Genomic DNA, 66,208 nt, shown 5'->3' with positions numbered 1-66,208 from the left:
ACAGACCTACACAGAGCCAGGATTTATCAGCTCCCCTGGTAGAGGAATGGCTAGTTCCACCCGTGTGGCTCTGGCAGGAGTAACCCAAAAGGACTTCTGCACCCAAAGATCCTTAGTTGCACAAAGCAGGCAAGGAGGTGGGGGGATCAGACCACTGTCCCTTGGAGGTGAAAATGTAAGGATGGCTTCCACTGCACTGGTGGTGAGCCCATTTTCACCATTTGACTCTACACTGCCATGGATGTCATGGCGCTGAAAAATGAAAATAAGACTAGTCCAACAGGAAAATTCAGTGTCAGCTTTCTGGCTTTCCTGGCTACATTCAAGCAGAGGCTACACAATCACATTTATGCCACATTCCAATCACCTGATCTAAGTATTAGTTGGCAACAACCTTGGTGGAAAGCAGAGGCTCATAAGGATTGCTGCAGAACTGCTTTTGTCCAAGGTAGTGCAGCCCAGGATCATTTTAAGTATGCATGATGTTGTAGAAAAAAAGGGGTTCCTTTTCCCCAGCATTCACAGACTTTAGTTTTGAGACTGGCTCCAACCAGACTCCAAATCTTCAGTAGAGCTTTGCTGAAATTAGCAGAGCACAGCATAGGAGATGACAGTTCAGCCTGGTCTTTGAGACTGGGGCTGAAACTCATGGAAAGGAAGACAGGAAATAGTGAGTCTTGAAACATGTTACTAAATCTAAGCATTTACTGGATAATAAATTATTTGCTAAAAGTCTAAGAATAACTGGAGCCTTATCATTATTTTACTGTTAATTCAATCATTCTGAAGTTCTTGATGTTAAGTTAATTAATTTTTGTTTTATAATGGGTATATAGTTCTGAAATATAAATTGAAGACACCTCACATTTTTAATAGTCGTTCCTTAACCTTTAAGGCATTTCGTTTTGTGTAGTCAATGAAGCCAATGTGAGCTTTTTCCCATTACCTAGAGGACATTTTCTGAGATATTGTTTATCAGGCAACTGAACAGGAAGTGCTTTTTCTACTTACTTTTCCCTATTTGTCCTTCTGTGATGCATCCATACATACCTTTATCCATGGTAGATCATCCTGTTTTGACACTCAGCAGATATTCCAAGTATGCTCTCCATTTATTCCATTTTTCCCTGGGCAGGCAGAGGCAGCCAACCCATCACCCAAAGTCCTCCTTCCCAAACTGCTCCAATAATGCCTTACAGGAAAGGAGTCAGGTTGGCTTCTAGGAGATCATCAAGCCTTGGCAACAGTTTAGTAGTGGTTAGATAGCCTGAATCTTGTCTCTGACAGTGCTTTCTAGGAGATGACACTTTATTCTTGCTGTGGTTGTAGCAATACCCAAAGGATATCCTCAAAAGCCAATCACTATGGTCTACACCTTGCCATGGTCACACTAGGGTTCAGAGGCATTATTCCTACTCTCCTTCCACAATGACGTCACAGCAAGTATCTCCCCATGTGCAGATCATTCTCCCTAAACAATTCAGAGCATTGTCAGCTTCCAGCTTTATTGGAAAGCACCTCACAATCCTTTGCGGATCCAGCCTTGTTTTTGGAAATCTCGCCACTGTAATGCCACACATGTCTGAAAGAATTGCTTATCAAAGAGGATGGGAAGCTGAAAGACTTCTAAAAACCATGAAATCATATTGGGTTCTGAGGAACCTGGAGATAGAAGTACAACAGGAGTTGATGGGACCACAAGCTCAATGAAATAGTGACTTTTGCACAGTAAATGAGAGGTGAGGACAATGAGCAAATCTGGGGGTTGGGTTTTCTGCATCTTCTGTTCCTATAAGTCAGCAGAACATCAGATATAAGTAATTCTCAAGGTACTTCTTACCATCTTGTGCCTTCCAGACGATAAATCACATCTTTGGGATCCTTTCCCAAAAAATACATAGTCTGGGGAATAAACTCTCCCAAGTGTGACCCCTGAGAGCTACATTCAGAGCTCAGCTTCTCCCTCAAGGGTTCCTGAATCCATAAGCTTGCTGCTTAATTGAAAAGTAATGAAGATATCCAGGCTTAGCATTTCCCCCAAGACTGTTGACTGCTACAATCAGGCTTTTTTCTAGACATGTAAAGAATGCTTAAAAGTGCTCCTGTCCCTTGGGTGTTGCCATGCAGCTTTGTTTACTGGCTGTCCAGGAAATAACTCTATCAGTCAGAGGTGGTTGCAGAATCTAAAGACACAGCTGGTACTTAACTTGACTATAAAAAGACCTAGTTATCCATTCTCCCTTCAGACAAACAGGAAAAGATTTAAGCTTTATGTATGAGGTGAAAACAAATCACATTTTATACAAACATATAAAAGAGAGAAATTAACACAGATCATTGCTAGTTTTTGACAGGGCTTAGTATGTCAGTTGCCAAATCAATGTAAGAATTATCACATTTTAGAGTAAAAGATGACAAAACCAGATTTGAAGGGCAGTGCACTACAACATAACAGCGAAGGAAAAAAAGCTCCCTAAAATAAGCTGTAAGATTAAAACAAAAAAAATTACATGATAGGTCCTAGAAGCATCACCTCCATAGCTTAACTTCAGCAAGACATCTTTGTGCTTCTCACCCTGAACTTTCTGTTTCTTTACACACTTAAAATAAATTTTGAAGAGAGATCATCTTTTTACTGAAAAGCAAAAAGCAATGGGAGATAGACTTTTCTGTTCCCATTTTCCCTGGCCAGGGTAAGTCTTAGGCCCACTTTTGGGTATATGTGTTTGTCATGTCACCTGCCCAAGACAATCAGCAGCAGTAGCACTGTTTTAATAAAAATGTTGTCCCCATACACTGAAATTCACTATTTGATTTTGAGTATATTATCTTCCTAGGACTGATGTTGTTTCCTTTCACTGACTTGTCATGAAATAGTCCATTCTAAGTAATTTAAAAAAAAAAAAACTTGTATAGACTTCCACTAAAACATTTTCCCCACCAGCTGCAGAATATTCTCAAGACCACAATTAGGCACTTTCCATTCATCCATGAAAACTCTGTCTTTGCTTATCAACAACTACAAAGTCACAAGATTTCAGTAGCCAAAAATATAATTGCATTTATGAGTCTGTAGTAAACTCTGTTCTTTATTGAAAGGGTGAAACTGGCTTTTCTGACTGTGGAGAAAGATACACTGTATTCTCTGCATGCTTAAGGATGATTAAAGGTGGATAAAAAATGCTATCAAACAAATTCTATCACTGCAGAAAAAGGATATCACATGGATGAATCAGTAAGTCTCACTAGATACATAGGGAGATGATAGAAAGCCATGACCTGCAAAAAAGTTGGGATTGTTCAGCCTTAGGAAGATAAACTGGATGTGGGACCTAACAGTCATAAATACATTAAAATTCTGCTGCAATTATTAAAGGAGAAGTGGGGTTTTTTTCCATATTCACTGTGGGTAAGTCAAGAGATAGTATCCATAAACTGTGGGGAGAGGAAAAAAAAGTTTAGTCACAGGAAGGATGCTGAAGGTCTCCAACCTGAAGACGAACCATGTGGATAGGCTGTGAAACTTCCAGAAATTGATATCTTTAAACACTAACTGAACCAAAATCCATTGGGAATGACAGAAGGATTGCCAGGCCTGCTTGGGGCAGAGGACTCCACAAAACTACTTCCAATGGTCCCTCCAGAGCTGTTTTTCTACAGTTTTTGATGTAAATTCGGGGATGTATCAAGGGCAAAAATCATGGCAGCGAAGAGGGGGACCACATGTACCTTTTTTACTAACAGAATCTGCAGGTGAATTTGTGTCCCATTATTGTTGTCTTGTGTAGAGGAATGACACTATGAATTAAATCCAGCAAGGCCTGACAACATTAATACTTTATTAACATTCAGAGAACAAGCCATTCAAACTTGGATGCCAAGTGCTCCCCCTAGTTTATTTCAAAAATTCTATTGGAAGCTGCATAGACACTTCACAAAAAAAGGTTTTGTTCACAACCTATGCAGAAAAAGAGCAGTTGGGAATGGATACACACCAGGATGTCTGGATATACCCTGGGGGACAGACAGCTACATGAAACAACATTTTTGAGTGGCATGCAGCCATTTATGCCTTTTTTCTTTCAGCCTCCACACAATCACTTGCTCAGGTTGTAAATAGCTCAGTGAAAGGACAGTCTCTATCTATCTCTAGCCCTGCATTTGTACAGCATCTAGACCATCACTGTCAATATATAATTACCTTTTCCATTATAATCTGTTACAGAAATGAAGAATACCAAACAACATGGAAGCAAATATTTAAAGGAAACCTATGCCAGAAAAAAAAGGAAATTACTGCCAGAAACAATAATTTGATAGTACACACATTTAATGTTCTGTGCATTTAATTACATTTAATAGTCAATGTTTCATGAGACAAATCACTAGTAAAAGAAGCTTGGGCATCTGTATAAAGCCCTTTTTTAGAGCTGAGTCAAAGAAAATCAGGCAACAAAAAATATCTTTTCTACAGGAAATGTTTATTAAAACCTCTTTGAAGAGACGGAAGGAAGGGCCCATTTTATGAAGCTTCCAGTTCAAGGCTCAGAAGAGAAGCAAATTTTTAAAATGCTAAGTAGGCAGTGTTATCCATTTGACTGTTTGGTTCAAGAAAGTTCAGAGGTTGCTCTTGGGACACACTAGGCTGAGGCTTTCATGGAAATCATGATAAATGTGTTTTCCAATGTACTGACCTGGATGTTAGCATATTTTTTTGCTGAACATTATGGGGTACTTCGCCTACTACATAATTGATTTTCCAGTAAAGCTTAAGACTTCTCTCTGATTCCAGTAGAAATCTGCAAACCATTTTCTTTATTACCACCATGCCACACCAGGGGAGGGTGTGGGCTGGGGTGAGGCAGGGGGGAGCAGATAGTGAAAATCCAGCAGCATTGCAGAGTACCAGTTCAGTAGCTCCAACAATAACCTGTTGAATTCTTTGTGTATGTGTGTGCACACTCCTACATTCACTTATACAAGGACATCTGCGAAGCCTGAATGGTCTTTGAAAGCACAATAATATTTAAGTGACTGGATGTGCCCCAGCTCTTTTTTCCAGTAATCTTGGAATGAGGCCTGACAAAAACTCGCCATTTTGGTGTGTTCTATGTATGTTAGTTTTCCTCCTTCATCCTCAGACCTTTAACACAAATATTTCAATATTCAGAACTCTTCTATGCAAAGCTATTTTTTTTAATTATTCCTCACGTGTTTTTCTCTACATTGAACCCAAACTATCCTCAGCACGGGGAAAAAAAACAAAATAAAAATCGAGGAACCTTGGTAAATAAGTTTGCTTTTGATATATATGTAAGATGTAATTTGAAGAGATCTCAGAGCACACAGTAAATTAGTGTGTAGGTAGAAAACTACTACAGGAGTACCTGACAACAAATCAAGGCACCTTCTCAATTGAATGAACCTATTTAAGTCTCAGACTGCCCCACCACTGCTAACTGATACTCTTTTCCAGAACAGTCCAAAATAAAACTGTTCACCAATATAAATGTAAAAGCCCCAAATAATTTTAACTCCTTTCCCCTTTGTAATAATTTACTTTGCAATCATGCTCTTCTTCCAAGAGCTTACAATGTAGATGGAGAAAAAACAAGCAAACAAGCACATCACTGACAGTAATGTGTGGAGAAGACAGGAAGAGCACACCAACTGCATCAGTGTCTCTTTGGGTTTCCCAGAGCCCCATTTCTAAAAGAGGTTCATCATATTCCAGCAGCAATGGCTTTGACTGCTTTAATTCAGCAGTAAGTGTCCAGGGGCTAAGGCCACCTTGTCATTGATACACTTGACTGGCAGGCATGGATCCTCCCTGTCAAAATACTCAAGTGTTTAAGTAATGACTAGTGCCACTTGAGTGGAAAAAACTAGGCGAGCTGTCAATACAATGGGTGTAGAAGCACATTGTTACTCACCCTAATCACAGTAATTGTACACAGCGACAGGCAGGGAAGAAAAGGAAATGAATGCCTATCTGCTGGCAACAATGCAACTTCATTTAACCTTAACAGACCAGGCTTTGATATCATTTCTTCCTGGCACTCGCTGCGATCCTGATGTCAAAATAGCTTCTCATTTGCAATGTATGACAATTTCCTCACATCTGAAAAGACACTGCTGCAAGTCAATAGACTATAAATTGCACTTGGAAATGGGATAATCTTAACTAAAGCCTGCCTGCTTTCCCCAGGAGGCCCGGGCCCGCTTCCCCCTCCTTTTAATAATTTGTATGTTTAGGTGTTTGGTCAATTTACTCTACACTTGTAATGTCTTATAGGCAAGACCATCAATCAGATTCAGTGTGACAAAAACATCCTGCTGCAATATTACAGGTTATTAAAGGGATGATGGGATAAGGCTGCATGCATTTACTGGGCCCCTTTTTTCTCATCTCAGGAAACTTGTCACAGATCTAAACTGGTGATTCATCTTCTCTTCACTATCAACAGGTAGCAGCCAAGAGTGGACTTTGATGATCTGCTTTCACTGCTCTTTCCTCCACAGCTTCTGGCCTCCTCTAGCTGCCTTCCAGCCCTACATCCAGTTTTCCTCCCTCCTGGGTGAATGCATGGCCATGGGGAATGCTGCTGTAAGGCTCACAGCTTCCAAAAAGGCAAAAATAGTTCCAGTATCTATGGAAGGATTTCCAGCAAGGGGCCCATCACAGTCTGGAGCACTGTATTTTTTCAAGGAGCCAAATTCACCTTGCAAACAATTTGCATAAGGCTCTAAAACAGATGGTGATGAAATTATACCATTCAGATAGTTTTTTAAAGATTTTTAAAGAAAAAACAAGCTGGATTATATACAATATTCTTACATTCATTACAGTATATAGTAATTATGCTTACTAGGCCTCAGAGTATTTTCTCCGAGCTTTACAGGCTAGGGCAAGGCAGGGAGGAGCAGAAGGGAAACATCTCACTCCCTGATTTCCCAGGCTACTGACTGCACAAAATGTCTATTTATGACATTGCACATCACCACCAGAGCCACATGTCAGTCCCAAAATTGGAAAAGAAAGGGACAAAATAAAGTAATAAGCACAAAGAACAATGTGAGGCCTACACAATACCCTGGGATTTCTACAAGTGACAGTCTGGGTCAGGGAGGCTCTGAAAGGATGCCACAGCCAGCGTACAGACACCAAAGACTGTTGTGGGATCTCCCTTCTCGTGTTTAGTTCAGTGGGAGAGAGTGTCACCGAGCCTGCATGTGATATTCCAGCAGCCTTAACATTTTAATCCAAGGGCCTTATTCCAATATTGTAACACCTTCTGCCTTCTTTTGGAATAGAGATGGTATGACATGGCTCAGTACCTAGGAAGCACGCGAGACAATTCTGTCTTCAAGAGGCAGTGCTCACTAATAACCATCACACTGTGAAATGAATGTAAGAAAATAAAGCATATTTTACATAATTTCACATAATTTCTCCATGTTTCACCTGTTCAGTCCCAGGTGGCTGTTTTGCTACATCCTCTTTACTCACATTCCTCTACATTGTCCTTTTAAGAAATGACATTGAGGAGGATATTTTCTGCCCCCCTGCCCTCCAGTCCTGTATGCAGGTTGAAAACCTGTTAGTCATCTCTCCTAGGGTGACCTTATGATGCTGAATTGTATCTCCATTCATCTGTTTAGCCCAGAAATAAGTTTTCTTTAAGACTGATGGAAGAATGAAGGGGGGAAGAAGTGCACAGTTTGTTATCAGAAGCTGCACTTGCTCCCCAGCATTCCTTCCCACGGACTGTGTTGTTTGCAGCACAGACAGCGGGAGCAAGCTCTCCTTTGCTTTTAGTTAGTTTTTAGCTGATTGAGGCAGAGAAGTTCCCCAGATTGTGGCTTTTCTTTTTCTTGGAACTGATCAGCCCTGCTCTGGACTGAACCCCCAGAAAAACACCAGGAGCTCCCATCTGTGGCCCACTGGGTGCAGGATTTTCCAGCACGGGAGGGATTGATAAGAGACTGAGAGAGCCAAGTTACACCCCATGACAAGGATTCTCTCTCTCTCTCTCTCTGAATTTGCATCTCTTCAGAACGAGAGGTTCTCTTGTTTAATATTATTCACTTTTTCATGTTTGTGAGTACTTTTCTTGTTAAATAAACAGGTTTTTCCACTTTTCTCAAAGGAGATTTGTGTCTCCTGAACCAGTGAGGGGAGAGGCCACTTGAAATTTTTTCTAGAGGGACCACTTCAGAAGTTTCCTGCCAAAATTTGCCCTAAACCATGACATCACCCTACCCTGAAATGCAGTTTCCCACTTAAAAAAAACCAAAGAAATTTATCTCCTGGGCTGTGCAGAGCTGGAAGGGCTTTTACATGCCATAATACAGACTAGAATGATGATGGTCACATCATTAGACAGAAAAGTTAACATCTTCAAAGAGATGAAACAATCAGTCCCAGAGAGACCACTCCACAAGTAATGCATGAATGTGCAAATTGCATCTGAAACTTTGTGTGGAAGGAGTGAGGAAAAAAAACTGAGTAAAAGCATGAGTTGCTATAAAGACCTCAAGACCCCTGTTGATGGCATAGGAAAGGAGGTGGTAGGGCACTCTTACCTTCACTGAGAAGCTGTGTCGGTCACAGAATATGAGCTACACCCTGTGAACTGCCCACCCAGGCAGAGCACCCCTTGGAAGCCTTCTACAGCTGGGGGCTGTGCAGCATAGGGACCTTCCAACCCAAAAATTCTTCTGAGCTCTTTGTGTATTATTGGTGACTGCTGTCAGAAAGGCTTTATTTCCCAGAGGGGAAAAATGTACAACCAAGACAGGCAACAAGGAAAGAAAAGTGTGTTTAGAGCTTAAAAAGTAATGGAGCCATTGCCTTGTGCTCTGACCTGGATGTCTGCTGGTGCTGAGGCTGCCTGGAGCACTGAGCAGCCAGCATGCCACAGCCCCTGGGCCAGTGCTGGTGTGTCCAGCCACATGTCATGGCTCAGGGTATCCAGGAAAAGCTGCAAGGAAGTCCACAAAGAGATAGGAAAGGTGAATAAATCACAGAGGCAGGACTGCTAAAAGACTGCTAAATGCCAGTCCAAGTCACACCTGGCCAGCAGTGCCCTTCAGAGGCTCCTGCCAACTGGCATCTTCTTCCTTGTGAGCTGATGAAGCATGTGGGGGGCTGAGTGGTGAGAAGGCTTTACAGCAGGTAGGTTTCCTCCCCATCTTTCCTCCCTGGCTGGAAAAGCCACCTGCTAATCCACCAGTGCTTTCACAACATGCATATTTTTCTCTTTTGTATTCGCATCATCGTCATTGCACAAAAACATTATTTGTTTTTGTGTTTTTAAGAATGCAATTTTAAGCATGGTTGAATTTTGCCTGCTGTTTATCAAGAGAAAAGGTCACAGCAATTTTGCTTTGCAAGCCATTAAAGGAGGATGTTCATAAGTCTCTGATCCTCAGTGCAAATTAATACAGCCCTGAAACAGCCCTGGGCTTCACAGTTCACTTTTCCTTAGCACCAGTGCTTTCTGTAATCTAGGCAGCTGCACAAGAGGGCTGAAGGGCAACAGCTTTATCTGCATGGCTGATGCAAAGGCATATGAATACAGTGAATGTATCTTCTTTTTTTTTTTTTTTTTTCTTGAGCAATGATAAATTTAAAAGGGGCAACAAAGCATTCCCCAAATTACAGGCAATTTCCCTAATTTACTGTTATCTAGTGTTGCAGAATTTGGACAGCAAGGGCCAGGGAGTGAGTTACTGCAAGGCGTGTTGTAAGATGCTGTGATCTTTGCACAGCCAGCCCATTTTTTTATACTGAACTTTGAACACACTGTAGCGTCTGCGCCTGTGGAGAGATGGCCCAGGAAACAGCTAGAATATTAAGTACCTAGTTGTATGTCTCCCAAAGGAGGCTGCTGCTAATATTATACATTACAACAACATTGCCTGAATGGTTTATTAATGGTAGCAAAACAGAGTGAATACGACATACAATGATAATAACAATAAATGTTATTTATACGGTGCCTAGCCATGATAACGCTCTAGAGGCCTCACAAAAATACACTTAAAATGCTAGCATTGCAATATTAAAATGTGCCCAAGGCCTCAGCAGATAAAATGGATTTGGTGTTTAAAATGTGATTTACTTAAACACAGTGTCCTTAGCAGCAAATTTACATTTTAGATGAACAGACAGAGACTTTCAAAAATCACACATGGTTGTCATTGCCCAAGTGTTTGGAAGTCAGCTTACAAAAAGATTTTGAGCCCAAATTATCTGCAGGTTTTTTTTAGGACTCAGAGCAGATTACATGGAATTACAAGGCCCTGAAGCAACCAATTTCGTTGGTCTGTGTGTGCAGGAAATTATAACTGCAATAAAAATATAAATGAACTTGGTTTTAAAATGCAGCAAGATTATGAGGCAGCCAAGATAAACCAAAATATCCCCAGAGTCTGATCTCCCTTTTGTGTTGCTGGGTAAACAGTGCCACGTATTTGACACTCCTTTACTTCCTGGACATTTCCAGCCTTGGAAACGCCTTTCTTGGAGCTTATCACATGTGCTGGGATTCCCCTCCTCAGGCAGCCTGTGTGGATGAGGTGCTCTGGAGCAGCCTGGCTTTCCATGGGCATTGGATCTGCTATCTCATACCTTCACCATGCCAGTACTCCTTCCACTATCCCAAGCCTCTCCTCAACCCTGGCACTAACCTTATGCGCATAAAACACGGCACATTCTCAAGTATCAAAAGGAGTTTAGAGGAGCAGGAAGCACCAAACTTCACAGCCAATAATTTTCAGAGCTCACTTGCCCTCCAGGATTACAGGGCCTTTCTTTTCAGCATCTATAGCTTCAAAAGCTACCAGCAAAGAAGGAGTGCTAGAGCTGCCAGAAAGCTCTGCAGACCAGCCTGGGGACAGAGCTGGGCAGGAGGGGACAGAGACTAACTTAATGTATTTAATTAATAGTTGGCAATGATAGCTGGGTTAATTGCCAAACTCAGACCTAGCTCTTCATTCTTGGATGCTGTGTCTGATCAAAAAGCCAACATCACATTCCACCGCTGCACTTGGTATGCAGCTACAGAGGCATCCTCTCATTCTTTGTTTTCCAGTGTCTCAGCCCAGAGATACCTGAACACATTTGAAAGGTTCATCAAGGGACAGTAACAAGACTTTCACCAATGCCCTCTTAATCTGCTACAGCCCTTTCCATATGCACTTCTGACAGAACTATAGAATAACTAAAAGGAGCATAAACTCATCTTTCTGCCTGAAGACTTCTCTGATTGAACATGAAGAACTAGGAACGAAAATATCCCTTGTTCCCTCATCTCATCTCCCCATACCCAGTAAATTTAAAATGGAAAGCACTGAATATGTAAGGAGTGAATGTGGCACAACCCAAAGGTTTTTTGATGTGCTCAACAAATATGATTTTTAAAAAATGAATTTCTATATAGACATGCATGTGTTTATATAGACACACACGTTTATCACCATACAGCCTTCTAAAAGAACTATTGCCATACCACAGAGACCACACTTAGATCCAGATTTACTGTGCAAAACAGGCACATCTGCAGGGAAAATCCACTTCTTTGGCCTTACTGTTACCATTAATAAATACAGGTTATTAGCATTTAAATATTTAAGCATATGCTTTTATTTATCTGGAAAAAATAAAAATCACTTACAGGGAAAAGGCTTTAGACTCCATAAAATGGAATCTGACAAATGGGCACAACCTGAGGGTTAAAAAAAAAAATATATATTAAAAATTATCAATTAGTAAAAATTCAGTGGCTTGCAAGTAGCAGAAGCATTTTAAACCACCAGAAAACTTGGCCCTGAATTCTCCACTGAAGAAGTATAAATAATGACAGTAAAACTGTTCTTAGTTGCAGGGCTTCTCTGAGACCACACCAGGATCTTCTGCCATCCCTCTCCACGTAATAAGCACAGCCTTTTTCTTTATCTGTGAACAATGACAATTTCTCCATTATCAAAGAACCCAGGGGATAAGAATCATCTTGTCTTTGCATAAAACACCACTCGTTTTTATGCTTTATATAAAATAATAATGAATGTGGAAGGATCGCTAAGTTCCAAATCAATCACAGTCTTTTGATGTTATTATTAACTGCACATACTCCATTCTTGTGGTTATGGTATCATCAGAACCTGTCAATTGATTTATACCCTAGCGATCTAGTTGTCTCTATTCATTATCCCATATTTAATTAATATATGCCTCGGAAAGACTTGTCAAAAGACAAAGTTAATTATAGCAGAAAAAAAATCTAGTTGAAATCGTATTTTAGTTTAGTGACACAAAAGACAATTTTAGCTGCCTCTGTATTTTTTCTGCTTGTCTGAATAAATACTGTTGTATTTTCCTGCCTAAGTAAGAAAAAAAGACTTGTCTCTACTCTTCACTAAACACTTTAGAAATATTTCATAGATAATTAATGTTTTACTAAGTATTTGCAATTCTTGAGCTGTGCTGAAAAATCTGATCCTGAAGAGCAGAGAATTAGACCACAAATTATTAACCTTATTTATTAGGCTCAAATAGCACCTTTTATGAGAGGAAAGTGAGTATTATACAATCTATAGGCAAATGCATAAGAATTTTTTATTCAGAATTCTTCCAGCTGTGTGGGCAACCTTCTTTGAGAGGTTTTCACTGTGTTCAAACAGATTACTCCTTCTGAAGGAATGTTTGCAGAAACAGTATATTTTAACTTCATGCTGGAAAATTTGATGTAAAATTAACATTTTAGGTCTTAAGTATAAATATTCACTGCGGGAATTTGATTCAAAGCCTTACAGCCATCCAATCAGAGGTGTGAGACTCACATATCCAAATAAGTCAGGTTTTCTTGACTTAGGTATATTTAAATTAAGTCTGTCAGAGCCCACTGCCAAAAAAATACTAATTTTAAGATACATGCGCAGTATTTAGTGAATTATTTTGAATTATGAATATATTGAGAAAATCTTACTTGTTCATAGGTATAACTTCATGAAAAATAAAAAATCCTCATTACTCTTAGCAAGCTGGGGATGAGTGTTGCTGTCTATGTAGCACTTACACCCTTTATATTACACATGCTGATGCAGGGGAGCTCTCATGCTGATTTTTAAATGTTTGTTGGTTATGATTCTTCTCTCAGAGATCTGTATTTTTCTACTAAGCTTTTATTCTAGGTCTGACAGTAGAATCAGAGAGCAATGGCAAAGTTAGAAATATAAACCATGCCAAAAAGGGACTCTATTCTATATTCTCATACTTTTCATTGCACAGAATCTTACTATATGCAGCAGCTGTCTAGATTCCTTTATAGAAACCCTTTTATGGGCTCCACCAGACACTGATGTGTCTTCACCAGAAAGATTCCTAGACATTTTAGATTGGTGATTTAGGTCACCCTCCTAAATTTTCTTTGCCACGCACTATTGGTTAAAAATCTGTGATTATATAGACATTAAGTCTGAAGACCACTTATAATGATCCCATGGACTGCAAAATTTTCTGAATGCTGCTCCTGGTTTGAAACCTGCAACATTAACATCCACTACAGTCACATTGTACTGGAATGTGTAATCAAAAAATGCCTGCCTCTGTGGGCAGGAATAACAATTACCCCATTGTGGGAATCCAGGGCTTCCCTCTGGCTGCCCTGGAAGGTCTGGGACCCTGGCAGGGAATCAGGAACCCCCCTGGACAGAGCCCCCAGAGACACTGGCTGTGATCTCTGGCTATGGAAAAGAGTTTTCAATCTTACAGGATGAATTACAAGCTCTGAGTGCTTGATATAAGTAATAATTAAGTGTGGCACGGGTGCAAAAGTAAAATTTTAGGATTCTAGATTAGGGGTCCAAAGGGCACAAGATGGAGGAAATTGGGTGTGTCTTGTCCTTTTCCTCCTTCTTCATGCTCTCCATGTTTCACTGTGGTGTTGGCATTTTTCTGTTGGTTCAGGCTGGGGACACACTGTTCAACGTAGGTGACAGATATTGGCACATTATTGTAAATCCAGCACAGGGAGTTTCTGGTATTTAATGTTTGTCACATCCCACTGAGGGCAGAGCCCCACATGCTGCCCTGCAGGACAGAGCTGGGCAGGGCAGCAGAACATGTTAGAGATAAACAGAATAAACAACCTTGGAACCAGCACAGACCAATTATGGCTTCTTCTTTGGCAACGGGGCAGAAAGACAAAGACTTTTCACAATCTCAGAATCATCAATACCACAGATTCCGACACCCCATCAAGCTGGCAAATCCAGCCCTCCATCCTCACTGTGCTCTGCCAGCTGAACACGGCCTCACGAGCTTGTGGATGTCAGCAGCAGGGACCAGGCAGGGAGCTGGCTGGAGCAGCTGCCCTTCTGTAGGAAACAGGACTTTGACAAAGACCTGACATGCCTCAACTCTAAAGCTGTCATTTCAGAACTGGATGGACAAGCCTGGATTCCTTGGTTGGTATTTCAATATTTGATGCATGTGCAAAGCTCATACTTAACCTCTTTTCTGTGTGGCAGCATATTTCACTCCAAGAGGCTGTTCCACGTACAAAATTGATACCAGTTTCCAGTGCTTTGTTAATGTCCAATATTTGATCTAAAAATGGCACTGTGGGCCCCACAGAGCCTCCATGCACCTCCTTTTGGTTACAGTACCACTAAAGGCATGCTCCTGCACTTCCCCTGTGACTCACAAATCCCAGGGGAGGCGATTCCTGAAGGAACTATAAACATCTAACAGAGCTGGTCAACTTATTCTTTAACTCACCCAAGCAAATTGAGCAACATTATTTTGGTTCATTAACCATTTCTGAGCAGACTTCAACTTTATACCTATTCATTTACCATTTGTAGAAAGTTTTAGCAAGCAGAGAAAGCATTTAAGCCTCACTTCTTATTTAAATTTCTTGAATGCATGCCTTAAAAGTTTTGAAATAATAAACACAAATAAAGAACATAAGAAACAAATGCAAAACATAAACATGGATAAATATATTAATTACAAAAATATTGTTTAAATGAATACTATTATGTATTATGATTATTATAACTAATAATAAATAAAAATAATGTAACTGAAATTATGTCAATATATAACAACATAGGTATATACAAGTACAAAGAACATAAACAAAAATCAAGCTAGGCGCTGTAACTATGAAAAAAGCCAGGGGTGTATCATGTTCAAGTCATTAAAAAGGGAAATATACTTTGCCAATTCTTGCATTATTTGGCCCCTTATGATTTCTAAAAGCAAGACTGACCATAGAGCACCACAGATTATAACCATTCATCTTTTATAAATCTATTTATTGACTTCCATATTTCTATCCCAATTTTTAGCTTTGTTCAATATTTTTTCTCCTTAATATGAATGCATTCACAGATTTGGGATTTTCTAATAAATCTCTTTAGACTGGATTATTGACATTTATTGGTGAATTCAGTTTAGATTCTGTCTCAGCTGGGACAGTACAGTGACCAGAATCAGAGAGCGACTCTGTCAGGGTGGGGAGCAAACATCTCCCATCACCTTCTCAGAGGAACTTCCTGCTCCAGCAACTGCATTTAGGAATAGAATACAATTTCCTGGCCCTATTCTTTTCAAGTAATGGCAGAACACACGCTGGCACTCAGATACAGTGTTAAGATAATGGATATGGGCTGTGAGAAAAAGGGAAACAAAGCTGTGTAGAATGGAGGGTATCAACATTATTTAATCCATACAAGGATACTAAAAGCTCATTTGAAAAAGCTTCATCAGATCACCTGTGTGTTCCAGTCACAAATCACCACTGTCCCCATGAATTCACAGAGAAACCAAGTAAGTAAATACCTCTTCTTGACTTGTATAGTAAAATGAAAAGGAAAAAAAGGTTGTGGAGTGTCTGCTTGGGAGTATATACAAACTAAATCAAAGGTATTGTTCAAAATTTACAGCAGGTCATCTCTTCTTTTTTCCTATTTCTTTTCAATATCGCATGAAGGGCTGACCAGCAAGGTCAAACTTTCCTTATTAATGAGGCATTGCTAGAGCTTTGTCTCATTAGGGCACTCAGAACTATGCATTTACTGCAATTTGCAGCACTTAATAGAGAAAGGTCAGAGCGGGTTACGTTCAATTTCCACTTGGCAGAGGGAGGAAAAATGGAAGTAATTCATTTGCACAAATTTGAATAATTCTTCTCAGTCTCCCTTTCTTTATCTCTGTCCAAATAATTCCTGCATCTTAGCCCACTCACAATCATCCCAAACCTGCCAACAGCAGGCTTTCTATGAAGGCTATAATGCAGCTGACAGATTCTATGGATCCAGGTGTCAAAATAAAGCCATTCAACTCCCTCTCCTCCCTCTCTCACAACAGGGAATATGAGCTGCCTCTAGTGAGCTCTTAAACTTATCATAAATGTATCAAGATTGCTGTGGGCCATGAAACAGCTGTAGACAATTAATCTTACCACAATTCTTCGGCATAAGAATTGCTTTCCCTGTGAAGTAACATCTGCCATGCTGAGGTGATTATTCATGGGCAATGGGCGCCACCATAGTTTTATGCATAGAGCCATCAGTGGCAATGAAGCAAAATTTATAGTTTTCCCTGGTTCAGTAAAAATAACATTTCAGCTGCATTAAAATGTCATCCATCAGCATTGTCCCAGAGCACAGGGCTCCATCTCATCCAGAGAAATTAAAAAGTATTCATTTTAATGGTAACTCGTGAAGCTTGCAGTGACATGGCTTTTTTCCCTCCTCCCTCTTTTTTTTTTTTTTGTAAGCAATATTGAGGAGAAGGAGGACTAAAGGAAAAGGTTATGTGGTGCAGTGAAGCTGAGGATTAAATGTGCTACTAGGGAGTAATGATATACCAATTACTGGGCTGCTGGTTCTTATTTATTCATAACCCCTGAATGCTTAATCAAAAATCCTTGAATCAAACTGAACAACTAAAGAAGGAAAGTTATTTCACAGAGATAATGTAATTCTTCAACTTAAAAAAAAGAGCAAGAGAGAGAGAGAGAGGCAGTGCCAAATGGATATAGAGGCAAGACGTGGCACCTGCCAGAGTGGTAGGATTAGTCTTTTAAAACATTAGCTTAAAGGAGTAAAAATTTAAGCCGGAAATGTAATGGTTGTCATTTACAAGCAAGTTTCTATTCTAACTCATAGAGTAAAACTGATTAATGTCTGCTTTGGCAGCGGGCTCAAGGGAGAGAAGTGTGCAAAAGCGTATTGTGTGAGTTTAACATTTTACTCTGTATAGCTCATGTGCCACTACACCCGATTTTGAGGTAGCACCTCGCTCTGGAAGCACTGACAAGTCAAGGGCTGCTCAGGAACTGAGATGCCATTCACCTGAGCAAAGATGACACATCCTGGATTTTAGACTTTTTAGATGCTTACATGGGTAAAAGACATTTTTCCTTGGTGAAGAAGTGAAATAAAGAACTAACCACATCTGCACCTTTTGGAACTGGACCTGGACTATGCAGGTTCCACAGCCCAAAAGTGGTGGCAAGCTGCAGTAGGTCCAATTCCCATTTCTGAGGTACTACCACTTCTTTTAGGGTAAAAGAAATTGTGTTTAGAGTAGGACACTATGTAGAGAAAACCTTTCAAAATCTCTGAGAGCTAAATCTAAATATGTCTACATTCAAATTTTTAGCAAAATTGTGCTGACTACATTTCTAAAGCATATTAATTTAACCATCTGCATATCAAAAGTATTTTGGAATGAGATTTAGAGGATGTCTTAGCTTTTAAGGATAGACTTTTACAAAGGCATATAGGCAATAAAATACTAGATGAAATACAGTACTGAAGGAACAGCTTCCCCACCAGAGCAGATTTGGCTCCAGGAAGATGAAGCACACACACTGCAAGTTTTATCTCTTTTATATTCTGTTTACAGACTGATTTTACTGATCAGTTTTTGCATTGTACCTTTAACCACTCAATTTGGGTTTTTTCCCATGGTTTTTCTGTGGAGACAAGCTCCACAGAAATGCTTAATACTTGAGGGTTAAATTCTCTGTGTTTAATGTTTCTCTCTCTTATGATGCACCTCATTACGACATGAGTGCCCAAAACAAAAATTCAGGCTTGGACCAGGAGTCAAATCTCAAATCCTTAAATAAAGTAAGTGATACCAAAATATAATCTGCCAAATCTGGAACAGATTGAATTTCAATAATACACCACAGCAGGTAGATGGACTTTTTTATACACTACCTAATTCTGAAAGTACAGTTTGCTATAAGAAAAATACTTCCCTCTCTTTCCTGAGAGTCTATAAAAAATCCCAAACACACAGGAAGAGACAAACTGCCCAGCTGTGGTTTTTGTCTGAGAATGGAATTAAATATGGTCTAAACAAAAATTAAATTCTCTTAGTGAGAGGCAGGGCTGTCAGCAACTTAGTGGTGGTGAGAGACTCCAATGAAGAACAAACAGGTTTGTGATAAATTTTTACATGCTTGTGTTTACCTCCATTCTTCTGTTTCCTGTGCAGTAGGGGGATTGACTCAAGGCCCACATCTAGGATGAAGGGAGCCTGGGCTGATCTTTAATGGATCCTACACTTCTTACTGTTTGCTGCAGAACAGAAAAAGCTCAACAATGCTGCCAGACCTATCCCAAATACGGGAAGCAACAAAATAATTTTGATGGTTTGCATAAATTCTTTCAGTCCCTCTGCTGATTCATTGTAAAGGCAAGTTGAGCTCCCGGGTCCTGACTGACCTCTCTTGAATTATGAGGGACCTTGCCTGGAAGAAATATTACAGTTGGCAAGATTGGAAAACAGCAACAGTGCCTGCCAGACCCTCTTGAGACTTCAGCGATCAGCTAAAGTGGCACATGCTGAAGGACACGAGACTCAAGAGCACAGAAAATACTGAAGGGGAATTGCAAGTAACAAATCCTGAGAGAGAAAAGGTAACAGCTAGTGAGAAATCATATAAGAAATACTTTTGACTTAAGGAGAAAATACAGGTTTACTCATCCATGTGGAAAGGAAAAGACATCTGACCAAGGCCCTTCTCAGTTTCAACAAGCAATCTGAACTTTCCTAGATTCCACCTATCCACAGGAAAAAAAGCAACAACAATCTTTGTTTGGTGTTCTATGGAGCTGCCTGAAGGCTTATAGCAAACCATTTTAGTTTTAAGATAAGAATTGCGTTTTATGAGCACTAAGAGCAGACTCAAGGACCATTTAGTACTGGACTTACCTCTGCAAGCCACAAGTGGCAGACTCCCCAGGAATCTGATAAGGACAAGGCAAAGCATTTTTTCTCCTGGATATTATTCCCAGTTTCCAGCAATCAGTGTTTCAGGGATCTCCTGAGCCAGAGGCTTCCTCTTCCTCTTAGACATCACTTCTAATATCCAATCCTCCTCAACAGTTTACATGTGCTTTTGAATGATTAGTAGTTTCAAGCAGCTCTAGAGAGTTGCCCTTAACTCGGTGCAATCCCTGCCCCTTCCCAGCATCACCCATCTCCAAAGAGGGGCACTAAGACAGATGTTGGTCAGTGCTACTGGCAACAGCCCAGACAGAGGAGTATCATGTGAGGGACTTGTGGAGATATTGGCCTTCCTTTCTTCCTTGGCAATAACCCACCCTGAGCTCCCCAGCTTTTCCCAGCAGCTCTAGGGGTCTGCCTTCCTAGGAGGCCAAATGTCTTCTGCATTCAGAGGAGAGACACAGCCCTCCACATGACTCCTTTGAGTCTCAAGAGATGTGAGAATATGTGAACCCTTTTATCAAAGCTAGCATTACAAGTGTGACTTGGCTTTCAATTTAAAAACATTTCAACTGAAGTAGTAAGCACAAGGCTTTTAAATTTTGGCTCTTTTTAAAGCTGCACAGTTACCCTTCCCAAGGAATCTAGGACAAGACAATTAACCATGCTATTGATTTTCTAAAATAACAATCTTACTGTGACTTCATCAGGAAATCTGCTGATGCCAGGCCATAACTGCACTCCCTGACCAAACCCAGCCATCTTTTCCAACTGGGGAAATCTTTGTCACCTTGAAAGCTACTGGGTTTCACCATAACACAGGCTGAATTCTTTTAGGGATTTGTGATGAGCTCTTAACTATCATTTATTATCTGAGGTCCAGAAATGCCAGTGGAAGTTCATGTGCAGAATAGAGCATTCTCCAACACCCCTGCACTAGTTTGCTCTGACAGAGTGAAAATGTGCAGGGAAAGCCCAGTTCCAGCCTGAGGCATCTCCCCAGGACCTCCAGGGTGACAGTGAACCTCTGTGTCCTCCCATCTGAGGTCATTCATGCATTAGATTTAACTCTTCAGGCTCCACAAGAAAGTACAACCATTCTTCCCTTTGGATGGGGGAGCATATACATACCATTAATTATAAACAGTAATTAGGAGCAGTGTGTTAGCTCCAGCCAGAGGAGTTTCCCACAAGCAGGAAAGCACAGGGAAACCCTGTCAGATAAGTGCTCTGCTAGCCACCAAGCAGATGAGATGATGAGTGGATTACAGATGCCCTGCCTAAAATCATGTGAGACTAAAATCAGCCTGGGAATTGTACCTACAGTTACATTATCCATCAAGCACTCTTTCATATCCCTCTTCCTCTTGGAACATGCTGAGAAGCACCACTGTGCAGCAACTTCTCAACACCAACCACTGCACACACAGAGAGGAGAGATTTAAAGAGAGCTGGGGGTTTTCTGATTATTTAGCCAACCACCATTGTTTTCTGCCCTACCAAAGACACTGCAAGGGGAGATCCTGCAGTGAGAAGGGACAACATGTTTCTGGAACATCAACTCTCAGCCAAGAGCAACCATTCATTCACTTTCTAGCAACAGCAAAAAGCATGAGGAGCCAAAGAAGGGGCAAATTAAATCTTCTTGTATTCTTCCCACTGAGCTAAATAACTTTTTCTACATGTATATATGGTTATTTACTATAACTTTACTTCATTGAAGTTGAAGACTTTATGTTAAATGTTGTGGGTCTTATAAAATAGGACATGCTGTAGAAAAAGAAAACAGGTTGCTTCATCAAGCACATTAAACCTTATTTCTATCTGATTTTTAAAAATTGAGAAGCACAAATTATCCAGAGCTTAGCACTCAGTGTCTCTTCCTTGGCCTATAAAGTCAACAGTTATGGTGTTAAAGTTTAATCAATCCCATAAAATGTTACTCAGAAAGTGACCCTGGTGTTATGGCTGAAGTACATCTCCTACATTAAAAAGCACTTTCGTGGAAGCCAGAGCAGTGTTATTGAAACAGAGAGCTAATAGGTATCTAGATGAGGTTATGAAAGGGAGGAGAAAGTAAAGGAGAGCACTGGGAAAGGCAGCTGAAGGAGGAAGGTAAGAGGAGAGGGAGGAGAAAATATTTTTTCGCAGTGTTTCTCCACAAATCTAAATTTAAATACATTACTGTTCAGGTTGAAGTATAAGACGCTGATTTGACAGTTGCTCAAAAGCAGAGATCTTCATTAATTTCATATTAAAGCCAGATGCAATTTTCACAATCAACACAGTAAGATTACCACAAACAAGAGCAATGGTAAAATCAGTGTAGATAGACAAGGCATGACTGATTCCTGCAAAGTATAGGCTTTTGGATACTGTTAAGATGAAGTTAATTAAATTCTAACTTCATCAGAACATTGTATTTGCTGGCAAAAAAATAAAGCCAGAAGATCAGTAATTATTGTCTGTGAACATCCTTTTTGACCATTATCATCCTGATTATTGATTCACTCCCTAATATCCAGCTGAATTCCACTGGAACATGCAAACACTAGACAGAGCACAGTGGGCCTTGCCACATATTCTACATCCTCTCTGTTTTGGAAACAGCCAGCATCCTTCAATATCTATATTGTGGTACACAGCTCTGTTTGCAAAGTGTCACCTGTGAGGATGATGAAAGCACACAAACTCTTCTGACAGAGGAAATATGGCTTCAAATCAGAACAGTTAGGCCCACCAATAAATATGAAACTGCACAGTGAGCTGCCAGACCTCTGTATTGCACCCAGCAGAATTCAGAGTCCACCACTCACCAACAGATTCATAAAAGTCAGGCAGATTTCAGGTCAATATCATTAATCATGCCGAACCTTTGGTGTGATGTTTGATGTCTTCCAGACCCATGTCCAAGCATATACAAACCACTGCTTACTAGGGAAGGGACAACAGACAGGGAACATTCTAGAACAAAAGAGGTGTGCTCAACCTGACAGACAGGGGTAGGAGACAGTACAATGCGGATTGACAAGGGCATATAAGGAGATAAGGGAGGTACTGGGGAAACTGACATGGGGATTGACAACCACTTGGCGGGAAAATATTGAAGTAAACAGCTCTGTTGTTTATTTAGGGGGACAAAATGGGGTACATGGAGCAAGCCATTATAAACTGATTAACAAAAGGCATTTGAGAAATGCTTCAAAAGAACAATTATAAAACAGCAAACCACCACAGCTAAGGGGAGGTCTTACCACACTCTACAACTCCCCAAAATGAGGTGGTAGCAAGGTGGGGGTCAACCCCTTCTCCCTGCTAGGCAACCAGTAGGACATAGCCTCAATCTGAACCAGGGGAGATCCAGGTGGGACATTAGGAGGAATTTCTTCACAAAAGTGCTTATTAAACATTATAATGAACTGTCCAGGGAGGTGGTAGAGTCACCATCCCTGGAGGTGTTCAAGAAAACTCTGGATGTGGCACTCGGTGCTAGTTGACATGGTAGTGATCAAAGGTTGGGCTCGATGACTTAAGAGATCTTTTCCAACCGAAATGATTCTGTGATACTTATGAGAAATTTCAACTGACTTTTTTTTTCACAGGTATATGGATGTGGAGAAGGCCATATTTCAGAGATAATTTCAAGTTAGTTGTACCATGTAGTGAGAATGTTCAATTGCAGCATCAGATGTAAGGTGCTGGTATTTCAGCCTAGTTTAACTAAGGTAGTTAGAATTTGATGTTTATTAAAGGATCATCTAAGCCTGGTCTGGGCTGGAATTCACTGGTATTCCAGACCAACTTTGACGGCAGTAAGGATTTTCTTGTAGTCCTGGACAAGAAAGCAGAAAAGCTCTCATCTGAAGAAAAGCTAAAGTAACATTAAGAATCATCCCCACAAGATAAATTACTCAAATAAAAGCTGACTTTGAGGGCTTTGCAGATCAGACTGTGCGTCAGCAACAAGAGCACAGCCTAAAGAGTAAATTATGACAAGTTATTCCAAATGTACATGTTTGCAGTTCTGCACAAGCTAAGCTGTGAAGGCCATTAAATGCTGGAACTCTGCTGAAGACACTTGAATGTACCCAGGCATCAGAGCGTGTCTTCCAGATACAAATTGTACTAATCAGAATTTCATTTTGAACCTCTTGGTTTACACAACGTGAGATTCCTTCAAGGTTTCATAGTTACAGAGCTAAAATTTTGCCTAGTTTCATCTTGAAATAGATGACAATACAAGATGTAGCTTAATAAATGTAATCCTTTGATCAGGACAGAAATCATGGTAAGAATTTAGTTGTTACTTCTAAACAGGACTTACCAGTAAAACACTGAGGTGTTGTGGACAGTGTTTATACCTAACCATGCCAAAACTTGTCTTGGACATTCCTATTCCGACTGCAAGGGAAAAGTAATGAATAAAACAATGACTAAACCCATGTTACTCACTCAAAAGTGTCAGCTTGTTCAGGTGAATTTGCTGATGTGCAGAAATTGATATCAATGGAACACATCTTCTCAAGTCCTTAACTTGCTAGTGGTTCCAGACCCTCACAATGACCAAAGCTGCAAGTACAAAAGACCAATTAGTCTCTTGTATCTATTTCCACTCTGCCAGGGCTTTATCTGCTATTCTATCTCCAAGGCTATCTTTAATCAGCTTTAACCAGAGTTTTTCCTCCCTATCAAGAGACTACTGCAAAGCCATGGCTGCCACCATAAGAGTTTTCCTTCAATACTTAAACTAAACCTTTTACCTCATTTAAATCTTGCTATTCAGATTTTTTATGTACTATATACAGTAAATAATTATTTCCCCTTTTTATTTTTTCATTATAAAAATATTTGTAGACCATGATTTCTTGCTCAAAAGTGGAGATTTTGAAAGGCAAACTGTAAATTGTTCATCTCCCTGCCATGTCTTAGAATAACAAAAATAAAAATTAAGTTTTCTTCAAATAATTTCCCACCAATATAAAGTTCTTTATCACAATTTTACTAGGAACATATTGCTAGTGAAGAGACAGACAATGTCCAGTGGGAGGGAGGCCTAGTATTTAGCAGAGATGCAATGAATTACGAATAAATAAATAAAACTACCAAACTGAGATAAAGATTAGTGTTTGAATCTCCCCAGAACAGAGGAAGAGTTGCTATTTCAGCATTCTTCTGATCAGTCTATTCAAATTAAGAGCTAAAAAGGGTTCCTTTTTTTTTATTCCCTTAAATAACTTATTAGTTAAAAGGGTGTGAATTAACTTAGAATGAATGTTCAATTCATATAGTAGAATCGCCATCATCATTATTACAGGAAGCTCTAATCATTACACAGCCACTAATATAAGACATTCTGCTAGCTTGCCTTTAATGAACATGACTCACATTTCACTTTAATGATTCCTACACCCCTGTCTCCTCTGAGCCTTCTACTCAGCCATGGGGGAAGGGTGGCCTAAATACCTTTTTAAAGACAAAGGCATCACTTCCACTAGCCCTCTTTTACAGGAGCTCACACTGAAGAGCATTGCAGAAATCTGAAGTCCAGAAAGTACCCAGAGCCATCTCCTTTAAAGAAGCCTCCAACTGGGCTACCCAAAATTGAGGCACGTGGAAAGAGTGAACTCCTCAAAGGAGCTGAGCCATCTGCAGCACTTTCTCTGGAAGATTCCTTCCCACCTTACTCAGTCAGCTCCCTGTTTTCCACAAAAGTATGCAGAGGCTTAAGCAGAGCTCACAGGGAAGAGGCTTGCATTGGTGGCAACGCAGAGATGCTTAAAGTGCATTAATCTCTCCCCAAAGAGCCTGTGGGAACATTCCAAAGAGAAGTCCAGCACCTCACACCTTTCTTTCTCACCCAAATCTAACCTCACCATAACAATCAGGTATTGAGAGACTGAAGCTTCAGATTTCCTAAACAGTTGAAATGATCCATTTACCTCCAGGTTAACTGTCTTCACAGCATAGACCATTTCTCAAAAAAATCCACCTCAATCAATCAGGTCAGAGTCAGAAATATCTCTGTAGCAAATGTAAACTCTTGCTTGAGAAGCATTACGACATCCAGAGATAAGCACAAAGCCAGCTCTTTCTGTGTCTGCTACATAAAGAAAAAACACCCCACCAAAGCACTTTCATGGCATGAGGGATAAATGGAACTGCTAGTTTCACAGGACTTCCATTCCATTCCTTAGACTTTTCTTGCCACTAAGTGTACAATTGAACTACAGACTAAATTTCACTACAAATTCCATCTCTTAGACAGAGTCCTACTCCTAATAACCTCACTGCTGGAGCCAATGCTATGCCATGTGCAATCCTAGCCTTCCCAAAGAATGAGGCTTCAACAGTTCAGTGAAATCAGGTTGTGGTTTTATAGATGATGTAAATCAATTTCTTCTTTACACACCAAGAAATGGTCAGTTGTACTCCTTAGTCAAATAGACAAACATTTTTCAGCATTCCTGAGAAACAGATAAAGGAAAAGCAGAGACAACTTCACAGAAGTTCCCTCACATCCATCCCATCCAGGTGTGATGTCTGTCACAGAAGCACAAAGCATTCAGACATATGAAGCCAGGACTGAACAACACTACAGTCACTTAAAACACTGGCATCAGTCTAGGGTGGAATTATGTCAATACTAAAACTGGTTGAAAAGTTTAACATTACAGTTTTATTCCCTTTATTTCATAGTCTATTTTGTTCCCTTAACTTTTACATACAAATGCCTTTCCTTCTCTCATTAAATTTAGAGAGGCTGGCAAAATTAAATATCATTAACCTTCTTAAATTACCTTAATTGTCCAGAACCCATTTAATATCCAGTCTTACAGGCGGTACTGTACAAGAACAAAGTTTGGTCCACTCTTTACTTAGATGTTCAAAAATATCATTGAAACTCCACAGAGTGCTCCTAGCAAGGGACAGGGAGTGCAGTTGCCATGTCAAGAGACTTGATTGCAAGAGATGGACAAGGAGAATTTGAGGAACAGCAGAGAGAACAAGAAGAGTCTCTGATACTGCTCTAAAGCAACTAAAGTGACCTGAGAAGAGCAAGAAACTGTCCCTTCCCTACCCCCTATCCCTCTACATGACACTTATGCCCATGCTTGGCTACCCAGTTTTATTCTTCTTCTGGTTACAGGACATCCCTTTATGTCCAGTGTTGTTAGGAGCTGCAAGACTTTCCTCCATTTCAGGTTTGGAGGACCATTAGCTATTATTTCATGCATTCAGTTCTCCTGCAGTTGCTTCCTGTTGCTCCTTAAAACTGTACTACAACCTTTTCTCTCTCTATGGTCTATGGCACACAAGGATCTGCAGCATAACAGCTGAACTATTCCTGGAAATGCTAAACACCTCATGCTCAAAATTCATCTCTGGTGTAGTTCAGCAGCCCAATCCATCATTACTCAGTTAGGCCTAACATGTGAATAATTTTGAACCAGGAATGGAACAACAAAGCCAACCAAAACTACATTTTTGGTATGAAATGTTGACCAAACATGTCAGAAGAAAATGTTTCCCTCTTTGATTTTGATGATGACAAAATGAAGATCCTCCCCTCAGTACACACCTGTTCCTGACGTACTGCTTCACATCCCTTAAAACCAAGGACAGAACCAGACCTGCAGATTGCCATCGGAAAGGCTGAGGTACAAGTTGAGAAGCCTGCAAACCATCCCAAGGCAGACAGTCATTGCCCATACAAACTCCCCAAATTCAGACATTCCAGCCGGTGCTGAATGGCATCTTTCCCACATGGCTGCACAGCAAGTGCCTGAGCCTGTGAGTTAGATTCTGACCTCATAGTCTTGTTCAAGTTTGCAATAATCCCAAAATGTATTCTTGTTAACAACACACAATTTTCAATATATAACTTGCCTTTCAAGTAAATTAACACTTCACAGTCAGATTCTGCCTTCTAGACAACTCTATCCTAATTGAGACTTCTGTGATTTCATTTCAAGGGAGGGCAGAAGCCTTCATTTGTGATTTTAGCTGCAGGGACAGATAGATAATGAACTGCGTAGATTTCTCCAAATATCACATCCTCTGAATGCAGCTACCTGACAAAAGACATTAGACTACAGGGGCTGGGACAGTGCTTAAGCTCAGACATGTATTGTTAAATGTGACATGCTCAATTTATCATTAGTTATGAAGTGAAAACGGATGAATACACATTCAATTTAGTTCAGCTGCTTTCTTCATTTATCACACTCTTTCATCATCCATCATTCTTCCCTGCCACCCTTTTGATTTGAACAAATAACACACTTTCATAAGTTTAATCTAATTAATCATAATTGTAAGGCAATGTTCCCTTAATGAAGCGTATACTGGGCTATATAAAGTTTGTTGCAATTTTAATAAAATCTGTTCCAGATAAAATCTACAAATGTTTTCAAGGCAGCCAAATCCAGCCCTATCTCTCTCCCACTCATTACTCAGGTTGATGATGATGTATCAGCACAAAGAGTTGCTCAAGCATATTGTTCTTTTATAGAACCACTGTTTTAATAAATTGGAAAGCGTTCATCATTTTATGAGACAAGACATGCAGTTTAAAAAGTTAATTAAAGTATAAACAAATCAGAAAACAAACCTAAAGGATTTTCCACACATTATTGCTACGAAATATACAGTATTTGCTGTCTTCTGAGTGCATCTCACATGTCAACATCAGTATAAAGAGAAGTTGCTCCTTAGCAGTACAAGCAGTATACAGAGCTACTAAGTTTTGCTACAGATCCCCAACTGCAGGTCACCCAGAGCAGAGCCACTTCATAGCAGTGCCACTGAACATGCAGCTTCATGCTACATGATCAAGTCAAGGAATTTTAGTTCTTCTCAGTTCAACTCAGTTTGTTTGCTGAAATTTTTAGCATCATAACCCCAGATTTCATTTCTACACCTCCACCATCACTGCCTGTGCTACATAAAATTTTTCACCTTGCCTTGATCTTTGTAAGAGTTTCAAAGATTCATAAAACATTTTTGAGCATCTGGGTAGGAAGTGCTGTAGAGATCAATATTACTTATGGTGATTATTAATGAGCAATTCAGTTTGATCATTGTTAACATACATGGGTTCTTCATACCAAGATTAGCATAACTTCCATTTGCTCACAGCATAACATACTCATTTGCATCTCTTTCCACTCTTACATTGGCAATTATTTCTAACTTTCAGTAGCAGAAACAGCACATTAGAAAACTGACTTATTTTCCTACTGACAGACTTTCAAATCTCTGGACTACTAATGAGATATCTGTCCTTTTCAAAAGCTGGCTGAAAGATGTACTTCCTTGCTCCAGGGATTTTTGCCCCTGTCAGTGTCCTAGCCACAGATACTGCTGCAGAAGTATTAATAATTTCATGCTCTACCCATTAAACCATTTATGTAAACCATTTATCAAACTATGTGATGTCCATGTTTTCATTTTCAAGTGCAATTTTACCAGCTTTTTTTCAAAACTAATGAGAAATTTCCATGAGAGAAACAATTCTAACAATTACTAAATACCATCTCCTCCAAGATGTATCACTTGGACAGAGGATGGGTGAACAACCCATAAAACCTCTACTTCAGCATCTTATTCTGATGCAAGTCACTATAGGATCTGTTCTTGTTCCATCAGGAAGGAAGGAAGACAATGCAGCTCTACAGCCTGTTCTCTAGTTTATATAAGGAATTGCAGAGTTTTTTCCTTCCACTTTGTGAAATGAATGCATGATGGTTTCTGGCAGAGTGTTAGACAAAATGTGATTGTGACTCTCCCTCGTTGCACACAAGATTAGAGCTGCACAGCTGCCAGTGCTCCCTTTAGACCTGGCAAGTTATTTTACATACCCACACAAACAGGGACGGAAAATAGGGATTTACTGGTTACAAAGACAAAAGCAAGAATAACAGGAACTAACTTCATGTCTTGTCTAACACCTTTCCTGTGGCCAACTGCTGCTTTTAATAGCCACCTACTTCCGAGCTCACCCCCTGAAACACAGGGGTACAGGGTTTAATAATCCACCAAGGACACAGAACACCTGAGCAGGAATGCTTAGAAGAGGAAACAACTCAACAGTAGGAACAAGCCCTTGTAGCTGCAGCTCACTACAATAAATTCATTTGTAAAGGAGGAGGTACCCAGGACGGATCCAGGGTCAGCCTCCTTCTAGCCTGCTTCAGGCATTTAACATAGTTCCATATTTTTTCTGAAAGGAAAAAAAAATAGGTCTCAGCCAGAAAGGGAGAGCTTTTCTCTCAAGACAAGAGGAGTTTCCACATCTTCTCAGCTGGGGGGATTATTCCTGCTGTAGTCCTCTTTCCCAGCTCTTCCCTTTACTCTTATTTTGCCCACAACAATTACGTGAGCCAGTGAGGTGGCAATTTTTGCTCCTTGTCCTATACCCCTTCACTTTTTTTTTTTTCTAATTTTTTACTCAGAAGGTGTATCCTCTAAGTTGCTACAGCAACCAGTGCATCCAAAGTGCTGCTACCAAATAAGTACAAAGTATGAGACCAATTAATCATTCATTATCTTCACAATGCAATATCTGTAGCTCCAGGGCAGGCAGTCCAATAATCCTTACAAACCCCAAGGTACTCATCTTCTTCTAAGCTGATTATTCATTACTCAGAGCATATCAGCATAGAAATTTCTTCAATTTCCAAGGTAATCAGTCTAGTAGAAATGACAAGTCATTGAAATTCTGGTGCACCTTAACTACATGAAGTTTAAAAGGCCTGTAAACACATGTTTAATCAGTGCTTTCAGTGAAAGCAAAGGAAAAAGTCGTACTGAGCACTTGGAATTCAGGTTCATTTCACAGCCTCGACAAAACCAGGCAACCTTTACAAATGCCCTGGTATACACTGTTACCTCCTCTGTCCCAAAGCAGAAATACATAAGAATCTAATCCAAGAGATGTATATGCAGGGGAGAAAACTACTCCCAGTAAAACAAATGAGGCAGAAGTCTTCAGGCCCCTGGCAAATGAAAACCTAGAAAGCGCATGTGCAAAATAGCCCAGCTCTTGCCTTCCTTGGTCTGAAATGATGGGTGAACTCTGACACGGGACAAATAGCAAGATGGCAGCACAAATCACAGAAATCCCAAGGGGCACATGTGAAAGCACTCAGACACAAAGTGGTGCTAATTGTTTTGGGCTATGGTGCACCCACTCACTTTTTTAGCAAAAAGGTATTTTATGATGAAGCATCTCGACTTTACAGAGAAAAATTATTCATGGGAAAAAAAAAAAAAAATTCAATGCCTCCCTGCTTCTTCAAAGGGGTCAGTAGGAAAGAGAAAAAACAACTCTGTGGAAATGGTGAAGCCCATGACCTTAAGCTCTCAAAATAGGACCATACAGAGTAATAAAAAGCATTATTTAGAGAAAAGTGACTGCCAAAAAAAGAACAGCTTAGATGATGTAACGGGAGTGTCCAATTCAAAGGAACGTGCTGGTCTGCACAGACCTTGATTTACCACTGTAAGATCACACAGCTGTTTTTCCTGCCTCACTTTACCCCCTGAACCTCTTTTCTCTCAGACTCCAAACTGCACAGCTTCCCACATAACCTTGTTTCCCAGCCAAAGCACTGTTTCCAACATGGAAGTTGCTGCACAGGCACAAAACAGCTGGAGGGTCTGGGGCCCATCATGCCAGGGCAATGGGGCTGGCCCAGAGGTGGGGGGTGTGTATGTGTAATCCAGGAGTGGCAAAAGCTGATTTAACCAAAAAGCGAGACAGCAAGCAAGGAAATAAGAGGTTTTCAGCTCAGACATCTGCAGAGGGAGTAGAGCTTGGAAAAGGGGTTTGCCTGGTGTCCAGAGATGACTGCTCAGCCCAGCAGGATCCAGGTGAGCCTACACAGCTACTGAGTGCCTCAGATCCTATGCAGTTATTACCTGGCTGTGACCTTGCTACACTTTGAGAGACTTTTCAGAAGCAGAATGGCATTCAAAATCCATTCAGACATCAGTTTTAAAGAAGCTTGCTTCCAGTTGAGCAGTAGGACTAAAGAAGTTTGCTCGCATCTGGGAAAAGTAAATTAATAGGAACAATAAACCAAAACCCAAAACCTCAGAATTTTCTTTTTTTTTTTTTTTTTTTGGTAGTAAACTGCTGACTCGGAAAATTATTTTTCTGCATATAACAGTGTTTCTCCTGATCTTCCTTGGAAATTAGAGGGGAAGAAAGGAAAAAAAAAATCTTAAAAAAAATCTTAACACAGCTGATCCTTCACATAGCATTTTTGCTTCCAAATTTAATTCATTCCCACAAAGCATATTAGAAAATGAACTTTTCAGGTTTTCCATGGCAGTTTCCCTAGTTTTTCTGCCAACTCTCATGCAAGGAGGCAACATCCCCAGAGTAAATTGCACCCCTCTGAACAAACTGAGAGGTACTTTCTCTATCTGAACAATACTGCCCATGTATGCTTCAGACAAAATAGTTGTGCTGCTGCTGGAGTTGTCCCTTTACTTAAAGACATCAACCTCTCTCCCTGTTACTTCTTCAGTAATTTTCTTTTCTGGTTTTCCCACCCCTGCAAACTCACATACTGCAGAGGACTTGAGGCCATGCAGGGGTTGTGTCCTACTTATTATTGGCGATTGTGTCCACTTCAGTGCCCTCATTGAGCCAGGAGTTTTCATCCACTGAAGCTGGTGGAAGACCCTTCTATTTAAGAACTAATTTGTTACAAAGAATGATCCCTTGCATTTGGTTGTTGTTTGCCCAGGCAGTTCCTTTGTCATTGACTTGCTTGGTGTAAGGTATTTACTGAGCACTGCATTCCTGGCAGCAGCACAGAAACTGCCTGGACTCAATTCATTAGTGTCTAACCTTATATTTGTAATAAGATCCACCACTTAAAAATCACTAGCAAACTATTGCCACCACATTATGCTGCAAGCACAAGAGGAGAAGAGGAGAAAATGTACTAAACATCATCTTTGTTACGTGTGTGCCAATGCGAACCTTGCTGTAGGTGGCTGTTATAGCCTTGCTTTCAACTCTGCAGAAACAGCTCATAAAATCTGCCTCTGCCACAGAGCACTGTCTGCTCACACAGTGCTAATGTTTAATTAAATGGATACTTGCTAAGAAGAGCACAAGGAAGGACAGGTTTCCACTTTCAGCAAGACTATCACTCATGCACATACCCGGAGTTTCACGTTTGTGAGTGTTAAACAGCACACAGTCAACACCCCCAGCTCCTGAGCTTTGCAGGTGTATTTGTTCAACCCAAGAAAACATTTCTTTGGGGCAAGAGCTTTACTTAGAACCAAAAAAAAGATCATAAAAATCTTAACAGCAGGTTACCATTTAAATTTTCTCAAATAAGTGATTATTTTTTTGTTTTCCAACTTTTGGTTAAAAAGGTTTTTTCTTGGGATTGTTTAGAAGAAAATTGCCAGAGAATTGAGCTGATCAATTAAGACCAGAAAAAAGGATGTCATGCATATGAATAAGCAGGGAGATAGTGCAGGGAGAAAAAGAAGTGGTAATGAAAGGATAGAGAAGGAAACTATGTGCTGCCTGTGAACTGTCTTCTGCATGTTAACACCTTCTCCCAGTTCGTAAAAGGAGAGACAGAGTCTAGAGAGGAAATTTAGCAGTGTCTACTTGAAAGGTAAGACTAAACTTAGACCCTGACAATTACTAAAGAAGAACATAATTAATTATTCCTTCAACTGAATAGTCCTGAATCCTACCACAAATCAATCAGCTCTTCTTGCCTAAGAAGCTCTGACTCTATTTTAGCTCAATGAAAACAAAATCAATGAAGGCCAATTATGGCCCAACTCGTTAGAGTATGCAAATAGTGCCCCGCGGAGCTGAGCTGCTCTTGCTCTGGGCACTGCCGGGGAGGACACGCGTTAGGCAAAGCAAACGTGAGCTGGTGCTGGCACCTAGCTGCATGTGCTGTGATACATCAGCTCCTCGCAGCTCCTTTGCAGGAGGAGGCAAACGTGGCAGGGACACACTGTGCCAAACAGCAGTTCTTCAGCAGCCTCCTGCCCCGGAATCCCTGGTGCAGAAAGCCCACCAGTGTGCCTCAGACAGCAGATTCAGCATTATTTACAAAAATGGCACGTACAAATATGCCGAAAACAGAGCCTGCCTGCCTTTCATCATCTTACATTGAGAGGAAAAGGCACAAAAAAAAAAACCATGCAAAAATGATACAATTACAACATTCATAATGAAATTGCAAGGCAAGGATTCCATCTAAGTGCTTTCAGTTAAACCTCTCACCCCAGCAAATGGCAGCCTAGAGCTCTGGGTCTCCAGAACAGAGTTCTGGCTACCAACAAAAGGCTGTTGTGCATCTCCACCTTGCCACCACTCTAATCTGAGTTTGCTTTTCCTGTGGGAATCCAGAGCTTCCCTCTGGCTGCCCTGGAAGGTCTGGAACCCTGGCAGGGGGTCAGGAACCCCCCTGGACAGAGCCCCCAGAGACACTGTCTCTGATCTCTGGCCATGGAAAAGAGTTTTCAATCTTACAGGATGAATTACAAGCTCTGAGTGTTTGATATAAGCAACAATTAAGTGTGGCACGGGTGCAAAAGTAAAATTTTAGGATTCTAGATTAGGGGTCCAAAGGGGACAAGATGGAGAAAATTGGGTGTGTCTTGTCCTTTTCCTCCTTCTTCACGCCCTCCATGTTTCACTGTGGTGTTGGTATTTTTCTGTTGGTTCAGGCTGGGGACACACTGTTCAATGTAGGTGACAGATATTGGCACATTATTGTAAATCCAGCCCAGGGAGTTTCTGGTATTTAATGTTTGTAACATCCCACTGAGGGCAGAGCCCCACACGCTGCCCTGCAGGACAGAGCTGCGGCAGGGCAGCAGAACATGTTAGAGATAAACAGAATAAACAACCCTGAAACCAGCACAGACCAATTATGGCTTCTTCTTTGGCAACAGGGCAGAAAGACGAAGACTTTTCACAATCTTGGAATCATCAATGCCTCAGATTCTGACATTTTCCCAACTCCAAAACCATAGCATTTCAGGAAGCTTTCTCCTCTTCCCTGGAAAACTTTGCCCAAATTTTCCTGCATGCAATGAATGGCGCATAGCTGTCTGGAGATGCAAGGCTACTGTAGCATGAACTGCTTTGAGTTCAGCCTCTTGCTCCTACCAGTGCCACCCCAGCCCACGGGAGCACTGAGAGTGCTAACAGTGACTGTACACACACCCTTGCAGCATTCAGGCACCAGCAAGTGCCTGCCAGACTGAGATCCAATTTCATGCACCCACAAAAATCTGGCCTTCCCGAGTCCTGCTCATCCTGACCAATTTCCCCATCATCTGTCCACAACAGACAGGATTATACCTTTCAAGGAGCCACCATAGGAACTGAGCTTCCCAGTTTTCTGGCTGCAATCCAAGGACATTTTTGGCCAAAAGTCCCCATGGTGGCTTTCTGTCCATGTAGTGGGACTCTACCCTTGGCCTCAGAGCCAGCTTTGACAGACAGCTTCATCTTTCCACGGGCTACCTAAAAAATTATGATGGATACTTACTTTACTGCCACACTCAGCAGTGCTGCCAGGGCTTGGGGTAAACTACAGAGCAGCAACCACAGAAGGGTTTAAAATTAAATGCACAACTTCTGCAAGGACAGGGTGACTAGTTTTTTTCTGGTGTGGAAACCTTGATGTTGCAGCATATTCCAGTCTTTTGGGCTGTGTGTGGTTAAGAGTTTTGTGTTTGTTTTCTTCTCATATTGTTGTTTTAATGTTCATTCATATTACAACCAAGGGTATTTTTTTAAGCACCTTGAAAAGGAACATGATTATGCTACACATAAAGCATGGAAGACAAACCATTCCTATTTTTAAATCTTGACACACCTTCCCAAGAGATGTGAGAAGCCAAACCTGAGAGTTCAAGTGCTCCAAACACTGTTTATCCTCACTCTCTCTGCATATTAGTTAACATTGCTTTCTAAGCTAAATCCAAACATTAGCATTTTTGCCATTTAAAAAATAATCTTCCTACTTAAATACTGTACAGCTTCAGAGACAGAAAGCATTAGAACTGAAGCCTTTAAAGCAAAAAAGTGGGGAAACAAAATTGTTCATTACTTCATAAGCAGCTACATGCAATGAAAGGCACCCCCCTCAAACAGTTTTGAAAACCACGAGCAAACCCTTGTGCAAAGTAACATGATGTTCAATAGCATAACAGCCTCCTTGAAACAGTATCCTTAAGAGTTTATTTTACATTTCTGCTAAGAGAATAGTGTGAAATATCTACTTTTACTTCAGGAGCATGCACAAATGCACACCATTGGAGGGCTGTGAGAGACACTGCAATAAGGGAATTCTGTAAGCTGTAAAGAGTTCTGCTGGAATTGCCATCACATGCCCATGAAAAAAAACCTTCAGGGTTATCAAAGGCTCAATACAGCACTTCTCCTGTCACATCCTGGGATGAATTTCTTCTGCTTTCTCTCTGGACCACAACCAATTCAAACAGCAATCTTCTTAATGGCTCAGAGTTTTGCCTCCTACAGAGTCCATCTTCCTAAAGGACCACAGAGACATATACAAGCAACCTGATTCTTTATCTGTTAATGATCTCTCTCTTCTTTAAGCCTACAGGAAAAGATGATCCACAGCCAGAACAAAATAGCAGACAAGAAGAAGAAGTCTGCCTTACTGATGGAAAACCCCAAGGACAGCAACAAGCTGGAAAAATTGGCAGAAGTAACATACTTAGTTGTGAGGAAGAAAACCCTATGAAGAGGAGGCTAAAATGCAACACCTTGCAAGCCTCACTAGTGGCCACATTTACAGATTCCATCTTTTTACAATTTCATTTCAGTTGGGGATGTGTCAGGGCAAATAAAGCTACTTCAAGCAAAGATTAATACAGAAGGTCCTGAACTGTTAAGTCACTTCAACCTTGTAAAGCTGGACTCTACAGGCTCAAGTAAATAATTTTTATCTTTTGACAATAAGCCTGGACTTGGCTGGTTTCTGAAACTGGATTTCTGTAATACAAGTTTACTGTGACTTAGCCAGATCAAATGCAAACTCTGTGTAAGAAGCTGGTGTGTGCTTCCACCAGGAGGGGACCAATGGTCTTATTTGCACCTAAAGCCTGGAATGAGAGTAGCAACATCCCTGTAGTTACCAGTTCCTGGTGCAGCCATCAGTGAGGACTGTAACACCCACACCTCATGGAGAGCCCATTAGAGAAACAAGGATTGAATGACAACAGCAATTTAAAGGACGTCACAAAGTGCCTCAATTTTGGATATCGAATATAGCATCTACAGCAGTGATCAACTAAGGCTGGTTGGTACTTGCAAGAGAGCACACACATGCATCTTCATCTTCTATCTACACCATTAGTAACATGAGAGCGATGCCACCCTGAGTAGAAGTTAACTCTCAGTCTTGGCCCTTAAGACTTTGCCCTTTTGGCAAACCACTGCAGTCTCTCAACATGCTTTAGAAACATCTGCAAATACAGCAGCAAACATCCCGCTCAAATAACTTCAGGATCAGAAATCAGCATGTCTACAGGTAAATGGAAGTCCTGAGATAGCCTTGATGAGCAACTGCCCAGGACTTTTCTTGAGGAGCTAAATAGGTGCATATGATTTCAAGAGAGGAAAGGGGATGCCACACAAACATTCCTGCCATGCTCAAGGTTAATTTTGAGCTCCTCAAAAACACAGTAAAAAACCCTGTACTGACAGAAGTAGGAGCACAGCTGAATCCTAACCAGTACAGATTCCAAAGTCCAAAGACTTTGAATTCGTTTGAATATGAGCAAAGATTCTTCCCCTTTGGTGCATGAAGAGATGGTCATAAGACCACCCTGACAGCTCCAAAAGATACTGAGGTGAGTACAAACTATAAAGATGCAGTTTTGGCTTCAGCACTACATGTTCTGAACAGCAAGTTATTTCTAATGCCATAACTTCATCCCTTTCCAGTTGTGTACTCTTAATTCCTGTGTTATCTCTACACAGAACTAGACCAAGCCCACATTACTTCTGAACTACTTAGGACTGAAGATTTATATTTGGGTATCACCTTTTTCAAGATATCAGGGATAATTTCCAAAGACCTTTTGACACCTGAAGACTAAAGATACAAGCTTTTTAGGCATTCCAAACAGCATTTAATTACTACCTACCAGGCACTTAACCCTAAAATCCTAAGTACTCTCCCAACCCCCCACCCCCAACTCCTTCCCAAAACCTCAGACATGTTTAACTTTCACCATAGGCAAGCCCAACTAAACAGGTGTGTTTGGGACTTCAGCTGGTCACTGGTTTCTTCATGTGGCTAACTTGGGAATTGACAACCTCCTAAACAACATTATTTGTTTCCCTCCTCAGAAAGTAGTGCCACTATTATTACTGAACAAGACAAGGAGGAAATTGCTGCTGCTCTCAAGAGCTCATGTTTCTGAATTCCCATGCCTTTCCCTGAGCACAAACCCAGCATTAGGAGTCAAGTGCACAAGTGGAAGTTTGATTGCAATTGTTGGAAAGGATTAATCCCTGCCTGGGCAGCTGACTTCCAGAGTGCAATAATTAAGTGGGACCGTTCCACAAGATGAAGCATGAGGAAGGAAATTAGAGTATGCCATGCCAGGGTTGTTTTGTGCTAGAGCTGTGTCCACTTGGGCTTACACTCCATCACGCTCACTTTATGCAATGCTACCAAGCATCTGGACTAATCCATTATCCCAGGATGAAGTGAGGAGAACACAGCCAATTTCATCATTCTCTTTGTAACTAATTGCAGGAGACAGTGACTTGCTATTGTGTGGGAATGAAGGTAGAAAGACAGAGCCCACAAGCAAGCAATATGAGACAATCAAAGTTGGAAGTAAATACAGATATCATCCTTCAGCATCAAAACTTGTTCCTTTCCTAAACGTCAGGCATGGAATTGCACACCTAGACAACATTAAAAAACAAAACAAAAATTAGGTTACAACAAATGCATGACACAAAATATAGAAAGGTGGAAAGTCCTGATGAGCAAAGCACACACAAAAACCTGCTGCTGCCCAATAAAGCTCTGATTTATGCCAACCAGTTACTTCAGAAGCAGAAAGTTTTGGCCTGCCTAGCCTGGCACTGACACAGGGCCCCCACAATGAGGGTGGCAGCGCTCTGCTGGGAATACCTTTTACTTGAAAACTCCAAGAGCATCAAGGAAGACTTAACTGTAAAAGGCACAAGGTCCCTGCTCCCCCTGCTCCCATCCAAGCTCAGTGCCAGGTCTCCCAAAAGCCCTCTTCAGACATCAGCTGATAGATGGTGCTGATTGGCAAGGAAATTTCTTTCCTGCAATGTATCTGGATTAGGTGATGGCCTCAAGGTTCCAAAGAAAATTTCCTTTGGACTTCTGTGCAAAGTGCAAAGAAAGTGCAAACTTGCATGAGACAACTCTGAATCAAAAGCTCAAAATACTGAGGCAGGACATGTATTTAAGATATAGCTAAAAACCTCACTCTTCAGATCTATTCCTCATCCTGGCTGGATGCCCCATTCCTGGAAGTGTTCCAGGAACACAGTGCTCCTGGAAGGTCAGGCTGGATGGGGCTCTGAGCAACCTGGTCTAGTGGAAGGTGTCCCCAAACAAGGAAAGCGGGCTTGGAACAAGATGATCTTAAAGGTCCCTTTCAACATAGACAATTCTTTGATTCTTTAAGAATTGACAAGACTCCAGTGAAATGAACCAAAGTACCCTGGTTGAATGGTGTCAAGACATCACCTGACAGAGCAATTCAGAAGCTGCAGGCTATTCAGCTCTCGGGCTCTCTTTGAAATTAAAACTCCTACAAATTATGTCTCCAAGATGTGCTGTAAGCACAGATCATCATCTGGTGTGTGAGAGAAAACTGGATACAGTCCAGCCTGTGAACTGTGTATTACCATAGCACAAGGACACAACAGAATCACTGCTCCCAGGGGTGCTGGAAATTCCAGATTTCAGTAAGCCAGGTTGGGGACAGGCCCTTCCCACCATAGAGATGCACAAACTGCAGCCTGGCCACATCTAGCTGAGGTTCCAGGCTTGCACCATGCCTGGCCTAAGAAGAAAGGTGGTGAAACTTCCGTGGCAGGGAAATTTCCCTCACCATGCCTCCTCATTGAGCTGCAGGGCTGCTGTGCTGAAGCTCAAATACAAATTCATACCTCCCTGTCCCAAAGGTGGCCACAATTTGGAAAACACAGCCAAGCACTTTGCCATTCCATTCTATTTAAGACTGAAATATCAGTCTTAGCCATACAATTATCATATCTTGTGTTTCTCTTGTATTTAATAGCAATATAATTCTTCTTATTAGCCTAAGGGTAAGGTTACACAAACCATTAGAGAGCCTAAAAGCCAGATATTAATTTTAAAAGACTGTAATAGCTTTGTGATCTGTGCAAAAAAAGAGAAAAATCATCATTATCCCAATGTCTAATATGCACTGGCTTCTTTGCAAAATGCATTTACCTTTTCATTACTATTTACTGACTGTGCTTGTATTTCATTTGTATGGATTTTATGCAGCAAAAAAGAGCCTCAGAAAAATTTAATAAAAGTATGGAGACAGTGAACAATCATTGGAGTCTGTATCTTGACTCTCAAGGTCACAGTTCTGCTGGTTTTATTATGTTCATTTCAGAGAAACAGAAAAACCTTTTTTAATGGGAAAAAATCAGGATTGGTAATTGCATAGCCATTCTTCGTGGCACGGCAGCATCCAAAAACACGTGTGTGACAAAATCAAAGAATTCACCCTCACTGCTAGGCTCGAGCAGCCAGCTTATCACACAAATAAATATTAGAAGTCCCCATGACTTTTAGTAGCTCTCTGTCCAACACAGGGCTGAGTCAAGCTGTGTTCTGCAGCACATACTGGCCTACGCTATGCTCCAGTGGTGTCCCTCAGAGGGATGCATTGGGACCAGTGTTAACTTCATCCACGACATACTGGGATCCACTGCCCCCTCAGCACATTTGCAGATGACATCAAGCTAAGTGATGCTGTTAACACACCTGGAGGACAGGATAGCTGAACAACCTCAAGAAGTGGGCCCAGGGAGACTTTATGGTGGCCTTTCCGTATTTGTAGGAGGCTTACATCAAAGATGGGACAGACTTTATAGTAGGGTATATGACAAGGGGTAACGTTTTAAACTAAAAGGCAGAATTAGACTAGAGACAAGGCTAGTGAAATGCTAACACAGGTTTCTCAGAGAGGTGGTAGAGCCCCCATCCCTGGAAACATTTAAGGTCAGGCTGGACAGGGCTCCAAGCCCTGTTGAAAATGCTCACTGCAAGGGGATTGGACAGGACGGCCTTTAAAAGTCCCTTCCAACCCAAATTTTCTGTATTGTACCACGGCTTCAGAGCTTGCAGTCTAAATTGAGGCACAATTACATATAAAATTAGGCTTCCTTAAGAGAAATATTTTTGTTTATCCAACAGCTACCTTATGTCTACCATCCACAAAAAAAAAAAAAAAAAAAAAAAAAATCAGAACTAGGAACTTCCTTCCAGAGCATTAGTATTGATACCCTGGAGAAGGCTTCACAGCCAAGGTCAGCTTCCACCTTTGTTGCGTATCTTTGGGGTTTTCTTTGGCCCTTTCCTTAAATATCTCAGTATTGTCTCCTTAAATATCTCAGTATTGTCTCACATCATTCTCATTCCTCAAGCAAGAATTTGATAATATGAGGACTGCCCAATTCTTGAGAAGCACTTGTTAGAATAAGGAAGAGCAGGAATACATCACATTTGCTAATCTGATACTTGAAGTCTTCTCAGATAAATATTGGGGGAAGACCTAAATCTGAACTAGAAACCTTTTTATCAATCTGTTCAGTAATAGAGGGGACAAGACCATTTTAAATTACCTTAAAATTCAGGATTGGGCCAGGAACTTCCAGAATCACACTGAGATTTTTAAAACAAGTTTCCAAAGACTCTCAATAATTGAGTTTTTCTTCATTAGCCTCCTTCATGTCAATTAGGAGCTGTCCATAATGACAGCTTGCATACATTTAATGTATTAGAGGAAGAGCGGCTTAACAGGATACAAAGGGAACCCTTGGCTATGCCCACTGTGCTCAAGGTAGAAATAACAGATTTCAGCAACAGAAAAATTATTATTAATATTTGAATTGGATTCCATCACCACCTTTAAAACCACCTACCTGTCCAAACACTGTATCATCAGTTTTATCAGAGCTTGAAAGGGGCCAACCCTTTTCTAAACTTAAAGGTCTTTCTCTAAATCTAAACAAAAATATGCACTTGGGTCCTAAAATAAGAATCAATGCTTTTTGCGCCCAGCACCAGAAACTAAAACTTCTAGTTCTGCCATTGATTTCTTGAGCTACTCATTCAATCCAATACAGCTGCAGAATTTCCCACATTGTCAGTGGAAAAGGAAAAAATGTACAAAAAGGTTTCCAAATGCAGTAGAGAGGCCTAACTGGCATTGAGTCAAGTCACACCTTCTATGCACTGGCCCTCTGCTATTAGTAATTTCTGCTGCCCCATAAAAATACTTCTCCAAATTAAAAACTAAACCAAAGAATGTGGATCTCATGTCTGCAACAAATCTGGGACGCAGTCCAGAACCACCTATTGGTTATCACCACTGCTCACATGGCCTCTCTGAATACATTTTCAGAGCAAAATGAAAAGACTGGGGATATACCACCAAGAGTCAAGGAACACACAGGACTTTCTGCTTAGTAAAGATCTACAAGATGCTGCAGGTTCAAGAAATCTCAGCTTATTCACCTACATATTCTCAGTTAAGAAATGACTGCATGATGCCTTATCATGACCCATGCCATTCACAAAGCTAAATCTACACATTTCTTGATAAATTCTCCCCAGAATAAGGCAGATTTTGTTATAAATTAGTTCAGAGGAGACTATTTGTAATTAAGTCATAGAACTCCCTTTGGCTTGTCAGACATTTCATTACAGTGTCATTGGATAACCTTGTCATTATCCTTTAACTTAGCAGGGCTTTTTGCCTTAAAATTCAATTTTGCCCTGAGCAAGAAGCAAATTGCAGCCTTGGGCACTTTTGCCAAAGCTCACAATCCTGTTGATGTAAACACATGCACCCAAACAGAGCATCCAAAAAAATACTGCAGTTCAGTTACTGATGATCAACTCGAAAAGCAGGAAGAAAGCAGAGGGCCTATAAACTGGCTGTGAAGGTTTCTCTTAGGAATCATGTATTTAAACCTTCAACCAGAACAGTTCTTGTTCCATCTACAGAGAAATACATCATAATCTATACCTTATAAGAAATATTCAAAAAACATATATCCAAATATTCATACAGAGTAGATTTTTAAATGTGTTACCTAAACTGTATTTTAGGTGTGTAGGCATAGAAAGCAGGCAGGCATGCTTTTAAAAGAGCTGTCCTTACAAAGCTTCTTATTGTGAGTGCAATCCAGGAGAGCTCAGCCTCACAGCTAATATCCACAAATTATGACAAACACTTTCATTAGCCCAAAGCTTGCATGACCAGTTAATCTTAACAGAAATAACAACTCAGACCACAGCTGAACTCTGTTCATCTTAAGCAAAAAGCCTTTGCTGTGTCTCACTTGTCTTACCACTCTAGCTCTTTTTAACAGAAACAATTTCCTTCTTGAAGGCTTCTCATGCTAAACCTGAAAACACTTCTGTATATATTTGTTTGTATAAGTGCATAATGGGAAACAGGAATTCTTCTAGGAGACTATGCTCTATCAGATTAAGTTTTGCCTTATAGGACAGTAATGTTTTTCAGTATTGAATTTAACTTCTTTGCTAAAAGGAAAAGACTAAGAAATTAACTCAGCTAAAAATTTAGCTCAGTTCTTTCCCAGTTAATTACAAATTCATTAATTGAGTCTCCCTGATATTACTTCATGCTGTAATTTCAAGATGAGCCTGCATGATAAGTTACTGCTACTTTAACAAGGATAAACACCAAGCCATCCTATGTGCCTTAGAGTCCAAGGACAGGGTAAAAAAGGAAAGAAAGTCAGGTTAGAAATCTGCAGAATTCAAATACAGCTGGTCCTTTATGTCACTGATTGAAGTTTCCATGATTCCAATGTTAAGTTCTCAGGAAGCATAACTTTTTTCATTATATAGATTTAGAGGACAGTAGTAATGCCACACAAGACCCATTAGAAATATAGAATTTATTTCTCATTACATTCAGGCAACAATATATTGCAGATTTGGACATGCCATGTCTCATATCAAAGCTAACTTACTAATCCTATGTTTATAGATGTAATAGCTATTGCTAGCCCAGGAAACACAAGATGCGTTTCTGGAGTGGCTCTCTTGAGAATGTCAAGCCATTAACAACAATTTTTGCAGATGGGAACTTGTGACAATAAGATTAATCTGTCATAGCCTACATTATCCAACCCTTACTGTACCTTACCTTTACAGCTCCAGAGCTCAAGAAAACAATTTCAACAACAGCAATGGACAGGGAGATTGAGCACTTGCCCCTTATCTTCCCTCAGGCAGCAGTTCTCAATAAAGGCAATACCATGTTATAAGGCCACCAAATTCTTCATGTTCCATGGTCTGTGCTTTTGGCAGGGCAGCTCCTTTCCCATCCAGTAGGGTGTCTGCAACCCTTGCTTCCACTCCCTCCTTGCACATCCAGGTGCAAGCTAACAAAAAGAGTAAATCTCACAGTTCTGACAACATCCTAAAGCAAGTGATTTAAGTCATCTACAACAAAAAGATCTGTGAGCAACAGGAAAATAAAAAGACAATTTTTTTAAACCTTTAAAGTACCATGAACAAGAGGTATCTTGCATCTTCACAAGCAGTGTCCTGACAACATCTATTCAGTGTACTTCCCTTCATCCTTACAAATTCAGAAATGCTGGGGTGTTTTTTCATCTTCTAACTCTGCAGGCATTCAACTTGGGAATACCAGGAGCTACAGTGCATCATCACATGAAGATGGAGAGGGGCAGGATAGTGGAAGAATGAATAGGGAAGACCAGAGAGACACTGCCCTTGGCAGGCTCTGCACCAGCCACACAGAGAATATGAATACACACAATGAAGGATTTTGTTGTTGTCTTGCTCTATTTTTTGACAGTTTTTTTTTTAATTAAAAAAAACACATTCCTGCTAAGGCTGGTAGTGCAAAGTTACTTTTCAAGAACTACCATTCAGTCTGACTCAGTTTCTGCAGACAAGCTTCCTACTGATCCATTTCTCACTAGCATTTTGCTGTAGTTTTTCTGCTGTTCTTCTTTGAAGGTATCTTTGACTTTTGCTCGTTTCAGTCCTCCATCCCTGGAACAAAGAGGGAACAGCAAACCATCAGGGTTGTTATTGTTATCAAACTATGCACTACATTAAAACTCTACAGTTGATTAAGGTAGATAATCTAAATTATTATTATTAAAGGCTTTTCTTCAGAACTTCTCTAACATTCAATTTCAAGCATGTTTATTAAACATACCTTAAGCACAATGCTAATGCAGTTCAAATTTTGAATTTAGCTCATTAAAGTAGTCTATTCATGTTGGTAACATGCTGTACCTACAATAGAAATCTTCGGCAATCTGGGATGCTACTTCCCCAGACTGTAGAGGCAGTCAATTTTCTGCAACACTACAGCTGTGTCTTGCCTTATATTATTCAAAGCTGGGTCTCACAGTTGAATCCATTTGCTCATTCTCATCATCTGAATTTTGCTCTCAAGTTTTTGTCATATGAAATCTAGGCATTATCCTGCTACTTACTGAGGCAGGACATGAGAAAGAGCAGAAAGCCTCAAGACCTATTTTTTGTTGTTCATCAGATTTGCCAAGAAATTTCACTTTTGCTACTTAATCTCAACATGAGAAACAACTATGAATAGACCTACTTCAAAAACATCAAGCCTTTATGTAAGACTCACTGCATGCTACATGCTCCAAAGATTTCATACATCTTTTACTTTCACATATGTGCATGTGGAGTTACTTCATTGTTTTCCCTGAGTGGAATAAAGTGATGTTGAATGTTATTTGTCACAAAGCTAAGGAGGGAAGCACCTATCAGTCAAATTAATCACAAATAGTCCATGAATTCTAACAAGGAGGGCATCACTCACCATGGGAGTTCAGTCAGTCCTCCTTGGTGAGCAATGGCTGACCTCACTCTGTTGGCAAATTGAACAGCATCTTCATCTTCCTTCAAGAGCCATAAATTCAACATAATCAGAGAGAAGTCAATGGAAGTAGACTTTCATAACATTTTTTTATCTGTTGCCTCATCAAATTAGTTCACTTCCAAACAACCCATTCCTTATCATGCCAACATCATAATCTGATGTTCCCATGTGATAACTCATTTTCCCCTTAGTGTTGAAATTACGAGAAAATTTTGCTTCAACAAGATGGAACATTACCATTGTTGCTACTCTGAACAGAACTGCATTAACTGCTATCTTTTGTATATTTGATGCACTGCTGATGGAACCAAGCTGCATCAGGAAAAGCAGAGTCCAATCATACATCAGTCAGCACTGACAAAAATCCAGTATAAAACCGATTTGGAGACATGATGTGGCCAGAAGTTTTGGGGAAAAAAAAAAAAAAAACGAGTAAAAGTGCCCTTGCAGACACAGTCAGGTTTTTAAATAGCAGTCAGGCAACCAGATGCTGGATTACCTTTCTAACCATTGGTGGCAAGTACCACACATTGCAAACGATGGCCCAGCTGGTCATTATTCGCAGCAGGTAGCTCACGATATTGTATTTGCTGCTGTTCCAGAAGGCATCTCCAAACTGAGGATCATACTGCAAAGGATCACAAAAACCGATTAAGCCTTTCCCCAGATCATCACAGCCTCTCAGACCTGGGATTACATGGCAGAACCAGCAGCAGATGTCACCCATTTGCCTGAACAGCCAAAAGAATTAAGTCTGCTCTGAGCAGGATGCTTCCCTTCAGCACTGGGAAGGACTAGCTCGTTTTCTCTTCCTTCCAGCTTTCTGGAGGAAGAAGCTGACCCCATCTGGCCCACCAGCCAGGCTCTATAGGCCAAAGGACTTCACTTTAATTTCAGCCACTTACTCTCCAGGAGCCATCCACAGCATCTACCCAATTGCCAGATCTACTGTGCTTTTAATAGCAGCTGTGTTGAGACAGCTTCCTGACCCTCTGACAAAAACCCGTCCCAAACTCTGAAATTCAGCAGCCAGCTATTTCCACTTACTTTGATTGCAACAGGATAGATTGTCCCTCCTATTTCAAAGCTCCCCTTCTTGAACATCATCACAGATGTATTGTTTATGCAGGTGCCTGTCCAGAAGACAAAGCCATTGCTTCACACAGCCATTTCAGTACAACACAACATCCACAGACAGGTCTTACCCATAAAGGGCCTGCATTTGCTGCTCATTAAGTCAAGCATCTCACCCCTGCTTACTTTTAGCCTTTGTCTCATGACTGACTCTGAATGAAGCCAGAAGGTATGCAAGACAAAAAGCACAATGCTGAGGGGTTACATCTGTAGGACAGCAAATTCGTAATCTCAGGGCAAAATAAACAATCTTCCCCCTCTTCTTCCTGCAGCTTCTGCCAGGAGAAGCAATGTTCAAGGACAGTATTGTGTTGTCTCCATGTATATGCATCTTATATTAAAGATGAAAACCAGGAATGCCCTAGCAAAGTGAAGCCAGAGGTGAAGATAGATTTGAGCAGCAGAAGCCATGAAAAGAGAACAGGGATGACATCTAAACTGAATGGAGAAAAGTAGTTCAGCTTCTTACCTTCTGGAAAAATTAAGATTGGAAGCTTGCTTTTATCTGCCACATGTTCTCTGAGCCTGTGGAAGCAGAAGAAAAGCTTAAAAAGCTTAAAAAACAGGTTCTTTCCCCAGGCATATGCTTTATGTATTACATATGTATAAAATCAAAGCCTTTTACTAGACACTAATTTGTACTTGCTATTTTTTTTCCTACAGAAACTGAAGCTTTGTGCCAGCCATCCCTGAAGCATTACATTGAGGTAAGATCCTGTTTTCTTTCCCCTGCATTATTTTACTAATGACTGTCAGAGAAGCCAACAATTATATGCCATTAAGCCAGTCTAACTCTGATCCACTCAACCTTCAAGAAATTGCCTACTTAAGAAAAAAATGTATTGACGCAGTGGTCCATCCAGCCTCTGCTACTTAACTGCATATTTCTTAAAAAACAGATTTCTAAATGCCTACAGCTCACATTACTAGAATAACACTTGGACAACTTGGCAAAGCTGTCCTGCTGTGCAGAGGCCAATAAGTCAGTGAAGAAGTTAACCTGTCAAAATTAACCTAAAAAGTTCTCTACAATTTAGAAGAATTTTTATCCCTGTACTACAGTATTCACAGGTATGCTTTTGGTGACATTCTGCAGAAAAACACTTTTGTATACAGCTTATATTCTTCAAAATGTCTTATAACAAGACATTTGCCTTCTACCCAAACAAAGAAAGCTTTTTATTTCTAGTGGCTCACAATTTCCAGTGATACTGAGCTTTTGTCACAGAAAGCCAATTTTATCATCAGTATTTCTCTTCAACAGAAAGTACCAGAATTTAAGTATCTTCACATGGTTTCAAAATACACACCTGAATTCATCAGACATTAGTTATTATGCCGATGGCTTCCCAACTGAGATATTTTGTGACAGTCTGCAATCTAAAGCTTCCCAGAACCTTTGGTCTAAACCATGACACGCTGCATAAATGTTTCAAGCCTTCCCTGGTGACCTGGGAACCTGACATTTTGACCTCAGTGTACTGCACCAAAGCCCACACAAACAAGCACACTCGGTCATTCTGAGCGATGCAGTGTGCTGCACACCACCACTGTAACTCATTCCCAAATCCAGGTCTTTGACTGCCCGATGCCTCTCCGGGGAGGCAACCCAGCACACACCTCACCTTTTTGTCACTAGATGGCGGTCCTTGATCTCGGAGCGCTCGAACCAGACGTGGGGACACGCCTTGACCGTGGCACGCTGGATAATGCCCATCAGCCCACCGTGAACCTGGCCCACCTACAAGTCCAGTAAGGCACATCACTATCCGAGACACCTGAAAGGCAGGACTTCCTCCTCTCCACCCCTCCAAAAACATCCAACAAACCCAAAAGCACTGGGAGGCTGCAAGCCAGGATTGAGCAGTAACCACAGAACTATTAAAATGCATTCACTTGAAAGAATTGAGACACTCACATGGTACTAGCTCAGGTACTTCAACAGATTGGCATTGCCAGTCCAAGGACAACTTCTCCAGCACATAATATGGACCATTTTCAACACAATTTATACTTTTCCCCAGTGACCAGTGCTCAAGCAAACATCTCTGCTATGAAAGTTAAATACTGAAGTCCACAAGCAGTACCCCACAATCTTTCCCTCTCCTGGTCCCTCTGCTGTGGTTATCTTAGATCTCCTCATACCATTGCATAGCATCCATCATTTGTCAAAATGATCGCATCTATTGGTGATGTATGGTTGGCAACACAAATTCCTCCTTTCTGAGGTCTGTTTTCCCTGCAATCACATATTTTTTTTGTTAGACTGCTAGTGCATTAAGCACCACATCACACACCAAATAGTTCCATGGAACTGTCAGGTGAGTCAGCCTTTAGAGTGTGACATCAACTTGCAGCTCAGGAGAGAGCAGCCCCATTTCCAATGGGATGTCACACACATATAAGCATATACACACTTTTGCTCACTCACTTGTTATGGTAATGGATAGTACCAGACAGAGCTCTGACAAGGATGCGGGAGCACGTGAGGTGAACCACTTCACTCAGGTAGTTTTTCACACTGAAAGAAATGGGACATCTGAAGCATCCTGGAAAGCAGCTAGATGCACATGCAATATTCTCCAGCCTACTCAACACAACTCAGGGCTGAAATCTCCTTGGTATTCTGGAGCACAGAAGGATGTTCCCAGCTCTACCACTCACTTGCTACAGCAACTCTGCCAAGATACATCATGCCCTTGGCACCACTTAGCTAGGCATGGCTGTCCTCTCTTTGCTGGGTGTTTTTCATCCGAACACTACTACCTGCCCTACAATGCCCCATTTGCATATCTCATGGCAGCAGCAGGAACCCATCAGAAATCATCAACCTCAGTGCCAAGACTGACAAGAACCCAACCTCAGCCCAAATTCAAAATGCCACTAAAACAAGATACACAAATTTGTGGGTGGAATGGACTATTGGTAGTCTGTTATAGGTAAAAATCTGTCCATTCCTAATCTTCAGCTGTTTGCACTGATGCAATTTGGTGAGTTCATCCCTCACACAGAGTACCTACCTGCAATTTGGCAGCTGTCCCACTAAAGTTGTTCCCACAATCATTGATGTAATACCGATGGCTGCGAGGCTAAAGCTGCAGACAAAACAGACATTAAACCTACGTAAGTAGCTTTGCTCATTGTAATAACACCTTCCCCCCTTTAAAATGGAAAGGGATTGCAGAAATTCAACTATTCCTCAGATACTTTACATATGCAGTTCTCTAACTCAGCAATTCCCTAACCTGTTGCTTAAAGTCATGGTGTAGCAAAGGGAGCAGACCCAGATATTCCCATGCACACAGTGTCAGGGAGCTTTAGAGCTAACATTTATTTTACTAATACACATCGACTTAGGGGAAGCATTCATGGAAATGATGACCACCAGCTCTATTCTACTCTCCAAACCAAAAAAGCGCTTCTTAACATAAAAGGAGCCTTTAAGCAAGTTAATGTTTTGTATCTGCCAATGCTGCTTTTGTGTTAAAGAAAGCTGAGATGACATTTACCAAGAAATGTACCTGTTCCCAGGCTGACAAAACCCCTCAGCACCATAGCTTACCGTAGGGGCAGCAGGAAGCAGTACCGCACTACCACCCCAATGACCCACACAACAGTCAGCTTCAGGCTGATGTAATGGAAGTTGACATTAGTTCTTGTGAGCAGATTCCAGGAGAGCAGCTCTTCTGAGGAAAATCGCTGAGTGACTTCATCTTCCACAATAGCCTCAAACCCCTTTCTGCAGAAGTAAAAAATGTGGGAGAATTCGAAGTCTGCTCCATGCAGAAGTGCAATTTCTTTCTCCATAGGCGTTTCATCTCTTTCAATGATACCTTGGGAAGGAAAAGGGTAATCACCTGAGAAAATAATTATGTGATGTAACTAACAATCACCCTCCAGACCACTAGTCACTCTACTGTATTACTCAAGAAGACAAATTTACTCTCAGAGCCCCTCCTAGGATGGGAAGAGAAGCTGTGCAGTTGAACACAGCATACCCTGCAGGAGGCCACTTCCAGCTCCTCTTCCTCACACCACCTTGAGCAGCAACTATACGAAATTGTTACCTACTGAACATGAAGCAAGAAGGCAAACCCATCTGGCATGTTCTCAAATCAAACTTTATCCAGGACTCTTATGCTTTCAGAAGAAACAGGTGAGACCTCGGCCTTTCCATTCCCTCCCATGCTCTGTGTATTTAAGGGCATTCAATCTCCTTGATGGAGGCTTCCCTATTCCCATCTCATCTGACATTCTGATATCCCACACCCACAATACTGCCAAAGCCCCAGACCATAACATTGTGCAGCTCTGAATCCAACACACCTCCCTGCCATCACAGCACAAATATTTTCTATAAGTACAGGCAGACCACACTATTTTTTATTTTACTCAAAATTAAACAAACAACAACAACAACAAAACCTTCAAAACACCGTATCAAAGAAAGTTGTGCCTAGAGGAGCCTTGATTTAGTTCAGCACCAACAACCGTTTCAGCTGAACTCTGGCCACATAATGCCTGGAGAGAAACCTGGAGAGTTCAGAACTGCAGTGCAAACAAGAAGTATTTCCCTTCCTCCAACCTGTAAGCTTATGGTCTGATAACCACAAATTTCTCATCAGAGCTTTCAAAGGCAAGAACAAATTGTGTAAGCTAAACAAAAATCAAGTAGTTGCTTGCTAGTAAGCAAGTCTGGCTCCAGAAACTGATGCCTGAGGAAATCTAGAGTAACGGTTAAGCAGAACAACCATCCCCTGAGACATTCAACTTGGATTATTACAGAGGTCCAAGTTCAGGTTGCTACTCTGTCAGACACCCTCTGATCAATTGCATAATCTCTGTGTTTTCATGCTGAGATTAAAAAATGGGAAAGGACACAGCATCCAATTTTGTCAAGCTACTAGGAACTTTCCATATCATAGGATGTGTTTTTGTAGAAAATCTTCCTCCCAATTAAATCTTGTCAGCAGAAAATCTCTCAATATGTTTCCTGTGCCAATAATTGTGAAATTTAAATTACAAGTAATATGGAAAAATCTTATCACACATACTAATATGGCACATATGGGATAACATGGGAAGCTCCAAGATACAAGTACCACAAACCACTGAGGTAAACACTAAAAAAGAACACTGCAACAAAACCTATCAGCACCTTCAGCTTGGAACCTGGCCACAACTTCCAATTGTACCAGCGGGCCACCTCACTGCATCATCCCATGACAAGCCTACAAATATAAACCATTAATATGGCACATCCAAAAAGCCACATGCTCTTCAGGATCTAAATTATACAAGCATGCATGACCTCATTTACCAAAATGGAACTACACTTATGCATATGTTAAACTCAAATCAGAGCTCTAGTTTTTGATTCAATTTTTCTCGCACTCAGAAAATCTCCAAACTGTGAAATATCTAGGACTGTAGGTGAGTCAGTGCGACCTGTCTGCTCCCTGCTGCTGGAAATGGATTGTAGGCAAGAAACCAGGGGAACGCTCTGGCACCCATCACACAAGTACCACCCCCTGTTCTCCAGTTCCCAGAGCTGGGAATATTTCCTTCCTTATACAGCCCTTATCCTTCCCCCTTCTTCAGCACCACTCAAGCAGTAGGCCCATCTAGCTGCAGCTTCTCAGCTGAAGCCAGCTGAGAATTTTATCACACTGCAGGAAAACTGAGATAGCAGGGCTGGAATGCCTAGCCTCATCAGCCTGTGCTGCTGCTGTCACACGACACCCCCATGCACCAGCTGTCCTGCAGCCTTGGGACAGCTACTCCGACGCAAGATCTCTGCAGCACGTGAAGGTATTACAAACAGAATTACACACATGCTGCTCCAGTGATGTACTTAGCCTTCTTGTAATCACAAGTCACATTTAATGGCCTTTAATCCCTGGGCCATGGACAGAACTGAGCTTGCCAAAGACAGTACTACGCAGGAGTACAGCAAACATTACTCTCAACAAAAAACAAGCCACAGTCGCTGTTTTCCTCAGTATTGCAGTGCTAGCCCCAAGCCTTCATTCTCACTTACTCCAGTCAACTAATTACACTAGGCTCAAATTTAACACCATCTACTTACAAAGCAAGTAGATCTTAGCAGAATTGAGTAATTAGCTCCTCAGTAGTATCTACTTATGTAGTAACTATATACTACTAACATTATTTGCATAAGCTTTTCTTTTATTGAATGCAATTTTCAAATCTCTTAATAGCATTTTTGTCTTTTTTAAACCTACCACCTTGAAGACAACACAGCCAGCACCCACACAAAGAGCTGAGAACTGGTTATTCAGCTGCAGTGAGATAGACACCTACCCTCCAAGCACCTACTCAGCCAAGAGCTACCACTGGGTCCAGCACACACTGCCCTCCAGCAGAGAAGAATCTTGAAGTGACAGCACCACATAATTCCTCAAGTAACTACATCAGCCAACTTTTCTCTTGAAACTATTTCTTACCACACCACCAACACAGGGGCACTGGCAGCCCTTTCTGCCAAGAGATGTAAAGCACACTGGATTTGTTGCTGCAGAGAAAGGTGGTGTCTCTTTAATCACGCTCACTTGGTTTTGGGGTTGGTTTTTTTGTTTGGTTGGTTTTGTATGTTTTTTGGTTTTTTTACTGCGGGACACAACTTTGAAGTGTTTGGGGAAGACCATTTTTGCTCTATCAGGGAACAGGAAAACTTGACTTTGTACATACATCTACAGTGCTCCCTCCTAGGCTAACTCACCTCCTGGTACTGGCTGAGTGGTCAGGAAAATCATAAGAGATGATACATGCATCCTTTCAGCACTTACACATAGGTGCATACACACACACAAACATTTACCTTTACCCTGATATAATCAACTGCTTTGTAATTCATTATCAACAGGAGTTTCTCCTCCCTCAGTAAATATTGTGTAATGCAATTCGGCCTCTCTGTCTGATCATATTCTGTCACCTCAGCAGACACCAACTTATATATTAATCACTGTTAAACTTAAAATTGCCCTGGTCCTCAAGTACTTTCTTCCACAGTCAGGAACTCCTAATCACAAATCAGTTACTCCTATGCTTTAAAAATTCCCAAGAGCAAGATATGGAGCACAGCTTGGCACCGCATATCTCCCCATACTTTCTCAAGTAAGGAACAGTTAAGATTCCAGCTTCCAGCAGAAAGAGCCACTGCCAGTGGGGAAAGATTTTAACTTTTTATTTCAGATATATGAAAGACATTAAAAAGGGCTTGTGTATCCCCATCCATAAGACTGCTTAAATGTAGCCTGCACACAATCATCTATATGAATTACCTCAGGCCATTTCTACTATCCCTAATGGCCACCCAGACAGCAAACTACACTCAGCTTCGTGCAGGTTCTGAACGCAGCACATATTAACACTACATACCCTACAGCTGTAGGAGAAATAGCTACTTGTAGCTTTTTTTTAAGGATAGTTCAAAAAACAATCTACTAGCTAGGACCTCTCTCTCTCTCGATGTCTGGTTACTAGAGAAGAAATAACTACATGTAAGAATGATCAGATGTCTAGGAGGATGACAGCTCCTACTGCACAGCTAAAGCGGCATAGTAGGGTCACTTCCCTCTCACTGACCCATGATGTGATGGGGCACCATCAGCCTTACAGGAAGAAAAAGGGTATCTTCCTGCATCATTGACAGCCTGGGAAGCAGACAATATGCCATTGACAATTAACTGAAAGGACCGCTAACCTTGCCTTTCCCCCCAAAAAACCCCACAACTTTCAGGACACAAGCGAGTGATATATAAGATGTACTTTTTCTCAGCCACTTGAAAGTCAGCAACTAAGCAAGACAAGTTTTAACCTGTTTTCAGAGGTGCTGTGCAGTACCTCCATTTTGTTATCACAGATGCTGACAGTTGCATCTGCTGCCATGGAAGGCATTCCATGCCTGGCCTGCAGACAGAGCGATCCCAGTGTCTGCAGTATTGATAAGGATATCCCTTTGGAGCTGAAACACACATACCCAGCTCAGCAATTCAGTCCCCACTACTGGATCATGTTCACATGAGCTAATCCACAGGCTCAGGTAACAGCTGACTTCTCTGCTAACTGGCAGGCTGGGCCTGCTTCCAGTTGTGCAGCCTAAGGAGGGAACACACAGAAAACGCTCACACTGCTGCCAAATGCTGTCAAAACAGAGCAATTGAATAACAAAACTGAAGCATTTAGGAACCAGGAGAAAAAGCAAGCACTGACTGCAATGCTTTGTTCAGCCTTCTCCTGTTTCCTGGGCAAACACACTTCTCTCATGGCTCCAAAGTCATAAAGACAACTCTGACCTACTACACTCTACCACAACTCACACACAGTATGGGTTGAGATATAGTTAAAGAACTAATTTCAAAACTAGGCTAAAGGAAGAAAGATGAAGCAACTTTTCAGCTGTCTTTCTACAAGACAGTGAGTGTAAGAAGTTTGGCAAACACTGATACTAACTCCAGAGAGTAAAAGGTCAACAGCCACAGACTGGAAAAAAGCCAAGCCCATCACACATTTTCAACTTGCAGCCCTACCACAGGAAAAGCATTCAGCTTGGGAAAGAAAGGTGTTGTCCAACAAACACTTAAATCTCTCCAGGAAATATTTAAATGCACTCTAATGCTGTTAGGACTAGAGATAGCTGGCCAGCAATCCTGCAAGCATCAGTGTAAAGACAAATTTCAAGATGAAATTAACCTCATATTTAAACACAAAAATTTCCATCAACTAAGAACAATCTCCATCTTAAGTTGTGCTTTGTTTTGTTAAATTTCATGTTGTTTCATACCCTTCACTTCCTCATCCCCTGATTTTTCAATTACTCAGTATAAGCCAGTAAAAGCAGCATTTTATACTGCAGGAACTGTTTGCTAGACAGTAGCATTGCAAAACAATTAGATATATAAGCATGCTGATTTTTAGTGGGGTAGAGTGAATTTTATCCAGAGTAGCTGGTATGGGACTGTGTTATGGATTTGTGCTGAACACACAGTTGATAATATAGAGATGTTTTTGTTATTACTGAGCAGGATTTACAGAGCCAGGGGCTTTCCTGTTTTTCATACAACCAGGCTGGTGAGGATGTTGGGGGTGCTTGGGAAGAGTGGGAGGAGACAGCTCAGACAGGTGACGCAAACTGACCTTCCAGACTATATGGCAAGATGTAAAGTGGGAGGAAGAAGGGGGAAAGCAGGACATTGGAGTGATGGTATTTGTCTTTCCAAGTCACTGTCACCCACTGCCCTCCGGCCTGCCCATGGGAAAGCAGGGTATTCATTCCTTGTTTTGCTTTGCTTGTGTGTGTGACTTTTGCTTCCCCTGTTAAACTGTCTTTATCTCAACCCATGGGTTTTCAGGCTTTTACCCTTGCAATTCTCCCCCTAGTCCCGCTGGGGCAGTGAGCAGCTGCCTGAGGATAAACCATGACTTTCAGTGAGCATGTAACACCCCACCTCTTCTCAGGTTCTCTCATGCACACATCTAACTGCTTCATTTGACAAGGCCTCAGTACTCCAGCACCACAATATTAGTCTCATCAATGTGACTTTACCCCAAGCTCTCACCATTGGCAGTAGGAATCCGTGGAGGCTGCGGCTTTTTGGCACTTTTTTGTAACCGGATAGTGGCCCACTGTTGAACAGGAAGAAAACATTAATTTCACAAATGCAGTATGCACTTAAGGAAAAAAGTCACCCAAAAAACCCAACAATTAGTCAAAGACACATTGTGATTTTCAAAGAATATCTTCATCAGGTAATCATCATTCATCCTCCTCAGATTTGTCCACAAACCCAAACCCATACACTGTTCTTACGAAGAAACTCAGAGTAATTAATAGTTTAAAAAACCAAACCAAAACAACACTGAGTGCTAGTCAGTACTTCTCAACTCTGCTTTCAGTCTTCAGAGAGCCAACTCAGTGCTCCACACCTGTTCCAGTTCAGGTACACAGCCACCAAGAACCTGAAAGGCCTCTGTCAGCCTTGCTACTGCCACAGCAGCCACCAAGTCCAGGCCGCATGGAAAGCCCCAGGAGCTGAGCTAGACACAGGACACACACAGCACGTGTTCACAAAGCTGACAGACATATTACAACCCAGACTGTCTCCTTCAGAGTAGTTTGATCATACTGAAGCAAAAAAAGAAAAAAGAACCAAAAACATCCTAACTGGGTTAAGTGAAACTGAAGCCTGCACACAGCTGATTTCACTAAAAACCAAATCCAGCATTTTCAGTCATAGAAATTTCAATTAAATTCAGATTCAATCCAAAAAGGATAGCACTCGATAATTTTCCAAGCTGAACAAACCTGCAATTTCCCTTGACTCTGCAATTGCTTGTTTCTTGGCATCTTCACAGAATCGTAGAATTGTTTTGAGTTGGAAGAGATCTTAGAGATCACCTAGTTCCAACTCCCTTCCATGGACAGGAGCACCTACCAGATCAGGTTACTCAGAGCCACATCCAGGCAGGTCTTGAAGAGGTTGGAGAGTCCACAGCTTCTCCAGGCAATGTGTTCCAGTTGCCTTCTCTTCTCCAGGCTGAACAACCTCAACTCTCTCAGCTCTCATTTTGAAACTCTGAGCAGCAGGAAAACAGGCCAATTCACCAGCTTTAGGGTGAGCTACAGAGAGCCCCTTCCTTCTCAGTTCTGCTGCTGCTAAGGCAATAGCTCTTCTAGGAGTGAATTTTAACTCAGTTCTTTCTGTAGTACTCAAGTACTTTCAGTAATTTTCTGGCTACATTCTTAGCAGTACTGTGACCATAAAAGTTCTGAGAAATACCAAACCAAAACAGTGTTCAAGCAATAACCCATTCAGAGCACTGTCATTTTACATTTTGTCTATGGAATGGATTTGGGGGTACAGAAGGACCAGCAAATACATTTATGCAATCATTTCTGACCAGTCTTGAACCACTGTATTCAACAAATTAGTATCTCCACAAACAGCTAAGTCACTTATCACATAGAAGAACAAGAGCATATTTGGCTAATGGTCTCAGCCATACACACCAGCAGAAAAAAAAGTTTTCATCTTTCAAATCCTCTCAAAGTGATAATCAAAACCTGGAAGAACACTTTGTTTGGTGCTCAGAAAGAGAATGCAACACTCCCTTCAAAAAGCTCTTGCTACAGAAATCCTGCAGTTATGGGTTCATTCTAGACCATGTCAAAGCCTGAGCCTCAGCACAAATCACAAGGACACAGGCTGTTGAGACAGGCCTTTGTAATGCCCAAAAGCTTGTACCACGCCCCTATACTGTGGTATCTTGACATTTTGCTATGCAAAGCGGCAGTGCAATCTTCCCAAAGCAGAGAAATTGCAGGGTCCTGTAACTCAAGTCAGTTTCTACTGCTCAGATACATTTATCAACCTTACTCAGAAAAGCACATTCCTTCTTCTTAACTGGTCTGATCTTTGCTCCTCAGGTCCATCTAACTCCAGAAAGGTGCAGCAGCTCACCTGGGGGATGGGGGAACAGTGGCAAAGAGAAAGTCTGCAGAGGACAGTTCTCTTTACACTCTGCCTGTGCCTTCCCAGGAGATGGGAGCACTGCATGAGCCTGACAAGAGCATGGAATCACATACAAGGGTTGCATAGTGCACTCCAGGGGAGAACTGACTTGTGCTCCACAAGTCAGTGGCTGAGGCAGTTTTACATTCCATGCCAGGTCTCTTAGGGGATTTAAGCACACTTAATAAAATAGGCCATGATGAGACCAGCTCTCCCTCTCGGTTAGGAGCATTTGGGCATTCCTAAGGACTTGCATCTACCAGATGACGCATCAAACAAGTTTTAAGTTCTCTGTCAGCTTTCTTCTTACTTCAATCCATCATATTTCCAAAAACTCTGTATGTTCCAGCAACCAAGGAGTAAGAAATGAGAAATTTTCACTTAACATCTAATTCTTTCATGTATTCTCAGGCACCCGAATTAAAAGCACTACCATCAAAGCCAGAATCTCAACTTTGATCAAGTGAAAAGCTTGTTTCTATCCAGGCTGGGAGACAAAAGAGACACCACCCGCAGTAATGTGAGTAATTCCCCTTCCTTCCTGCTAGTCAGGAATACGTGCCATCCATCGCTGCTTCAGCTGGTTCCTATGCTGAAGGACAAGGTTGTGCTATAAAGAGCTATCACAATGTGAGCTGATCCATCCCACAGAGGGCAAAACAGTGTGTTGCATTAAACGATTACAAGCCATAGCCTCTCTTCTACTGAGGAAATGAGCAAAAAGCAGACTGGCAAGTCTTTTGGATCTCTCAATAACACCGGCACAAATCTAAGTGGCTTCTTCCAGCTGATGCTGAGCTGACAGTCCCAAGGGCCTTGGTCAGACCTGTGTTTTTAGTAGGGATTTTTGAAGCAGCTTTGGGGAATAAGTATAAAATACCAGGCTCCTGAACAAATTAAAAATAGTTCTACAGTGGGGCTACCCACTGGACTGAAAATGTAAAGTTAGAAAACAGCATGATTCCAGAACTACAAGCATCACCACAAGCCTTATTTTCAAACTTTAGTATCCTAACTGCTGACAAGAAAGTAGCTTGGATGCTATAATTACACAATGCAGAATCTGAAGATACCACACATCACTAGGCAAGGAAAACATCAACTTTCCCCTCAAAGTCCTCTAATTTATCAGCACCTTAAAAAAAAAAATCTAAAGTGGCCAAAAGATCAAATTCATTTACACATCACTAAGCAACTGCCACAAATAGAGGAAGATAGTTGCCTATTTAGCAACTGTCTTATCTGGAGTCCGGAAGGGCTTTTCATATCTCTTTTAAATGTGCAATTTTTGCCTCTGAGGTCTGACTATCTCCAAAGCCAAGCCTGACATGTCATTTCATGAAAGCACATCTAGACACTCTTTGCTGGGATCAAAAGACAAATCATTAGGAACACCTCAGAGTGTTGCCCCGCTCCCCTAAGAAATTTGGCTCAGCCTTTCACCTCATTTACCACCTTAACGCCACCTCTGACTGAACAATGTACAATGATTTTTTGGAAGGGAGAGATGACTGAAATCTGAAATCACATGGAGAAAGACGACTGGTGGTATTCTTTTAAAAGCACCACTGGATCAGAGTCAAAAGTTTATGTGCTAGTTTAGGTGAGCACTCCTCCTTAGAATCTCTCCAAACATCAGTAACAGAAGAAAGATTGAAGAGCACATCCCACACAATGCCACTTTGTTTAACACAGCAAAATCTGCATGCCAGTTATTGGGTTGTTTTGTGTGAGGCAAGTACACCAACACCACCAAGAGCAGCAATCATTTCCAAGTCAGGGCAAAACATCCTCTCTCATCTCCCATGCACTTCTTATTCTGATGGGACACCCCTGGCACTGCCTCCAAGAAGCTTCCCAAATTCTTCCTCACAGAGGAGTTGCATAGCAAGTCCTTCCTGGTGGACAGGTATCCAATGAGCAATTGAGAGTCTAGCTCTACAGGATAACACGAATGGCATCAGCAAAAGGAATGTCAAGCAGCTTCTTTTACAGCAGCTTCACAAACTCTTACTTCAAGGCAAGCTCTGAATACAGCTGCTGTTATTTTTTTAACAGCATTTGATTATTAACAGTGTTCACATGCTGTAAAATTGAGAGCAGTTTCAGACAAGAGCTGTTGATCTGGAATATGGTGCATTAATTACTGATGCAATTACAGCAGAGGGCAACCCCAGCGCTCTCAAGCTTACTGATCTACAACGACTCTTGATTTTTAAATCTGTGGTAAACATACATAAAGGCCTTCAAAGGACTGGGGTCTACATTAACACAGGCCAGGGATTTACTTCAAGATTCTGCATAAAATTAGCTAAAATACTAGTCCAAAAGTCAGTGTGAGCCCTGTAAACAAGGGTTCATCGTTCACAGCGGGCATGTCTCCAAGACATGCTTCTCGATGCCATCTGAGCTGGCAGCTTTCAGAGCTCTCTCAGATTCTCCTCTGCCCACCAGTCCTTGAAGGATACCAATTACACAGAGGCCTTCACTGACTCTGTGCAATGGCATTAGTCAGCAAAGCTTGCTGCCGAAGCCAGTGAGTTACACAAGCAGTCAAAGCCCACAATGATTCATCTATTTATCAGCTTACGTCATCTCCTTCTCCATTCTCCACCCTCATGACCAACACCACACACAATCCTGACAGTGACTCACGGGAAGAAGCTGCAGCCTGGCATACCTAGGACAAGAGTACCAGTCCATCCCACCGGCCCTGCACAGCCACAATCTCTAGTTTGACCTGAGGCACTGAGAGGCCCTTATTTCCTCATATCTAGGCCATTCATATTGCAAGGTCATCTGCAACACAAGGAAATTTGGCTTAACTTCCAGCTACAGGGTAATATTACACTCTTGCCCAGCAAAAATACCTTCCCTACAGGCAGCATAATAACGTATCAGAAATTGCTTCTGTTACAAGGGGCTGCTGTTAAACCTCTGATGGATCAGTTACAGGACATGAACAACACCTACAAGTGCAGCATCTGCTGTGCATTACAGCCAGCAAAACCAGCCACACAAGAAGCACTCTGTCTGCTCACTGCAAGCCCCCACAAAAAGCCAAGAGAGATTGAGAAGAGGAGCACTAAAAGTGCTTGCAGTCATCAACAAACCATTAGTCAGGAAACAGACAATAATGTGATGTTAGTTAATAGGTTATTTGTTTCCTGACTCAAACGTGACCTAAACACCTCACTTCCCTCAGGCTTTCTTGTTTCTTAATATTTCACAAGTATCATGCACCCCAGAGTTTAAAAAAACACATGAAATTTTCCCATTAGAAAGGTCAAGCAGGGCAGTCTGTACAAAGTGCTGCTGACAACTCTGTCTCAGGCAGCAAGGCACACCCCCCCAAAAAAAAAAAAAAAAACAACCCAGCAGACTGGAAAAAAGACCCCAAAGTATTTAACAAGGTGAACTGCAATCCATAAAGCAGAGATCATCACTTGGGGGTGCACTGCTACTGCCAAATATATAGACAAAGTCCAAACCAGTCCTCTAGATTTTCTACAATCTGATGGAAATAGAGAAACTGATCCTTCATGACAGTGACTGCTCTATGGGCCCTCAATGAAAGACAAAGGACTTGCTGAAAAGACTGGATTCTCCAGTGCTTGGCAAGACAGCTCCAATAGCATGTTTGCAGGGGCCTCAACAGCCCCAAATCATAGTAAGAGTTCACAAGAGGCAATGGATTAAGACAGAGCAAAAATAAGACCAAGGGGTAAAGATGTACTAAATTTAAAATTGGAAGCTATCTGTTGATGTTGAAAAACAGGGAGCAATGCAGCACACTGTGATGACTGCAAGAGACAGCCCCCAGCATTTCAGCAGTAGGGAATATTTCTGTGGCAAGAGACTCGACAAGCATCAGGACAGCAAGTGCCTAGTCCAGACTAGCTCCTCATAGGGGCAAACAGCTACTAAAGATGTTTCTGCAGCAGTACTCCCACATTTTAAAAAAACATACTAACATGGTGCCAGAAATCCATCTATTAACACTGGAAGGAAAGCCACAGGCAAAAATGAGCAATCTCCTAAAAGTTTGCCGAGTTTGGTAAGGTAATTCAGAAGCAAGTTCATGCACTTTCAAGAATACCCACATGATGGGGGAAGCTGGCTTTCAAATAGCAAGTGTTGTCTGTGATACTTCTTTAGCACAATTTTCTACACATTTTCCCTTATCACATGGAAAAAAAATACAATCACACAGGAAAAAATATATCCATATAAAGCTGGTAATCCCTAGTGCAGTACTTAAGGGTCAAATGCAACCCAACAGCAGAACATCCTCATCTGTACATGCTGCGTTGTCTTAGCAGCGCATGCTTGTTGAGGCAGCTGAGCAGAGAGAAAAATCTATTGTGCAACTGCTGTCCCTTGTCAGAAAAACCAGATGGTGAAAGTACAAAAACACCTTGTTCCTAAAAGGAGCTTCCCTCTCCCTCTTCTCAGATCATACTTGTAGCACCAAGAACAAGCTTCTGCCCTCCTGAAACAAGCAGAAAAAGGTGGTTTTTTTTAATTGGCAAGAAAAAAATTCAAGCACAAGCCCCCCATCATAACTTGCCCCATCCCACAGCCTACACAACTGAACACCACAGACTCATTCTTGGATGTCTTGTTTTGCATGACATGACCTGAAGAGGTATCACAGCAAACTGTAGAACTGTCCCTGAACTATGGACAGACTTGGACCCTCAAAATAGATTAACTCGAATAAAGCAGACGTTGTAAGCTGACAACACAGGCCATGTAAGAAATAAATCACAGACACTGTGTCCTTCCACTACACAGGGGATAAAAACAGGCAAAGCCAGGGTATCACCTGGGATGCACAAACAGCCACCACTTTGCAGACAGTTCCTGTAATTTGGCCCATTAAAGAGGCAACAAAAGCAGCAACATCCTGACTGAACACTCTGCAGGTGTGAGAGCCCACCCTCCCTCCTGGAAAAGAGGGGGAAAGGCCTGGGGAGCCCCATGGCAGGGAGCGGAAGAGAAAGCTTAAGGAAGCTATTAAGTTAACACAGCTGAAAAAGGCCTCAGCCATCAGAGACTTCAGCATCCTGTAACCTCAAAGCCAAAAAGCTCTTCTCAGGAAAAAACATGCACTCTCAATTCAACATCCCAGGGAGTTTCAGCAGCCCAGCTAGCAGCACATTTCACTGTTAACACAATAGTTATTAATAACTATCCCTTATAAAAAGAAATAGACCTTCCCAAATTATTTAAATAACCGACTTCTTGAAAGTTTGACCTGCAAGGATAGAGTACTTTTCCCAATATTACTGATTAATAGCCACAGTTTAGATATTGCACATCAGGTGCTCTTGCAGGTGCTGCCAGGACCTGGCTGTAGACAATCATCCTCTGTTGGGCTTCTAACCAAGACACACCTGTGAGCAAATGAAGAGGAGACATCCCACAACAAGCCACTTCCTTTCAGGGATTCTCCCCGCACAAGTATTCTGAGGACAAAGAATTCACAGGCAAGCAAGGCCAAGTTGAGATAAGCAGAATACCTGGGCGGATTGAGCTTCCTCACTCTCCCATAGCAGTCTAATTTAGATGACTCTTCTCAGAATACTTTCCAATTTTTTATTGCCTTTTCTTTATATATACATTGGTTTATATCATATCTATGTCAAATATAATTATGTATTAATTTAATTTTTAATATATTGAGCAGCATGCAACTCCAGAAAGCATTTAATGCAAAAGTAATAAAAACTCGCAAGTGTAACGATAACTCCACAAAGTTGGCATTATTTCCTCCCTTAAGGCAATAGGAGAGCTCTCACAATTAACCATCGTCAATACGCCGCCAGATACTTCTCCACAATTTTGCGCAAAACATATTGGCTCACCTCTTGTTGCAACATTTGATGACACTAAAAAATAATGATTAATGATCTAGGAATAAAGAATGTAAATTGTGGTTATTCACAGGTGAAGGCAAGTCATCCAAACAAGACTATCTCACTGGGCCATCTGGATTGCTCCCTCAGGCCAGAGTGATCTTTACCACCTCAGTTCCTGCTATTCAAATCCTTTTTTCCACTAACAACTGCATATTCTCTCCTCAACAGTTATCTTGATACCATTCACAGTCCCAGAAATTACGGAGAACAGATTCATTCTCACCCAAAAGCCTAGAAACATTTTGCTTAAGATGTATTTAACAAATGCCGATTTAATAGGTGGGATTTTTTTTTGAAGTACAAGCCTTGCCTGAAAACCTCGAAGAACAAGATGAAATTGGACAAAATCTACTTTCCATAGTCACATAGTGATGTATATTGCATGGCCACTGAATGCTGTGGGTCATTTCACTTTTCCTCCTTACAGCTGTTTCCTTGATTTGGGTGCCCCTCCTCCTTGGAAAAAGCGTGCTAAAGATTTAAATCTTATCATGTCCAACAACAATTTAAAAACACCACTGCTCACCACTACCATGAGCTTGAGAAGGAGAGCTTTTGCACACATATTAAATACGCCCCGTGCAGAAAGCAGTTCCTCCGCGAGAAACTGGGTGTCCCTGAAAATTTAGAGGCAGCCGGCAACTGCGGCGCTGTACATGGCTCAGCTTGGATGGGAGTCGCCTCCTCTGAGCATCAGCACTGCTGGCAGCAGACCTTTACACCCTCCGAGAGCACGACCCGCTACCATTTAGCCCAAGCGCAGCGCAGCTGCCAGCGAGCAGCGACAGCCTCGCCCAGGCCATGGTACAGCCTTAGGTGACAAGGTTTATTCCGCTCAGGGTTCAGGGGCAGCGCTCCTGAGCCTACACAGCCGCAAAATTAACGCAGACCTCTCGTTTTACGCGAGGGCTTTAAGCCCGAAGCTGCAGCCGAGCAGAGCTGCTGCCAGGCAGGACGTGACCCCCAGGAGGACGCGACGGGAACGGAGCGCACGGGCGCTGCCCCGGGGGAAACCAGCCGGCAACACCCCCCTTCCCCTCCACAGCTCCCGCCTACCTCCAGCGTCTTCACCAGCACCCACATATAGGCCTCCGAAATGCCCAGCGAGATGCCCAGCGCCGAGGGCACCACGATGAGCCCGAGCACCGCGGCCAGCCACACGGCGCCCGCCTGCCCCAGAGCCCACGCCACCTCCATGGCGCGCCGGGCCGCGCAGCGCCAGCGCCGGCCCTAAAGGCCCGGCCGCCCCGGCCCGCCCCCGCCCGCCTCGGCCGCCCCGGCCCGCCCCGGCCCGCCCGCAGCGGTGTGGGCGCTGCCGTGGCTCGGGCGGAGCCGGCGGGCGGGGAGCGGCCGGAGCCGGGCGTGGCGGCGGCGGGCGGGGCGCCCGCTGTGGGGAGAACGGCTGCAACGGGGGCCGGCGGCGGGCAGCCCGCGCAGCGCGAGTGAAAAGGAAAACCGGGGAAAGCTCCTGGCTCTGCCAATGTCAAAGTGGGCAGGAATAGCTAAAGAAAGGAAAAGGAGCAAGGGCTGCGCTGTGTGTTTCTCCCGGTTTGAGCAGGGAAGGGATTCACTGAGGGTCCGGCTCCCGCAGCGGCATTAGGCCCTCTCCGAGAGCAAGGAGACTTCGTGACAACTGGCTCTGCCTGTGCACAGCCAGCCCTGCAGCACCAGGCGTGACACAATCCGTACCAAGAAAGCGGAGTTAGGAGAAAAAGGCTGAAGAGGGATGGCAGCCTTGAAAAAGCATTCCGGGGAAAGGGAAATAACATCATTTTCTGAGAAAAAGGCAGTCAGCATATTTTCTGTGGCAATCCTTCACAACTGTTTCATAGAAATGGGATGTCTGGTGTGCCTCTTCGCATTTGGACGATCAGAAATGTATCTGAGAGCCAAGTGCTCAGGATCCAATGAAAAACCTAGATTGGAGTCCAAGGCCTAAAGAACTATTTCCTTGGGAGTCATGTGGACAAGGGCATTACTTTCTGGCTCCTATTTTTGGCTCTGGTGTCTCTCCTCCTACCCTTTGCCTCATCTGGTTAAATAACTGCTCTGAGGCAGAAGCAGGACGATCCCTGATGAAGCCTCTAGACACAACCACAATTGTCCAACTGGATCTGATATTGCCAAACAAC

The 66,208-nt window shown here is 41.7% G+C and overlaps 1 protein-coding gene across 2 annotated transcripts; it reads right to left on the bottom strand.

Annotated features, from left to right (window-relative positions):
* Window positions 1-43,471: 43,471 nt before the first annotated feature.
* On the bottom strand, window positions 43,472-65,322 carry LOC110468493 (glycerol-3-phosphate acyltransferase 3). 2 transcript variants are annotated; one of them, XM_021526467.2, is made up of 12 exons: window positions 65,133-65,322; window positions 56,200-56,266; window positions 50,181-50,451; window positions 49,639-49,713; window positions 49,050-49,139; window positions 48,764-48,857; window positions 48,244-48,359; window positions 47,088-47,143; window positions 46,532-46,617; window positions 45,984-46,112; window positions 45,425-45,504; window positions 43,472-44,619 (listed from the first exon to the last, which is right to left on the bottom strand). In XM_021526467.2, the coding sequence occupies exons 1-12, from the start codon at window positions 65,271-65,273 to the stop codon at window positions 44,493-44,495; spliced, it is 1,332 nt and encodes a 443-aa protein (XP_021382142.1). In that variant the 5' UTR covers window positions 65,274-65,322; the 3' UTR covers window positions 43,472-44,492. The 2 variants fall into 2 exon arrangements, with proteins under 2 accessions (XP_021382142.1, XP_077639164.1); XM_077783038.1 differs by lacking the exon at window positions 56,200-56,266 and having other exon boundaries at window positions 65,133-65,214.
* Window positions 65,323-66,208: the final 886 nt, after the last annotated feature.

Source organism: Lonchura striata, chromosome 4 (genome assembly GCF_046129695.1).
Source record: "Lonchura striata isolate bLonStr1 chromosome 4, bLonStr1.mat, whole genome shotgun sequence".
Classification (NCBI taxonomy): Eukaryota; Metazoa; Chordata; class Aves; order Passeriformes; family Estrildidae; genus Lonchura; species Lonchura striata.
Note: the sequence above shows the minus strand (reverse complement) of the source record. Positions and strands in the feature narration are given on the sequence as shown.

Bases quoted from the DNA above. Each gene is read 5' to 3' on its own strand.
- LOC110468493 (XM_021526467.2), bottom strand. From the start codon at position 65,273: ATGGAGGTGGCGTGGGCTCTGGGGCAGGCGGGCGCCGTGTGGCTGGCC. The intron at 47,144-48,243 runs GTGAGGTGTGTG...CTGCTTCCACAG, and splicing joins CGCCATCTAGTGACAAAAAG to GCTCAGAGAACATGTGGCAG. The intron at 46,618-47,087 runs GTAAGAAGCTGA...TCTTCTGGACAG, and splicing joins AATCTTAATTTTTCCAGAAG to GCACCTGCATAAACAATACA.